The sequence below is a fragment of the Lepeophtheirus salmonis genome, chromosome 6 (assembly GCF_016086655.4).
Source record: "Lepeophtheirus salmonis chromosome 6, UVic_Lsal_1.4, whole genome shotgun sequence".
Taxonomy (NCBI): domain Eukaryota; kingdom Metazoa; phylum Arthropoda; class Copepoda; order Siphonostomatoida; family Caligidae; genus Lepeophtheirus; species Lepeophtheirus salmonis.
The window spans coordinates 45267483-45339571 of record NC_052136.2 but is presented as its reverse complement, the minus strand read 5'-3'; the positions used below and the strand labels follow the sequence as shown (position 1 = coordinate 45339571).

The 72089-nt window shown below is 30.8% G+C and overlaps 1 protein-coding gene and 1 long non-coding RNA gene across 7 annotated transcripts; one reads left to right on the top strand and one right to left on the bottom strand.

The window, feature by feature from the left end:
- Positions 1-16311: 16311 nt before the first annotated feature.
- LOC121120969 (uncharacterized) lies at positions 16312-19273 on the top strand. The gene is made up of 2 exons (XR_011780940.1): positions 16312-17910; positions 18484-19273. It is a non-coding gene; the product is annotated as an uncharacterized lncRNA (long non-coding RNA).
- A 9612-nt stretch (positions 19274-28885) lies between these two features.
- On the bottom strand, positions 28886-47851 carry brat (brain tumor). 6 transcript variants are annotated; one of them, XM_040715774.2, is made up of 5 exons: positions 47062-47851; positions 32005-32685; positions 31584-31937; positions 30037-31465; positions 28886-29945 (listed from the first exon to the last, which is right to left on the bottom strand). In XM_040715774.2, exons 2-5 carry the CDS (start codon positions 32629-32631, stop codon positions 29695-29697), a joined length of 2661 nt encoding a protein of 886 aa, XP_040571708.1. In that variant the 5' UTR covers positions 32632-32685; positions 47062-47851; the 3' UTR covers positions 28886-29694. The 6 variants fall into 6 exon arrangements, with proteins under 6 accessions (XP_040571708.1, XP_040571710.1, XP_040571707.1 ...); XM_040715776.2 differs by lacking the exon at positions 47062-47851 and adding an exon at positions 33010-33323; XM_040715773.2 differs by lacking the exon at positions 47062-47851 and adding an exon at positions 32884-33101.
- Positions 47852-72089: the final 24238 nt, after the last annotated feature.

The following is a 72089-nucleotide window of genomic DNA, read 5'->3' as shown; positions in this document are numbered from 1 at the left end:
TTTCATCACCTACTGGTACTTCTTGGCCCCGTTCCAAGCCCTTTAAGTCTTCAGGTACAGTATTGTTGTGTTCTCCATTTCCTGTCTTCCTGGAAAGGCTCTCGTCGCTGTTAATGAGCCTCCTGACCTTACGGAAAAGGTCAACCGAGCAATATATAATGTCCACTACCTCTTTTACAGAGTACAGGCGTGGATCATTATTATACAATAAAAAAAAACTTAATCCAAAAAGTACTTTTATATCTAAAAACTCATAAAATCCAATTTTGAGTATACGTCCTTTGTTATTACTAGAGCTGTTACGAAGAAAATTTTATTGGTTGCTCGAATATTGAAATTAAAAGTTGGTTAAAAAACTTTCATTAAAACTGGATAATTGTTATTTTAATGGTCCGGGAAGTATGTACATACTTTTACAACTGCCCACAAAAACTAGAGTTGATACGGACAACTCATTTTTTAGGAGTTTAAGTTGTAAAACAGGACACCCTAATGTATTGTATTGTATATACTCGTATATACATATGTGTGTATGAATTGATAAAACAAATTAATGAATACTTAGACAGTCAAGACTTATAATCGGGGACAAAGTTAAAAAAATATAAACCTAAAAAATATGACAAAACACCACAGTAATTGATGAAATTTTTTTGACTACAAGAAAACTTTTTTCGCTCAAAATGTCACTTTTGTGATATCGCAGAATAAGTTATTTGATATTTTTTTTCTCGTGAACTATGTCATTTTTTCTTCTCTTTGAAGAATTTACCTTTTTTTATTAATTTGATTAAAATTATCCCTTGTATTTGCGTTTCAGCTCCTCAAATGCTGGTATTTGGAATCCAAGATAACAATCAATGCAGCTTACATATCTTTGGATTGTGCGCTGGCTCGATAAAGCCAGAAGTTGAGAAACGAAATCAAATGCCTTTGGGCTGTCGTAAAAAAGAGTTGTAGCAAAATCTCTCACTTCTGGTGAAAAAGCAGTTGTTTTAGTTTTCCTTTCCAGCAATCCCTTAACAGTTTCAAATTGAACATTACTGAAATGTCCTTCAAGAATTTAAACGTTCTGTGGTTGTATAAGCTCTTTTTCTTTAATACTTTTCATACCTTGATTCAATTGTAATTTTGTATTCTGATTCTTAAGACATGCATTATGGGGCTTCCGTCCTTATTCCTTCTCTTTAAGATGTACTTTTTCTATCAAAGATTGAAGACGATCATACTTGGCTTTTGCCACTACAATATCAGATGGAAAACATTTGAATGCTCCATGTTGATGGATTCAATAGGATCAATCTTATTTTCAACAGCAATAATTTGAATATCTTCCAAGTTGTCATCTGTTGCTTCTTGATGGGATTCAGAAAGTCGACGTTTTCTCCCTTTAGATGGAAAATTCAAAGGTGTAACTTCAAATTTTAAGAAGTCCTCGTGTAAAAAGTATTCTGAGCGTAGGACAGAAATATGAGAAGGTGATGAATCCTTTTATTGAACAGCACGTATCCATTTCTGGCGTATATCTATTTTTGAAGGAAATCATAGACATTAAATTAAATTTAAGTTTAAATCTTAAATTTGATGGACCTGGATCTCTAGGAAATTTATGGAAGCTAACACCAGGTTTAGTAGTATTATTTGAGCAGCCGTAGGCATAACAATATAGAACCATGATTATTATGTCAAATGATAATTCAAATGAATACTAAAACAACAAGCAGTTAAGATATTATTCTTGAAACTAATAGCAAAAAACTAAAGCAAATTTGTTAATCATAATTTATAAGTGATCAACCAATCGCTGTAAATAGTTGGATTCTTACTTCGTTTTTAATCTGTCGATTATTTGTTGATGAATTAATAACGCCGAAACAGCCATAAATTGTATCAATGAATTTCTAGATTTGCCTAAATAGATCTTCCTGTAAAAAGAATTAAGACGATATTTCAAATAGTTAAAGATGTGCTCAAGTCAAATCAAGTTCAATTTTTTCCTTCAAATGATAACATATCTACAATTAGCCATATTTCAACATCTGTACACTATTTTTTTAGATCAGAATGTTTGTTCTCTGTCTGCCTAACTAAGCCAAGTAAAAATCCTTGTCATTTCTATGTATTTCTTTCTCTATGGAAAAAGACACCCTCCAAACGATCTCTGCAACATTTTAAAATGCAAAATAAAGGATAGAATGATCGAGAAACAATATATGAGCTCTTTATTCGATACATATCTCACTCCTAAGCAGTCTTACCTGAGATTCTGGGTCGCCTTTGGAGTGTATTATATATAGAGAGAAAAAATTATAACCATCTTTGGAAAAAATAAAACAAAATGAACGGCGTTCATTTTTTTTTTTTTTTTTTTGCCGTTCATCATCCTAATTTTTTTGTTCATCCTTTAAAAATGAACGGAAAGGGTAAACGCCGTTAATTTTTTTCATTCAATCCCCAAGCCTGAAATTTAGAGACTATTTATGTTAAAAGCCGTGTATTTACACCTTTATTTTTGATCAATTAGATTATATAAAATTTCTACGGTATAGATATATTTTACGATTATTATTTTATTAATCACAATACAGTTGAGTTCAGGGGAAAAAATACGTCGAGAACTCAATTTGTAAACTTAAAGTATTTGATGCAATAGTAACAATTTGATGATATATGTAGAATATTACAACTCTGTTGAAGTCAGATAGAACGGGTTGAAGTTTTCAAACCCACCCTAAAAACTACATTTTCAAAATACAACAAATCTGTAACATTAAAAAAGATTTCATTACTAGGTAGAAAGCGAAAAATTTCGCTCAAGTTGAAGAGAACCATATTTAGGGTTACTATCAACCCAAGGGCGACAAAAATGACCATCATTGACAATTTGGAGAACGTTTCATTGTAATTCTAAATAGTATATTATAATGATCTGGGATCCATGGTTGACATCCTAAAACAATACCTTTTTACAAGATAAAATATCTTCAAAATCGGTTTAGAGTTTGCCGGATAACGTTTCAATAAAGATCACTGCTTTTCAGACTCCATTTTGTGGTATGATGAGACAAAAATCAAAATATTCTTCAATTTGTCTCCATTGAACATGTTCATTTTCCTTTTTTTACACAGCCAAAATGGTTAGAATTTATAAACTCTATCTTTCCCTTACTGAAAAATACATTCGAGAAAAACAACCTCCTTTGTATATTTCTTCCTGTTTTTTAATTATATAAACTTTGAATTTCTTATGATGAAAAAAATATTGATTTTGTAAAATATAAAATTAAATTTATTTATTTTGTTTACAATCAAAAACTTTTATATACTTTTTGTACTTTCTTAATTTAAACAGATGATGTCTCTTTTTTATCGACTTTTGATCAAACATTCATTCTAAAAATAAGTTTTTTATACCATATTTAAGATATTGCTCAACTAAATAATAAAATTATATATTATTAATAATAATTTTGCTTGATTTGTCAGCTTTAATAAAAGTTAAGGAAATATCATACTTTTCATAAATATTATTGAAACCAATGTTCAAAACAAGAGCAAAATAAATTGCTAAATACAATTGAATCTAATCCCATGAAATGTTGTACTCAAATAATGTAAAAAGCAATAAATATATTTTATTAAATTAAAATAACTTTCATTGAATTTTCATTTCATTGAAAAAGTTGCATAAAAGAAATATAATTTTTACTTTTTAGATTTACGATGATCAATAGTGATCAGCTATAAAAAAGATTGCCCAAATCCTATGGATATATGACTTGCCTAAGTAAATGTCTATTAATACTTGGTTTTAAGAAACCTGACTATTTTTGTCTAAAAAAACAATGAAAACATTTAAAGCAATTGTTCTCAAATTGTGTTACTCTGTCTTTGTCGTACATGCAGATGTAACATGGGGAGGGGGGAGGCTGTCACGAGTTTATATAACCACGTGATAATTTTTGTTATTAAAATTAGAAATCCTTTACTAAAATATTGATTACATAAATTAATAAAATAAATGTTTGTCAAATATGATTCTAGGGCAATTTGCCGAATGAACATTTCGTCGAAGGACTATTTGGTCGAAAAGGGATTCTTAATATATGGGATTGCATATTTTAATCCAATTTAAAATGATAGTATTTTAAATAAGTATTGTTCATATGTTATTTAAGTTATTAAATACTTTTTGTTAATTATATTCATTAATGATAATCATGCATGTAATCTCAAGATGTTTATATATATGGTTCGAATGTAGTTCGAATCTTTAGCATTGTAGTATTTTAAATAGATTTAATAATAAACAAACCCAACAGCGATTAGAGTGGAAGGCACTCAAAGAAAGGGAGAGCACGAGCAAATGAGAGACGAAATCGAGAAAAACTGTGAAGCTACAGTAGTCACTTAGAGAATTGTAATCCTTTGATTGTATATTTAGGACTGTGAATTCATACCTCCAGTGGTTATGAGAACCATAAGAATGGACTTATAGGCTCCTTCAACGAATTTTCAAGTGTAATTTTGTAAATGAGTAACTATATTTTAATCATTGTCTTAAATAGTATTTGTGGTTTACTACAATTAACTTAATTAGAATAATAATTCTATTAATGCGTATTAACGCATATGTAACGCGGGTGTGCGTTCTCGTAAAGGTGCGCTCTCAACTCTTTTTAAATAGCCTTGTACTCTTTCTTAAGATATTCCACTCTTTCCATGTCTTCTTGTAGGGCAAAGCATTCATTAGGGTAGTTGGGTAAAGTAGCAACCCCAAAACTCAGGCAGTCATGAAACCCCAGTATTGTTTGACCCGCCTCTATAATCACGAAGCGTTTGCACCATCAGGTAACATGCTAAGGTAGATAGAGCCAATAGTATTGATCACTCCACCCCAAACACCTGAACAGGCCCTGTATTTTCCTCCATTTTTCTTCCAGTAACGTATTCAATCGGAAGAATGTTTACTTTATCCTTTGACCATCAACATAGAAATGTGCATACGCTCTCTCATCCTCTACCGCCGATACTTGGAATGGGATCGATGACGCCAACGACCTGGGGGACTTACAACAAAATGTTAAAGTGACCTGTTTTGCCACACTGGTTACAGTCACGTCCTGTTGCAGGACACTCAGACTTAATAAATACATGTCTACCGTTGCAAAAGCTACACATTCGTCCTTTAGATATGGAGCTTGACTTATATACCTGTATGATTTCGGACAGCCTAAACCGCTAATATCATGACAGAGTGACAACAACATCACCCTAATTACAGCTTCCCCCTCATCTTCTTCCATCTCCGGAGACACGCTGAGGTTCTTTAACCATTGTTGCACTCCCGCTCCACCACAGTCCAACAACATGGCTTTCTTTTTCATGGCATTCATTTCCCCAAAAAGTGAGACATATATGTGAAATTTGTTCATCCCGGAGTCCCATCAGTGGCTTCTGTGAGCACAACTCATATGGAAGTGTTGAGTTTGGCTTACCCCTACATGTCCCGTGTACGTCAAGGACAACTCTTTATCATTAGTACAGAGTACTGTAGCACCAGCAATCGCAAAATCGAAGTTCTTTGGGTAACACCCACATTGAGACAGGTAGTATCGAATAATTGTTACCAATTCGGCCTTTCTCTTTCCTTCCAGTTCCTTTACATCGTCCACCAATTCCATGTCCATGCACGCATCACGGAGATCAGCAAGTTTTAAGCTGGGTAGGAGTTATCCCATCCTCGTCACCCTTCTAGTGTATTACAATTAATTTAATTAGAATAATAATTCTATTAAGATTCTTTGTCTAGATGAGGTGGAAGTGAGGAGTAAAGGAGACACTAGACAAGGAATAAAGATAAAAGGTGACTATATTCTCTTGAGCTCTAAAATACACTGTTTTAACACACACGTGTAAATACACGAAAAGGTAAATCAATAAAAGATAGATTAGTAAAAGTATCGCATTTATACATCAGGTAAAAACAGGTTTAGATTTATCGGTCATTTAATTAAAATATACGACATCATCCCCAAATCAACAAGACCGTCGAGGGCCAAGCTGATTCCTGGGCCAGTTAGTTCGTCATCGCCTACTTTGACAAACCAGACAGTTTTTCCTAGCCGCCGAACCAATCGACCAGGGGTCCATTTAGGGAGGTGATTTTAAAAACATTATACATTAAGTAAAAAACGGGTTTAGATTTATCAGTCATTTAATTAAAATACTATGACAATATTCATCATAGAATATGAATATTACAAGTAAAACTGATATTAATGTAAATTCCTATGTCAGTGTATTAATTTCATCCATTAATTTATTTATTGGATAAATGTATATTCATATTTAATTACTAAAGAAATGGCTTTAAAAATATGAATCCGACACTACATGTAATTAATCTTTAAATAAGAATTCAAATTGACTCGCAGGAAAGAACGATATTATGATATATTACTTATTGAAAGTAAAAATGTATTTAAATCGTCGTTGACCTCAAATGACCTCTTATAAAAAAAATCCATTAAATTGTATTGCAATTTAATATAAATAACATAAATTGTTATTTCTTTAAAATATTTGGGAATATTGGTACTTTTTCTGAAGAAAAGGTAATCAAAGTGATTACTTTTCTGTTTACCAAAAAGAAAACGTACATGCAAATGTTGAAATATATCAGTCAAATAGTTTGGTAAAAGATACGGAAACGGACAAACAAGTAGGCAAAAGGCTACATTCCGTTAAGTTACATTTATCGGTTCTTTAAGACCGATAAAAATTTGAAACGACTCTTCATAGAAATTTGTAAATTAAACTAAAAAGCTGTAATATGTAGTATACAGTTTTTATTAAACCCCAATCACAGATTTGCATTTTTGTATATATTTTTTTATAGATATTTGTTAAATTCTTCTTATCAAGGATATTTTAACATATTACTTTTGAATTCAATTTGTTACCACAGTAACTTCTTATTTATGTATTTTTTCATTGCCAAAAATAAGTCTTCGTTTTTTTGTCCAAAATTTTACTTATTTTGAAATTATGAAGCTTGAAACTAATTTGGATGAATATCCTTTGTCTTTGTTTGATCAAAGTTGTTTTTGGTTACGTATATAGTGTAAGCAAAAATATTCTATTAGTTTCTATTTTTTTCTAGAATTTTTTATTATATAAAATATCATTTATAATAATCGGTTTAAAAAGACCTTAAAGACAATTTTTTGTTGGAAGGTCATTTTTAGCAAAAATTATATTATGCAAAATGGTATTTTTTTTACTTCCCCGTACATTGAGTTCTATTTAAGGAAAAAAAACATTTTAAGTCCGGAAAATATTAATAAGGAGTATTTCTCGTTGTTTAAAGTTGAAAACGGGTCAGTTTAATTCGCATGACAACAAGAGGATTAATAGATTTTGAGTGTAAACTATCAAAATACATTTCTTGTATCATTTTTTTTCATAAGAAATTAATTTTCCTACATAGAGAAAATATTATTTTGGAAAGGAGTGAATAACGTGTATTGTAGATCAAAATATAAAAGTCCATCAATTATGACGAGAGCGATAAACAAACAATAAATAAGGGCGCATGTAAAGGGATAATAGAAATTTAATTTGACAATCAGCATAATAAAGATATTTTCGTTTTTCTATTGGCTGTAAATTGAGCAATGATCACGTCCTTACCTTTACTGTATCACACAAGCAACCTTACTTCTGAAAAAAATAAAAAAAAGGCCCAAAATTAGATGCCTAAGAAAATAGGCACAAAATCCAAAGCTGACAGCAAAATGCATTGTACATTTTGGTGCTGCCGAGTCCTTGTGAAGAGGAACAGTATATAAGAAAAAAAAATAATTAGATTTTCTCTAGAATTCAGCAATTCTAGAATATTTTTTAATTTTTGACGTGTACCACTACTCCTTATTTTATTTATAATTATCTTCGTATTATAGTAACAAATTATCAATACGCGACGTTAAAATGGGGCATTATTACCCCAAGACAGAAAAATTGACACCTAACAGCAATTTTTTTTCATTTTATTTAATAAGTGTTCTGAAAATTAATTGGTTGAATTCAAAATAATTTTGATTTAGCTGTGAATATGTTTCACAATTATTGAATAATAACTCCATAGTTGGGAAGATTTGGCTATCTACCAACTAATTTTGGGCATTTTTTTTTTTTTTTTTTTTTTTGGAGGGGAGGTTTCGATATACAATAAAGGTGACAACGCGTTAAATAGGCATGGTTATACCGTAAATAAGAATAAAAATTAAAATACTAGAGTTGATAATAAATTTTTAATGGGAAGTCACTTGAATTATCCACTTTTAGGAAAAGGTTGCAGATACCAAATGCATGGAAATCACTCCTCTAAATCTTTACTTTAGAAAGAAATAACACTCATAAATCATATTACAGTTAGCCAATGATATTATTTTATCAAACTGTTAAACAATTATTGTTGTAATAAAATAATACTTGGGTTCGATATAAATCACAGAGAGCTTCAGGGATCTCTAAAAAGCTATAGGAATGTTCGTCTATCTTCCTTCTCAGCTTTAACCACAACTAGAAATGACACGGGTTAAGGGCAGGGCTGTTGGAAGGTTACTCATCAGCTTTGATAACGACGTCCTCCTACTTATAGACCTCCTTCGAGGATAAGCATCCTTTGAGATGCAAGGATTTGCTTTCATAGACCTCTTGAACCCAGCCAGGCCAGTCCACTTTTTGGTTTTGTGTGAGCCATATGAGGAATGGGAAAGAAACTTATCCACCTGCAATCGCTTGCATACGTCATGGATAGTGCTTTTGGGATATTTAGTGACTTTTATGATTGCCTTAGTATCGTTGTTGGCCTAAAATAATTCTGCAATGACTTTACATTTGTTCTCTTAATGCTTCATAGTGAAATTGAACAGATTAATTATAAAAACAACAGCTGTTGTCTATGGACAGTACTTTCAGATGAAGTTAGACCTTAGCAAGATAAACACACTCGATTAAAAAAAAAAAATAGAAATATGGTCAGATACTTCTGCCCACCCCTGTATTTCATATTTTTTGTTTTAATTTATTCTATGATACCAAATATTATATCTTTTTTTAACATTAATTATAATTAATCTATGTTAAAATGCTGTGTTGCACTTTTATAATATATAATTTTTCAAAAATAAGGAATGAAATATTGATTTTGGCTTTATCTTATAACTAATAACTATATATTCTTATATATCAAGAATGGATGGAAGAAAGCAAATAGTAAGCAAGAAAAAATGTGAATCAATCTTTTTCTAATCAACACGACACAGATTTTTTTGTGTTACATGTATGTATATTTACAGTGACGCTATAATACTTTATAAAAGTATTATCTACATGATACAAACAAACCAGAGGGTCATTCAACTTCCTATAAGTATTATTGATTCCTTTTGACAACAAACGTTATGAATCAATAGTCATCCTCTCAAACTATCTTATCATATTTCAAATCTTATGTATACATTGAATATCCTTTATTTCCATTTTATCTGTTGAAATAGCCTTAAAATAAACTTTAGCTACTTTTAATGAAAGCAAAACCTTAACATCCTTTCTGGTAGAGCAAATAGTAGCAAGGCTCTCAAGTCTCACACAAATGACGCAGATTCATGCATTTTCTCTCAATATCACGCTCACACGTCACATATTGCATTTTGCAACATTTTCTCAATAAAATATTCCAAAATAATTGATTTAAAAAACTAACGTTTCAAATAGAAGCCGTCAGAAAAACTTCAAAATAAGCCCCATATCTCTAATATTCATTTTGACGTATATTAAAACTTATTGGAAAACTTGAGACCACAGTTGAATTATTTCTTAGCACGGATAATGTCAGGTAGTAAGATTATAAATCTTACATGAAACTAAATTCAAAATTAGAGAACCTTGTATCGGGTAGGAGGAATTGAGCATATTTGCAATACTTTTTTCTATTGGCTCAATTACCTAGAACTTGATTGCCACAGACTCACCAAAATTTAACACAACATCTGAGTGTTATTAGTATAATTTATTTAGAGATTATACAAGGGATGGTATTTAAAATAGAGCACTTTTGAATTTCGCGTATTTTGCCTTAAAAATGTCTCCGCTTTTTAAGCACTGTTACATTTGCTGTAAATCCTTATAATTACGTATCTCAAATAAACAAATACAAAAAAATAATTTCTTATGATCCTGGCACACTAAAGGTCAAAAGGCTCGCGATTAAAAAACTTTACGCTTGTAGAAAGACTATCACTGATATCATATATATAAAAAACTGTGTTCAAGTCATTATTAAAAGAATGAATGTATTGTTACTTAGTATCATTATACATGTAATATTTAAAAGATACTAAAAGGGCCCTGATGAGAATAAAAACTTCAAATAAATATTTAAGGTTAAAATTAAGATCATGGTTAATTTATTTTTTTTAAACATTTGTTTTTTAAATTATAACATAAATATTATAGATATTTCATTGTTTTTCAATGATGAATTGTTATGAGCAAATTCAATTTTAGCTCAAGTTTTTTAGTAACTACATATCTAGGTCGATTTTTGGTGGAAAAAAATTACAATCGGACGTTTCCTCGTTAAAATTTATCGTGAAGTGACCCATATATATGTACTAATTTCATTTAATTAAACCATTTCAGCCAAGACTGTTATGACAGAAATCTACGGAATGAGTTACTTGGATTAGCATCACGAAATTTATTCAAAAAAGGATATGTTCTATCTGCAAATTTATATAGCTCCAGCGTTTCAAGCTTAACTATACCTTCTGAGCGAACAGAAAGGTGTTGGAAAAGGAAGATTCACCAAACAATACAACCTTTATTTGCAGTAGAGCATCTAGATTCCAGTGAAATGATCCCTCAAGTTTTTGAAATTACTTAATTTCAAGTATCAAATGTCAGTGTTGGTGTTGAATGTGATATTTTCTCCGAGAAATAAGAAACACAAAAGTGGAGATTTCAAATCTGGAAAAAGAGGTTAAGCCTTTGCAGTCTAAAAAATAAAAAAAAAGATTTCTTCCGAGATATTCTTAAACTGACTCAAACCCCAGCTCAAGTCAAAAGAATCCTCATCTCACAACAGAAACGTTTTCATCATGATAAAGATGATATTACAAAAACTTTAGTTTTGACGGCGATGAAAAAAACCCTCGAGTGTTGGAAGAACTAATCTAAGCTCTAACTCTCTAGTTCGGAGTATAAATTATGAGATGCAATGCAAAAACACGTACAGGGATTCAAATCAAAGCTTTGAACATAAATTTGAAGATCAAGAAGGAAATTCGGAGTTTAAAATAGCCTGGACAGTTATCAAATGATTCAAAAACTCCAATAACAAACATTAACAAAAACATAATGCACTTACTTGTAAAATGTGTCTACATGTCTTTACAATATGCAAAAATATAACTCACACAAACCGGTTGTACTATTATTTATTTGAATTAGCTCATAGATATGGTTTAAATTTGATTTTAAACTCCTAATCCTACCCAACTTGACTTCAGTATAAAATAACGTCCTTGATATCTTATTATAGGTCTGAACATTTTAAATTAGTGAGTTGTCTTCATACAACTTGCTTATGTCCATTAATTTGTAACAAATTAATGAACTGTTTTTTTTGTTTTTTTTGTATTTGTCTATTGGAACCGCCACTAATCACACTTAACATATTGTAATGAATAATTATACTTCTGAAAATTTGCATAATTATAGACGTAGTATAGGCACAAAAATGCAAGTCCTTTGTTTAAGTCATACATAATAAATCATTTAGTCAAAATCAAGATGACATTTCGAACCACTAGGTTTTTATTACTCCAATACCTACTAGTCCAGGTTAATGAAGAAATAAAATCATATACTGAACTTATCTAATCTCCAAATATACTATATTTGTAATAAATAAACTCCTCTCTAAATAAAATATATACAGATTTTTGATCCAATAAACAGAAATCCATATCTTCGTGAATGAGTAAAATGAAAAATAAATTAAAAAGATTAAAGATTTACTGGTGTGATCCTGGATTTGGGCACTTATTATGCATTGCAGGTTTTACTTTAATTGTATTTTCCGACCTTTCCTACAAAAAAACAGAAAAATGGCCCAAAATCAGTTGGTAGTTAGTAGGGCTGGTATGGGGTTGTACTGCGCTTTGGTTCGATACGTTTTTACCATCGGTGAAGTAAGAAAATATATAAAATCACATGTTAAATGATTTTATATTTTAAGATTTTGGTTATTTTTTTTTTTTATCATTCTTTATTTGGTTTATATATTATAAATAACATAAAAATATAAATAAACCAGAAAAATTGCGTTGGTTATTATTTTCTTACAAAATCGAAAACGTATATTTTGGGTCATAAATATATATACATTGCGCCTTAAATATTTAGGAAACCACTATTAAAGAATTATTCCTGTCTTTCTTCATAGTTACTTCGAAGTAATCTGAATCATATTGAAATATTTCATTTAAGCGTCATCAACCAACAAAGAATTATAAATGGCAAATTTGATATGGAGTTGAATATACCTACGGATTGTTTATGCCCAGTCGACTAAAATCCAGGGGTATGGTAAAAAAGTGGTAAAATAATAATAATAGTGTTATATAAGCCGTGTGAATTTTATATCCACCTTTGTTTTTTAGAGAAGTTAAGTATATTTAGGAACAATTTATTTTTACTGAAAAAAATTATTAGAGAATAAAATATCGAAAAAACTTGAAAAACGACATTAATTCTAATAAAAAACATTTTCCAATTAAACGCGGTACCGAACCGCGTATCGTGGGTTTAGTGTACCGTCCCAGCCTATTAGTTAGGCAAATCCTCTTAACTGTGGAATTATTATTCAATAGTTTTTGGGAACTTTTCATAGCTCAACAATACTAATTCGATGCAACCAATCAACGTTCAGAATACTTAACAAGAGTAGATGAAATAGAAAAATCAATAATGAAAACAAAATATAAATTGATGTTTTATATTATGAGGTCACACCGTGATTAAAGTGGTAAAGTCATGGAAATAGCAGTAAAGGGAGGGATTTATAAAAATCATAACTTCGAATGTATAGTAAAAAAATTATAGAATTTCATCAAACATAACCTTTTATAGTAAAATAAAATGAAGTACACAAAATACTATATGATTAAATTTTTATAAATCACAATATGACTTCTAATTTTATGATTTTGCCACTCTACACTTTTTTGAAAAGATTTAGATCAGTTGTCCCCAACCTTTTTCCAGCAGCAGATCGGAGGGGGGAATAATAATAAACGTGATTCCACTGTGTACTCGCATGAAATTTAATAACTTCATTAGCACATTGCTCCAACAATATAACGCTACAATAACATAAAAAGCTGTCTGTAACAATAAATTGATAGGAGCTCTGAACTTGTTTCTTTCCAAATAGATGGTACCATCTTGGGCCTATTTCTTAATCTTTGGACTAGCTGGGCTAAATTTTGACTTGCAAGTGAGGATAATACTTTCATTTCAAAATAAAAGACCGCTCTACCTAAACTGGGACTAAAATAATATTAATGAGTATTGATGCAAATAACAATGAGAGCGCAGAACATGTAGTAGGGATTGTGGCCTGTTGCCCGTGAAATCTGAGGACTCAATTAAAAATCAACCCAAAAATAATTAACAACTACCTCACACAATTAGTTATCATTTTTACTTAATATTTCCATCTTCTCCTATCAACTGTAGATGAAGTAGTAAGTCCCTCATTATTATCGTTCAAGACTTAGATAATAAATAAAACTGAAAAATGACTAAGTAATTCTTATGCGGTTCGGTACTCATTGATCCACAGACCAGGGATCGAGGACCACTACTCTATAGATCCAAAGTTTGATAAAAAGATAACTAAATACTCATCTTTAGCCTTCATAGGTCCTAAATTATACGAATATTAAAAAATTTCAAAAAACATTAGTTAACAAAATTTGATTTTTTTACCTTTAAATAAAATGACATGTTCTTAATTGCATTTATCCTGGAAGAGGACCTTTAATTACACAGAGTTCATGGTTTTATAGCCTATAATGTGTTTTTTTTTTCTGTATATTTTTCTAATTTGTACAAAATGCCTTGTAAGTACAAAAAAAAATAACGAAAAATAGAGCCTTTCATAGAAATTTGAATAAATTACTCACTTTTTATCATAATGATATTAATTAGAGTTTGTCCTAAGGTGACGAATTACAATTCGGTGCTGTTTTGTAGACTTGTGACTAATCCTTTTCCTACTTCTCAGTAGAGAGAAAATAATAATTTGGACTTTTTAATTTACTAATAACTTCCAGACTATAATTACCAATTTTTGGACGCTTATGTGAAATATCAATTCGCTTTTATGTATGTTTGCTAAATATTAATTAATAATACTGGTTTATTGTTATTACAAATTTATTTAGATATTACAAGTCACATGTCGACAATTGGTTATAAATTTTTTATAATATCGAATTTCATCGTAATTTTTTCACATATTATAGATATCATATATTACATCCTAATTCAATCATAAAAAATCGTCAAAATAGAGTTATCACAACTCTACAAAACAGCGACGAATTTCATAAAGAAAATAAATAAATATTTTAAAAGTTATTTAAGAATTGTTGATTGAACAAATATTTATATATTGATATCAAGGCTTATTGATAGTATATCAAATGTTACTCTCTGTAGACTACTTACTATTTTCATGTTTTTTTCTGTTAAAAGTAATCCGAAACACACCACTTTAATCTAAGGCAGTGGTGTTACTAGCCCCTTTGGAAGGGGATCATCTCCGTCTAAAAGTTTCTAAAGACCTGCCAAAAAAAAATTATTTATATATATATTTTTTAAATAAACCTATTAATATATCAGTAATTATATTACAGTTTTGATCGTTTTTAAAGCTAAGCTTCTGATCTAAGGGCAAGAACGGACTTGAATCAACCAACCCTTTAAAACATGGATATTTAGAGAATCAGTAACATTTAATCGATTTCGTTTCCTTGGATACCTCTTCGTAAATAATAATATAACAATATTCTTAAATTTTCAAACTTTCACAAAAAAATAAAAACCTTAAAATTTATAACTATAAATATTTAAAATAATATATATGAGTACATTAACAATGATAAAATATCAACAAAAATTTATTGACTATTGTCATCAGTCTAAATCATATAATTATTTTTTGCACATTTGCGACATAAGAACAAAGGGTCAAACTATTTTATATATACCTATAACAAAACATAACAATATTCAAATGCATCTAAATATATCTACTAGATAATCTTGAAACAATTTTTAAATACTATTATAACGACTATGATATGAAAGTTTAGTATCTTAAAATAGGCTGACGAGACACCCATGACATCAAACATATTAGTTTCCTATTTAGTGCCTGTGTCGATGTAATATAACGACACACAATTGCCCAAAGGTTCGTTGTAGATGTTAAAAAAGTTCCAGTTTGACCCATTTTCCTTGAATATTATATTATATAGGTTTTTTCTTAGTATAGGTACTATTTAAGGTTTTATACATTTAGCCTTCTTCTTGTCCTTGTGCCAAAGAAAATAGTACTAAACCTAAGATCTCATGTTTCTTCTAATAACTAAATCAATATTTATAGTGAAATACTAATAAACTAGTGGCTGCTGAACAGGGCTAGGAGTGGCATGCCCCCCCCCCACTCTTTTTATGAATTAACAACTATCATATAGTATTCAAAAAAAAAAAATTTTTTTGTGTTCTAGTTATTGTCTAATAACTTAAATAGTGCCTGAACTTGCATTGAAGCAGAACTTAAAATAATTAAGATGTATCGTAATGGTGGTCTGTTCATACACAAATTATCTCCTAAAAAGTCGAGGAAGGATGAAAAAAATGGATGAATAAGTCATATAATTTTAAGGGGCGTATTAGTATGAAATCCCAATAAGATAGTACCTTTTTCTTTCACGCTATCTTTTATTTTCGAACTATTCGAAATATTAAATTCCATATTCGCAAATCTAATAGAATAAATATAGAAATATCAGTTCTTAAGATATTCCTTAAACATCTATAGTCTTTTTTTTTTTTAACCAAACCAAATGGACACTTAAAAATCGGAAAATTATAAATAGGAAACGCGCAACCTTTAAAAGCTATTTCAATTATAAAATTTACTCCATTGCAGGGATTCTCAACAGTTTTTGGGTGTTAGCCAAAATGAGATAAAAAAATATCTGGCGGGCCACACTTATGAAATATTGACTTTAAATTTAATTGAACAGTGAATAATATAAGCATGATAAAAGTAATAGACGTTTGAAAATTTGATATATATTTCCCAGCAAATCGTGAAAGAAATTTTTGGAAAGTTTCATTGACTTAATGAAACATTAACCCATCAAGATATCAGGTGTATCGAGTTATCGGGGTGCCATCGAGGCTTGTTCTAACTCCTTTTCGGATGTCCAAAAGGATGTGTGGAGAAGTAGTCTTCCGGCATGTCGGAGTAATACGTGAAGAAGGCCTACAAGGTATTCATGCGAGGTAATAAGGGAGGCCAAGGGTAGACAAATCGAGATTGAGTTCATTATATAGAGTAAAATAAATATATTAAGTTTTACTAGTTCTACTTTATGAGACTCTTGATAAAGTTTGAGCTTGGGAAAATTCGTTTACTATACACAGGACACACTGTATTATAACTTTAATGACTGTAAGTTGTTGGTGAATTCTGATTTATCTTTTTAAAGGTCCCATCCAGACTGGTTCTGGCAACCCTCATAATCTGATCATAAGTGAGTTTAGTACGATATTTATTTTTCAATGGATTCATCTAAGAGAAAACAGAGTCACAATGATGATCCAAACATTACACAAGGACGAAGGCCCAATTATTTAATAGGTTCAAATCTTTTTGGCAATCTAATCCAGAATTATTCAGTAAAAAATGATGACTTCAATTCATTATTTGATTGCAGGTCAATCAACTTGATTTACAGTCCAGCAACATTTGCATTTTTTTCTTATACAAATTGATGAACCGCCATTTTCCCATGGGATAGAGATGAAACAGGTACTTAACTAATTATCACAATTACCAAAGTTTTGGAATGTTTGATAAAATTATCAGTAAAGCCTTGGATACATTATAAAAAAAAAATTATTATTAAACAATTTTGTATGGGCCATATGAAATGCACTCAAAGGCTGGATTTGGCCTCCTAGCCACCTGATGAGAATCCCTGCTTATTGATTTGATTTAAACGTACTATTCTGTGGTTTGACAAATGCATTATTTTTCCTTAATTTCCTTTGTATCCAAACAGTTAGAAATAACTTTAAATAACCATATAAAAAGCTGCAATAATCTAAAAAGAGACATATTGCTTATTGATCCTTTGTATGTACTCTATGGATGTTCCAATTCTTTTTATCAGTCTTTTTTTTTGTCAATAAACGAATCCAACAAGTTTTAAAGAAGAACTAAGGAACTTTATTTTTACTAGGTAGCTATATAAGAAGAAGAAAAGTAACTTATTTATTTTTTTAGTCAATGTCATGATTCATTTTACTTTTATTTTTGTTGGAATGAAGTAGTGAAAGATGTTCCCTCATAGTGGATAAGTTTTTATCTTGATTTTTTATGTTCTCATTTCTTTATTTTACCTTTATTTTTTTAGATGTATCACTGAGTTCTTTTATGCCAACATAGATAAATATGTTGTTGATTTTTTCTCCAGAAGCCATCATCTGCTCAGAAATTATCTTTTTACCAGATAAATGTGCAAGATTCTAAAGGTAGGTTACCACATCTATCGTGGGCTTATTTACATGCAATTTATTTATAAGAACTTTGTTCATTATAATATTGAAACCTCAATAATTATACTTTTCAAAATAAAGAGGTTCTTTGATTTTAAAAAATCTTATTTGGGTGAGAGAAAATGCCACGTTAGTCATTTTTGTGCTTCTAAAATTTAATTATCATGGCATTTTCAATCATACAAGCAAGACACATTTTAAATCACAGAACTTTGTTATTTAGAAAAGGATAATTGTTGAGGTTTAAAGATTATAATATGCAATTGAATCTATTGTTTGTTGGTCCGTTTCAAAAATATACAATTATAGGTGTCCTTGAAAAGTTGAATCGTTTCTTGAAATCACTGTTCCACTTAGGCATTTCACGAAATAACAAAAAATTCAGGGATTTCATTAAATAATTGAAATAATTGTCCAGTCTTTTCATGAAATTCCTAATGATGATTATATCTTGTTAAATAAAAAGCATTAAAAACAAGTCTTTACTAAAAAACTATCATGTATATTTACAAATCATAATAAATATTATAATATCCATATCATTTCCAGCACAAAACTATAACTCCAGTGGCTTAACTAATGAAATTGTATTGGTCTTAACTCGTTTTTATATGAACAAATAAGACTGCTGTGAAGCACAATCAAAAGAAACGGACCAAAACAGGATGGAAAGTGGCGAGGGATATAAAATTGGAGGAGTTATAAAATGATGGGCTCATTTTGATAAGTGTATACGCATTTTAAAAAAATATGTTGTTGGTTTGTCCCGAAACACCTATGAATATTTTGTTCGTTCTATTCACTATAAAGTAATTCGAAGTAAAGAATTAAGCACCACATAACTTCACTTACGTCATTTGATTCGAGACTTATGCAATAATTCTGGCAGTTGGAGATTAACAAAAGTGCCATGGTGATTTTAAAAAGCATTCAATGCCCTGTGAATTTACATAAAACATGGTGGGTACATGCTTATTACAAATTCACTGCCTACAAATAAATGGGTGAAAAAGAACAGTACAAGTATTTGCAGGCTGTGTGAGGAGAAAGATTCATTCATTTTTAAAGTATCCTTATTTATAAAATTGAAGAATGATACTTGGATAATATTTGGACATTGTTGCTGAGGGGAATATCTACTTGTCGTCGAACTAAACGAGAACTAATATTATCACACTGAACTTTGTATCCTCAATCTATAGACTATTATCGATTGACAAGAAACCAAAAGCTCTGGATGGAAATTTTATTGACTCTGAATGGTCTATTTAAAATGATTAACTAGTTTTAGATATGTAAATACTTTATTTTGGCATTTAAAAACTTATGTTGTTTTGTATATCTGTATTTTAATTATTTTAAATGTTAGTTATTTTAGGAGGTAATTCTATCGCTGTTACTTTTATGTGTTTACTTTGAGGATAATAAACCACACGAACTCTGGCCCAAGAGAAAAAAAGTAAGACTATTCAGGTACTTTCTCTATCAAAGTATAATTTAAAAGCACTTACAACTATTTGTCTGACTCTGCTACTCGCTTCTACTGCAGTCAAAGTCGGAAAAGAAGTTGACAACCAGAAGGTATAGATCCAAGAGCTTGACAAAAATGTGGTAATGTTGCCCGTTTTGACAAAAGAAATATTTAGTCATTGCTGAGAACAAGGGTTATATTCATTGATGGAATATATTGTTCTGCAGAGGGCATGGTTGAAGATTTGACCCCGGTTTCAATACCAAAAGTGTGAAAAAAATATTTAGGGTAGAAAATAAACATTGAGAATTGTTTAATAATTCTTTTCCAGGATAAAAAGTTCTGTAGATTATGATTTTTTAAGTTTCAATCCTGTATTTTGGGCCGTTCAGTCAAGAAATTTGAATTTGTACCAATTTTCCCCAAAAATGACAGTTTTTTTCGTGACAAAAATTTTGAAATTCCAATTTTGTAGACCTATAGAATCTACAACGTAGACTAAAAAAACCATTATTTATGTTCAAATGATAGATAGTGGAAAGAACTTTAAAATAAAACTGTTTGTTTCTTCCATAACTTTTGTGCAATGACCGTTTAAAAAATATGTATCGAGTGCAAACGGAATCGAAAATTCACACTTTTAGATATATTCCTGGCTTTAGGTAGCCATATCTACTGATATGAAAAAACTTCAAGCTTGATTTACATATCATTTTATTGGAAATTTAATTGGAAGATTTAAATTGATTCCTAATTTATACTATTTCTTGTACATAAACATTTAAAAAAAGGCGTAAACGCCTACTCCCTTATTTTATTGACGTGTGAAAAAAATACCGTCGGCCATTAGAATGGATGCTATATAAAACGTTTGGAGCTAAATACTTGAAAATTTGATCGTTTGTACCTGAAATAGTATATTTTAGGCTGATGGGTTTTTCTCCTATCAGCTGTAATACTTTCGATTTTTATGTAAAATTTCGATTACAAGAGGCCTCAACCAAATACCGAATGATCTATATTCTTCAAAACTTAACCGATAATGCCCAGGATATACTTCTGTATGAAAATGATACCCAATTTGAGTCAAACTACTTAATACTTCTGGAATTATTTTTTACGAAGCAACAGAAACTCGATTTTTGAGAAATCCATATTTCGGAACGCATGATATTGTGCAATCATATGACCAATGGCTAATTGATATTGACTAAATCAAGGTTCAATTTGTCACAGAACAACTAAAGGTTATCAAAGCCACAGGTATTTCACAAATTGATTCATTTATAGAACTTGAAAATACTGAGGAAATATTTTTATTTCCGTCAGATTAGACATACCTTTACAAAAATGAGTATATCCAAAAAACCATTACATATTTTTATTTCTGACTTCAGATTTGAAGTTTACTTAAAATTTTGTTGTAGAAAACATGTATTATTTATAAAATATTCGAAACTTGAGATTTTCCTAATTTTGGCAATGAAACCTGGGTCAAATCTCAAACTATGTCAGAGACTTATAACAGTTGTCAATTAATCTTTTTTTATATTTTATGGAATAGAAAGGTCAGCTGCCTCCAAGTTTGTACTACGAGTACGAGTATAAAAGATGACTTATCATTAAAATACCTTTAATTGCAAATATTACTTTTACTTTTGAGTTGTTTTGAAAAAATTATTGATATCTAACTTGTACATCGTTTGAAAAACCAAAATCTTTATGAGTACAAGTTAAAATAATTGTTTGAGATGTATCGAGGTAACAAAGGATATTGTTTTACGATTATCTTTATTTAACCTGGTCTCTAAAGACTCGGTAAACATAGGATTACAAATTGTTCTAGAACATCCCCCTCTTTAATAAGTCCAGTCCTTTCCTTTCTGAACCTTGTAAATGATTCTTCAGACTTTGAGTATGGATAATCTCCGATCTTCATATGAGTCATTCATGATGGTTTTGATCTCAGAAAATTGTCTTGGTGCTAGAGCCAAGGTAGAACAAATGGAGGGATTGTCTACATATATGGACATGATTTAATCTGGGAATTGCATCATGGTTATCGAGAGTATGCATTGACGTGACATTTTTATAGAATATTCCCCAGCCCCCTTTTCTAACACTGAGTGGCAAAACATTGAGCAAATTGACTTCTACTATTATGGAAAACTTAGATAACCAAATCAGACAAATTAAGGTTAATTCGTCTTATTACAAACCCGTACATTTTAGCAAAGGACTGGTGGACCCAGATATCAAAAAGTGACCGCCCATTGAGTCCCCAAATATTTATATAACCTTGTTTTGAACAACGGTTTTCTATAACGCTATTAAGTATCCAACATTCAAAGAATATTCAATATTCCCCTTTCTTTCTCTTCATCCTTTTTTCTTTTTTCTTCCTATAGTCCATTAAAAGATGGAATAATCTAACTAAATTCCTTGAAAAATAAGAATAATTTTTCTACCATTTTGAATTCAAACTCCAAATTGATAGATTTTAAGCACTTGTAACTCTTTTCCAATTAAAAGTGAACTCACCTACTTTTTGCACACAACCGATGGAAATAATCAACTTGCCATTCATCATATTATACAAGGAATACTCTATACATGGATATGCACTCTTCTTCTTTTTTTTTTTTTTTTTTTTTTAACTGACTAAAGGCTATCTTTTCTCTCTTACTATTGCTACTAGACTAGTTGTGAAATGAAAGAGAAAATTGAATTAAAATCATCTTGTAATGAATGTTTCAAGATTTAAAAAAACTTTTTTTATAAACTATTATTCTAATAATATAAAATTAATAGATCAATAAATAAAAAATTATAATTCTTAAAGACATTCAATTCACTTTTTTCATAATTATCTATTCTATAGAAAAATTGTCCTTAGTCCGTCAAAAAATAAAAAAAATAAAAAATAAAATACGTTTTCCTTCAAATAATAGTATTCTTTGTATGATATCATATTGGCACAATTTTAAAAAAAGGCTATAAGAAGACTTGACTTTTCCTAAAAAAAAAGGTCATTTTATTAAAAATTACTTCCTAATATCACTTAATACCTTAGATATTTCTAAAAAAAATTATCAGAATAGCCGCTGATTTCGTATTTGAGTCGGGAAAAAATGGGATGTCTGTCAAAATATTTGAAAAAAAATCCAGAACCTTTCTTGTACTTATAATAGGCAAAAGACAAATTTACAAAAGTCTAACTTATATTCATTTCGTGAGGTAATTTGGAGTTTCGTTTTTAAGTTTGTTCATACTTTATTGCCGGTAAACTCAAGTAATTTCCTTTAGTATGAGTGAAAATGAGTAGTGTTGTGTGGGTTCTTATTTATGACTAAGGGTGATAATTTTGGTAAGAATAGAAAAGCGTGCGAGGAGAAAAGAATAAATACGCATGGCATCATTGATTAAATAATATACATTTTCTTCTTTCAAGAACGTTACCATTCCCGACTATATTATTCAATATTAATGTAATAATAGATGCTGATAGTCGATAGAGAACTGAATAAAATGCCTAAAATAACGTCGCCTTCTGTCTAGATTTATGAAAATGGAGGCCCACCAATTTGGAAAATACTTCACGGATGAGAAACAGATGGCTTGTCGGATTTGTCGAATAAATGTGCCTTTAGTCCTTTGTCTACACTTCCACCCCACTCATTATCCTCATCTCATATCAAGAGCATGGATATTCATCTAAAAAATCAAGTTAATGAGGAATACATCAAGTGAGACTTTAACGCTGATCTCACCAAGATGCTTATTACATGACCCTTATCCATTGCTAATCATCCTACGTTCAACAAATTTATAGAGAAATACACGTCCATTCCTGAGGAACCATCATTAAATTAATGGAGGATGTTGGCAATGATGTCATTTATGTATAGAAATACCCCCATGGTAAACTGTGAAGTTGAGATAATTTTCAGCATGTCTTGAGTCATCTACACCAAATTACGATCAAGTTATCCGTACAAAGTATAAAATATTTACTAATTTTGAAATGGAACTCTGAATTTTGTACTATCTAACAGTAAGTATTCAATTTTTTTAAATCTAACCCAAAAATATGATTCTATTTTAGCTAAACATATCAAGAATTATGATACACAACTCATTAAATGGCAAAAACAACTGCTTAAATGGTCACAACAACGGGGGTCGTAGCTTTGGATGGTTCGCAACTAGTTTGTCTGACATTTGTTTCTTCACTTAAGGCTTAGCTATGGTTCATAAGCTCCAAGAAATGGTGTTCAGAAAACTCATAAAAGGCAAAAACAACTCCTTAAATGGTCACAACAACGGGGGTAGTAGCTTTGGATGTTTTGCAACTAGTTTGTCTGACGCTAGTTTCTTCACTTAAAGACTTGGGTATGATCATTAGGTTTTCCAATATTACATAGTCTTTAAATATTACTTTTTTGTCACTTAAGGATTAGCTATGGTTCATAAGCTCCAAGAAATGGTGTTCAGAAAGAAGGAGGAATATCGCCGGACATTACTACATAATTAGCTTTTGCTCTAAATCTTTACAATGTCATGTTAGAAAACTACATTAAGTCAAGAATGGTTGCCTGAATTGTCTTATCAGTTATAAAGGAGTCTTATTTTTATATCTAAGATAAGTAATTAAAGTTTAAAATTTGACTGCATGGATTAACTTTTCTTTTATAGATAAACATGAAATAAATGAAAGTGGGATTCTAAAGCTGTTCGTACTAACATTGAAAGAGGACATGAATTTAAATCTAACATTAATGTATTATTTTATGATTTTGACATTGACTTTATTATTAATAATTAGTTAGATCTCATCGGTAGAGATATATCTATCCTGTGCACAATTGTATATAGCAACTTCCACATGAAGAAGAGGTGTGATTATCTTTTTGATTAAACTCCACGTCACGCTTGTGTATTGCAACCTAAAGTTATGACTGAATTCCGATGTTAGAACAAGAAAATATTATTTGGATCAATCTATTATTTCAATATTCTGTATTTATAAATTATTTTTATTATTAGTTATATGATTCTAATTGTTTAATTGTGTATATTTAACTTAAATGTTTATTTTTTAGTATGTAGATTATATTTAATTTAAGCCTTTTATTTGAAACTTGGAACTTCAAATATATACCGAAATACTCTTACTTTGTCGTTTCATTAGTTATTATTCTGAGAATATGGTTCATAATGAATTACAATTTCATGGAGTGTGACGTTTTCAAATCTACTGTAACAGATAAAAACCGTCTAATTCAACTATACGTAGTATATCTTTATTAAACATTTTGCTAATAAATACTTTTGTTATACCCTCAAAAATCATAATATAGCAGGCAACTGATAAATACTGATGTGATTATGAGTGAAAATCACATTAGTATTTTAAACAATGATACCATATGTCTTTCCTCCCCCCTTCTCCTCGCACCGAGTTTTTCTCTACAATATTATTAACTATAATTATGACTAAAGACTGCAGTACTAAACTTATCACAGTTTGGACCTTCAACTTTAATTCTTCTTCTTATGTCAGCATAAGCACTCACAGTTCAAAGGACTGGTTCTGAGACTTGAATGAATAAATAATATACGGTGTTACCTCGCTAACACAAAAATACCCCCTCCCCTGTATTTTGTTCCCCGCTGTTGAATTCCTCCTTGTTCTACTTATGCTCCATTTCTAAAAGGACAGAAAAATAATTTCTTGTTGATCCCTTGTCGTTTAAATTGTATATATTGGTTATTATGGCCATAATTTATTTTTTTTGGCTTTCATACACTATTACAAATTAATAGCTACGCTATTAGTATAATATTACAAAGCAATATTATATTAGAGTATATTATTTAGGATTTTAATATTAGGAAATATATTGATATAATTCATTTTTAACAAATTTGAAAGAAATAATATGACAGTTTACCAATCTGGAAGTATAAAAGAGATCAAAGGCAATTGGTATAATTCACTTTTTTGGCTAACTACTAGATAATTTCTGATCTTTTTGGATGAAATGGTGCATGATACAATTAAGGTAAGGGTTGTGAAGGTACCCCCCACAACCAAAGTACTACTTCAAATAATAACTGCCAATTATTAAAGTAATTAATTGCTTTAAAATTTGAGACGTTTTTCAAGGATAGATGACAAGGACGAGACTGAAGGGATTTTAAGTCCAGTAAAAAAACAATACAACCCTAAAAGATAATTTCCTCCCTTTAATTACTCCAGATAGTTGAATAATACAGCCTTGTCTCTTCAGGACAAGTCGGGTTTATGTGGAAATCACACATCACGAATAAAAATAATTAAAAAATAAGAATTTTCAAGCGAACAAAGATTTATTTTAATACTTTTGAAAGAGGTTACATAGTAATGATTAATAATAATATTGAAGAATAACAAATAAAAACACAAGGAAATGGTTTGAATATTAATTATGATTTCGGACGAATATTAATATTCGCATTTTGTGTCTTTTGAGAGAGAAAAAATAATAGAAAGGTCTGTAGGAAACACTATCCTTGAAGTAAATAGCATTAGTTGAATGAATGGATATGACTTTTACCATGGCATATGCACGCATAGGTGTATAACGATTCGTCTTTATCTCTTTAAGAAGAGATAAATATCTAATATATGTATATTTTGTAATAAAATTGAACAAATGTTCAAAAATCATGCACGATTTTTAAGAAGTAGAAGGAAATATATTGAATTAAAATGACCACATACGGACATACACCAAGGAAAACCCACAACATAATTTAAGTTAATCTATCCAACTACTCCCCTTCAGGGACTCGATTTCAATCCCACTATTTCTCTTTTAAAAAAAGGTTGTTTTCTTAGGCAACAAAATGAAATATAATATAATATTATGTAAAATGAAACATGAGAAAAAGTTATTTATTTATTAAAGGATATAAATAGTTAATAAGCTTTTTCTGCTTTCCTTTTTTTGGGTAAGAATCCAAAAAACCATAGTGTTTATTTTCTTTTAGTAAATATATATAGATATATATTATCTTTTCAAACATGCAAAAATAATTATTTATTTATTATATGGATTAAATTAACAAATTTTTTTGATGAGCTTTCACAAAAAAATAAAAAAAATAATAAGACGGAAAAAGGATAAAAACATAACAACTAATCAACAAAACCTTTCCCTTTCCTTCATTCTTTCTTTTCCTTTTTTGCTTTTTTGTAAAAAAAGGGAGAATTCAAAATAAGAAAAGAAAAATCCCCTTCTTCCACCCCCCTATTGCCTTGCACTTATTAGTTACATAGACAGTTATTTAGTGGTAGTAAGACAGGGAAAACCCATATTAAGAAATAAAGGGGGAAAGAAGAAGTAAATATTCTTATAAGGAAAACAAAATAATCTTCTTTTAATTAAATGTATTAAAAAAAGATGAAAAGAGAGAATAAGAGAGAGAAAGAAGGGGGAAAACATTATCAAAAATAATATCAGTGAGTATAAACAAACTTTTTCCTGATTTTTTAATGTATATTTTTTTTAAATAATAATTTAAACGTTATGGAATGTACAATCTTTTAGAGAAAAAAAAATATTCTAGTTTTTTGTGGGAACAAAAGCTAAGCATTGAAAAATAAAATAACTAATAATAATATAGTATAAAGCATAAAAGATAATAATAGGCCCCATTTGGCACAGCATAAGTAGCCATTTAGTAATAATAAGAATATAATTATTATAACAGTTTTTCGTGAAATATAATTCACACAAAAAAATTATCTTACAATAAGAAAAAAATTAACAAATATATATGTATGTATGTATATATAGAATTATATATATATATATGTAATTAATTTATTCAGCAAACGTGTTCAACTATATGAGGTATAATAATAATAATATTTCAAAAATAATTAAAAAGTATTAACAAATTAATAATTTATTTAATTTTTTTGAAAGTGCTCAGATCATTGTATAAAGTAAGGGAGAAGTGTAGAAACCTCTCATTCTTTTTGTTTTCCTCCTCTTTTCAAATATTATATGAAAAGAAAGAAAAAGGAATAATAGTAGTAATGGAGTCTCCCGCTCCTAACTCCCCTAACGGGTGTCCACAAAAAAATAGAAGAGAAAAAAAAAGAACTTTTTAGGACGTAAGGATTGAGTATTCAATCATCAGAAGCACCTTGTACAATAATTTTTTCATATTAATTATAATAGTAATAATGTAGAGAATATTATGAGAGAGAGAAATAGAGATTTTAATCATTAGGAATAATAAAATAATTATTAAAACAGTGTTGTTGTTGTTTTATAATTAATTATAATAATATATAATATAAACAGTAAGAAAAATAATGTTTTTTATAGTTTTTTTTTTGTGTTTGAAATTGGAGAAAATTGAAGTTACTTTTCCTTTTTTGGTAAGACACAACACATTGTTTAGCAATTTAGAATCGTATGAAAATATATATAATTATTTGATTGAAATAATATATATGAATACTTATATAATATATATTATTTTAAATGTATTTAAGTTTGCGACATTTTCTTCACCCTCGAGTTTGAATGCAAAACAGAAAGAAAGAAAGAATTGTGCATTTGTTAATATCATTATTGTAATTTCTGATTCGTAATTATGTATAAATTAAACAAATACAAAGAGAAATCGAAGAAGTTACTCACTGGCCTCTCCGTTTTCTCCTCTCCGCAACGAAGGAGGAGTTGTTACAACATCCTTGTTAATAAAGAGTAATAATAATAATATATTTTAATAATAATAGTAATAATTGGACTGTCAAAATTAACAAACAAAAACTAAACAATATAGAGTAATAATAACATCAAAACAAGGAATGTTTTTTTTTTATTTCTTTCAACATAATCAAAGGAATGAAGGAAAGAGTAGATATTCAAAGAGATCATTGCGGAGCACATCCCAAGGAACTCTAATAGGATGTCTTGTGCAACTGGTTGCTTCCTATGGGTATTTCTTTTACTTTTCAGTTATAAATATAATTGTGTAAAAAAAATCAAAAAAAAAAAAAAAAAAAAAATCTTTTGAAAGACGAGTATTTTTCAACAAATTTCCTCAAATTTTTCGGGGGTTTTCTTTCCTTTGTTATTAAATTTGCATTTTTATATTGTTTTTAAAGCCCTCTTGCTACATCTGCTGCAAATAAAACACAAAGAAGGGCGAGGAGAAGACCACTCACACTTTAAAAAAAGGAGGTGGACATTATACGAAAAACACACAATCGAAGTTGGGTGGGGGAGTGGTGATTTAAGTGCACAACTATCAACTACTACACAGAGCACGTCAGAAACAACTTTAGAAAACATCATCCTAATACTATTTTGTATGTGGGTAAAAGAGAGACACACATGCACAGAATGAGCGAGTTTTTGACACTTTTTAACACTGCTACAACTGTTGTAGGTACTTACTACTACTCCTTAATTCTTTAGTTTTACAAGGTTGTCCTTCTTATTTATTGATTAAAAACATGGCTAAGTCAGATATTTGTGAAAGAGAGAGTAATAGAATAATAAAGTTATAAGGTATAAAGACAATAATAATAATATTTAAATAATAGTAGTAAAAAAAACTCAAACAGGGAGAAAAACTCAATAAGGACTTTTTAGCACTCAGTAATAAGAATAATAATAATAATAATATTGGTAATAGTAAGAAAATAATAATAATAGCGAGAGAGTAATACACAAGTTGGGTAAATGATGCATTATCAAATAGCGCGATAGAAAAAAAATGTATATATATATAAATAAAATAAGAAATGTCAACAGAATTTTTCATATAGTAATTATTAAATAACTTTAAAAAATGTGCACAAGTTGAAAATTAAAAGAACGGGGAATAAACAAAATAATACAACAAAAAGACAAAAAAAAAAGTTAAAAATATATGGCACATTTCTAATAATAAGAATAATAATAGTTACCTATACTTTTCTTTACTTTGAAGGTAAAATTTCTTTCTTTAAAATTTAAAAAAAACCAAGAGGATTTTATTTATTTATTAATTCTCAAAAACAAAAAAAAAGTGTGTCTTATAGAAGAGTGGGAGGAGTAGCAGGGGGTAGGTGCCTACTTGGCTCTCCAACTCTCTAAGTGGTCAAAGGACACTCAATAGTTAGTCTAAAGTTTTAAACGGATCTATAACGCGCGTGATGTGTAGGAGGAGGAAGGGCAAATGGTGGGATTGCGTGAGTGAGTGAGGAATGGGAGAAAGGGTTAATGATAAAAGTTGTTTCACAAAGTGATCGGTGGGATTTGAACATAACGATATATATAAAGTCTGTAATCCTTAGAAGCGAGAACAACGGATCCATCATCCATTAGAGATACGTCAAAACATTGTGCATGCTTCACCTTACTTTCAAGGGCAGTAATCAATTGACCGTCTTGAGAAAAGATGGACAAATTAAAGTTGTTGTGATTATCCGCAATAGTCACTTCCCCGGCAGCATTAATGCCAACTCCAATGGGATAATTCGTAATTCCTAAAAAATATGGAGAACAGGAATTAGTAATCAAGTAAAACAGCATAATATGTATGTTAGTGAGATGAAATTTAAAAAGCAAAATCCTTACCTTCACCACCGATTTGTCTGAGATATGCACCTTCATAATTGAAAACCTTAACACAATGAGCGCGATTGTCTGAGATAAAAATTTCCTGTCGATCATTTACAACAACCCCATTGGGAAACTCCAAATGCTTGGAACATCCAAATTTGTTGAGTACATTACCCATTTGGTCGAAAATAATGACTCTCATAACCTTACACTCAACCACAATTATCCTTCCAACGTTATCCACACACACACCACGAGGATGTTGCAAGATATTTGCTCCAAACTTACGAACAAACTGCCCATACTGATTATAAATCTGTACTTGATGGGTAGGGGATCTCTCAGTCACAATTATATCTCCAGAAGCTCTCACAACAGCTACACGATTTGGATAGAGCAACTGGCCGTCCCGTTTACCACACTCTCCGAATTGAAATTTAAATCTTCCTTCTTTGTCAAAAATTTGAATTCGATGATTGTTAGTGTCAGCGACAATGATGTCATTTTGTGCATTCACGGCCACTCCGGAAGGTTCAGTGAATTGGCCTTCAAGTACTCCAAATTCTCCAAACTTACAATGGTAAATCATTTTTTGACGTTTTAACTGGGACTTGGGGGGAAAAGCAGAGGATGCGGATAGAAGCTTATTAGAGAGATCAAGAATAGATTCATTCAGTTCTGATTGATTGTTAGATGTTCCATTAAAGAGAAGCTTGTTATTTGTGGAGTCAGGCCCTGTGGACCATTTATCGTAGGGATGATTCAAATCAACAAGAGCGTTGCCTACGATTGGGCCTAAAGGAGAACTGGACGATGTCGTTGAGGCTGCAGGAGAAACGAAGCGTTTATTTAATAGACAACCATTATTTTCAAAACAAGATCCTTGAGCAAATTGCTGTTGTCTCCTCTCCAGCATCATAGAGTTCCCATTGCTGGAGGTGGATGAAGTTGACGAAGCACTTAGTGATGATGTAGGCGTAATTCCATTGATACAAAGATTTCCATTAAGTCCCAAATTAGCAATACTCTGAACCAACGAGTTTGTCAAACTGTTTGAAGACGGAACCGTGCTGATGCTGATGTTGCTATTACTATTATTACTAACACCACCGCCTCCATTGTTAGAGACTAGTTGAGATAGCCCAAACGAAGATGGGTGTATGCTATTTCCACTACTCACAGGACGAGATATGGGAGGCTGTTTACTCCCCACAACCATTGAATTATTTGGATCATGTCGAGATCTTACGTAGCCGAATGTATTATTCACACCGGCCTGAATTGCTTGAAAGTTAGTCATGTACTCGATGTCACAAACTGAATCCATGGTCAGATCAGGTGCTGCATTCATCAAATTTGTAAATTTCTGCTCTAAAGGACGTTTAAAGCACATCACTTCAGCATTATTAGCATATTTCATTAGACGTTCGATGAAATCCGTAATCTAATTATAAATAAATAAAGGAGTTATTGTTTAATTAATCAAGTATATAAACATTCATGATACAATATATGTCAGAGACAAGGTATTGAATCAAGTATTTCATTTAAAAAAAGGTTACCTGATAAATTTTATCAACAGTTTCCTGTGCTTTGTGACAGTAGTTAGAAAGAGAGGTTTGACGTGATGAGTAAAGCACCTCTAGTTCTCTAATTAACTCTGTTTTTTTCTCTTCGATGACGGATGTATAGAATTGAAAAGTATCAATTATTTCGGAATGTGCCTTGTTGAATTGACCTTTGAGTCTAGAAGACGTAATTTCTAAATTTTTTAAGTTAGCTCTTATTTCAGTGGCTTTGTGTCTTCCTTCCTGAACAAGATTGTTGATGGGTTCTAATTGCTGAATACTATGGCGAGAACCTTCTTTGATCTCCCCCAATGTAGAAACTTGATGACCATCGAAACAATGCATGAACTATAAAAAATGGAGGAGTATTATTATGCATGATTTAAGGGTAAACGGAGAAATAGGGGGGTCTTACCTGGTGAGTGACGACACAGTTTGCACAAAGGTTATTAGGGCAATTGAGACAACTTGCGAGAGCCACTGTTTCTCTGTTGTTGCACATAGTGCAGTAAGCAGTTTGAAACTCCAGTCCTGTTGATCCACTATCTATGAGACCCAGAACTCCATAGTCCTCTATCAAACTACTAATACCCATTCCACCTAAGCTCGTTTCTGTCTTGCAATGTGGACACATTAACTTATCAGGATGATCCTGAGTTTTCTCCAAACACGACTGGCAAAACGTATGAAAACATGAAAGGACACGGGGTCTGCTGAAAACTCCTTTACAAAGTGAGCATTTCGTAGCAGCACTTTGAGGAAACAAAGTCGTGGAATTTGATTTGTTGTTGCTAATGCTATTATTTCCATTTAAGAGTCCTAAAGGTGAAGATCCTAAGCCTGATGAAGAGGAACTTGATGACGAAGAGCTTGCTCTTTCCATGGACGATGATCCTGACTGCAATTGGTGAGAGTGATGCAAAAGTTCAGGTCCTGAAGACGCTCCCGACGATGTGGTCGAATCCCCACATAGACTTACTCCGTTAAGGCTGTCTATGGATGGGGTCGGAGAGGTCATATTGCCGGATTTTTGCCTCACCATTGGGAATAATTCGCGATAGAAATCCACGATTACTTCCTTATTTTAACTGGATTCCTGCAAGTAAAGGAAATAGTATCATTTTTTAAGTGAAATAGAAAAATTAGAATGACACACACACGCGTACAGAGTTTTACATATCACAAAAATCGACTAACTAAGTCATCATTCCTCTAAGGTACATTATTGACGGAGCAATTAAAGCAGTATATTAACCAGAAATAATTACTATTAACAATAAAATAAAACACTCACAGAGCACAAGTTAGAAGAGTACAAGGATGGTCGTCGATATATCACTCCATCTTAGCTGACAAGTGACAATATAGCTGTAGTTCTCTACAATCATATGTTACAGCATTAAATTGAAGACAAAATTACCTTATTTTTTATTATTCTTTTATTTCCTCCTCTCCTTGTAACGCCCTTATAATAATAACACACGACTTTCCAACAATATTTAAAACTTGTTTAGTACCCTGGCCACTCAAACCCGGTAAATAATAAAATGTACATACTACTATGACTATCATTATTAATAAATAAGTCAGACAACAACTTGTACTAAAGGGGTTCTTCAAATAATAATAACAAGAACAGTCCTTTTAACTTGAATACAACAACACGCATAATTCTCCAAACATATTAAACTCATTCATAAATACAATAACGTAACACAAGAACATCATAACAACAAAAATCAAAAATGAGCAACCAAAAGGACAAGGAAAAAAAATATAAAGAGCACTAAAAACAATTAATCAACTACACACATCTCTAATTTTAATGATGATAATTTTTAACAATATTTTGTATCATATAATAAAAAGTTATCATATTTATTCAAATACAAGGGCGAAAGAACAGAACTAGCTAACTTGGATCGAACCCGAGGAAGAAGAAGGAATAGTCATTAAATATAGTTCATATATTTTATTTAAAAACTTAGTTCAGACAGGGAAGCAGCAGGGATATGATACACACACACATACCAATTTCAAATGAACAACAACAAAAACCGCATTGTCCCTTTTAATCATAAGACAACAAAAAAATGTTAGCTGCAAAGCATATTTCCCGCATTAGTTTATTATAGGAAGGAGTAAATAGGGGGTGTTGGGTAAAGGTATTTCTTATTCTCTTAATAATACTATTTGTATGCCTATGGTAAAACAACACCAGGAATTGTAAAAGCATAGTAAGAAATGAAGAAAAATAAAATATATATGTACAAATATACCCCAATTTATAAACGGATTTATTACATCCCATGAATTTAACCTCTATATGTACATATATAAGTATAAACAGAACATTTATAATATATATATATATATAGAAAGAGAATAAAAATGTTACAAAGAACAATTATAGCTTACAACAAAATAAAAAATAAATATTTTTTTCCTTTAAAAAGTTGCTTGAAAAATCAAACTTATACGAAGAAAAAGAAGAAACTTTACTTTTTTTCTCAAACTTTATTTTCTTTTTCTATTTTTTGGAATCCCTAAAGAATAAGCTACTGTTAACCTATGAGTATAAACACATATTTATATAGAGGTAGATCTTTGAAGAAAACATGAATTTTTGTTATTTCCTTTTTAGAAGTGTATGGGATTTAGCAGGCTGCTACTCAATACCCGTGTCAAAATGAATATATATATATACTACCTAAAATATACTAATGTATAGAATACAACAAATTGCCTTTTTGTATAGGGAAAGAGAGAGAGAGAGAGGAATCAATTATAGTTATATATATATATATATAAAGAGAAAGCCTTGGTTTATAAATAAATAATACCTGCTACTACTAGCAAATAACACTAACTACTTATCACAGAACATTTATGCTAATAGGCCTGATGGGTAATAGTAGTAGAGGAGGAGAGTTGAGCTGTGTGTGGACCAACATAAGAGAGGTTTTTTTAATTGGAGTTATTGTTAAGGCAAAATGGATAGTGTATGTATGCATATGGTATGGTATGAATATCATTCAGGAGGGAGAGAGAGAAATGGAGACTAGTAAAAAGTAGTAGAAAATAAAGATAATGACTACCCCCCTCCTTATTTTCTTCATACTTTTCTATGTAGACACTACACACTTATAGATATATGTATATAGTATTTGAATTAGTACTATATATGTATAACATAATTCCTTGTAAGAATTCCATCTTAAAATACACATGTATCAAGTTTCACACAACTACTCATCTTCTTCTTAGAGACGATTTCTCAAGAAGCTTTAGTCAGCAAATGAGAGTCTGTGTCTATATAGATAAATGTAACTTTATAACAAGTAACTAAGTATACCCCCACCACTTTCCATAGATAATCTACTACTAAAATAACAATTGTGGTTCCCGCTTTCATCACAATTAAAATATTTCGACCCATCATACTGAGTGTTTTATGAAATATTATAAAACCTTTCATTGAATTGGTTTAAATTTTTGGAAGCCATTTTGAAATGTAGTTTTCACGTAATTGCGCAACGAGCATTTTTGTCAAAATAAAAATAATAATCTGACAAAAACTTTTGGTTTGGCACGCTAGAGTACCTTCGAGTAAGCGAAGGCGTATTATATTAATTATTATCCTTTTCAATCAATAAATACTGAGTATTTACCTGTTTTGTTAGTACCTCTCTTTTATCAGTTGAATCACTACCTAGTTTCTTGCCATTATCGCTTAGCAGGCTCAATTTTCCACTTAGCATAATGGATAACGACGGTTACTACCTAAATTTTGAGGGAGTCCGAACTATTGATTACTTTATCTCTGGAGGTAGAAAGGTACTTACATATACTATGTACTAAGAGAATCATTAGATTTTGCTCATTATTAAAGAAATTGCAAGTTAATTTTGCATGAGTTATTATTATTTTTTATTGTTAACAAGATAAAGGAATATAATATGTAAAGTTGGAGAGGGGAAATGACTTATTATTATGAAGGAAATCCTTTAAAAAAGAAAAAGTAGGGGTTATTAGAGTGGAATAAGCTTTTAAGAAATTTAAACTTAGGCAGAATAATGGGAGAATGTAGTTGATTATCAACAGGGTCTGAATTTTACGTAAGTGTGTACATCCAATGGATTGGCATATACACAAACGAAGGGAGGAACCGGTGTTTTTAAGATAATACAGTCGGTATAGTTAATATATATATATTAAAAAAATATAAATTAAAAATAGTTCTAGTTGAGACATTTGAGGACTGTACTTTTAAATAAGACAATTGTTTCATTATTCTTTTTTTTTTTTTTAAATAAAAGACGTTTGGGAAGGAGTGAGGCTGCAAGCACCGGTTGTTCCACTATCAATTTAATATAATTCCGTTTTAAATACGTCAATACCCTGGTCCACTATAGTACCGTCATACTAATCTACATTATATATATATATGAACAATGTACATACAGCACATATCGTTACCACATATGCATGAACTATAAAAAGAAGCTTTTATGTAACATATAATGTTTCTTTTAATACTTTTACGTCTTAATTAAAAAGTTGTCCTCGTCTTTTTCTCTGTCTGTATGTTCTCTCCTCCTCCCTGGAATGTGATGTGTACAAAGTACGCAAATGGAATTATGCATAAGTCCCTCTATGGAGATGAAGAAAACAAGGCCGCGGCTTGAAACTGGAATCAAGTATGTACGTAAGTAAGAGATGTGACAACAACATAGCACTTGAATGATTTTATATAAAAACATATAAGGAAAGGCGGAATATCATTATATTATATTATGATTACAACTTATTCTCTGAATAATTCATCAATCTCTTTCCTCCATCTTTCTATGTTTCTAGCTAGAGCTCTCCTCTCCTCTATGCATGTTAAAGAAGAGGAAGAATAAGAAGAAGGAACAGGTGAAGGTAGGTAGAAGAGGTAAGAAAAAAAAGGAAGAAGACTCACAGATATTCAACACTAAGTAAAGTAGTAAGTAGTAACACAGGAGCAACAGTCAGATACGAAAGAAAAGGGAAGAAAGAAAATCTGTAAGATGTGATCGATAAACATACGTTGCAAGAAAAAGCTTTCTTAACTTCTTCCTTAAAATCCCCCTCTCCCTATCACTACGATATAAGTTATTCATATTTTTTTATTCGTCTATGAGATAACGATTGTTAGCCTAAACTGAGAAGATGATCGTTTTATGATATCCCTTACTAACAAACAAAAGACATCAGACGATTATTGTTGTTGGATATCGATTTTTTTTTTTTTTTTTTTGGTTCTGATCAGTATTTTGAACAACATTCATGATTCCGAATATTTCCTTGGCTACACAAAAAAAATCCATTTTAAATACTCTCGACGTTATTTTATCCTTTTCTTCGTGACGTATGAAAAGTCTTCTTCCCTTTATAGAATTCACCTTGGTAAACAAAATTAAGAGTGAATTCATAGAAGCTGCATAATTCATCAGAGCAATATTCATGGCCTTTTCAAAAAAGAAATAGTTAACTTAATTTGATGAATACTTCTGCATGTTTTGATTCAACTCGTTGGCACATATAAGCTGTGAAAAATTGAATTGAATTATTTAACAATTAGCTAACTTCCAAACGATGAAGGTTGCGAGATATAGTTAATATAACGTCATCAGTAGGATACTTGACTCTACACCTATCCCCTAACATTTAGAGTGTACTTCCCATTATATATTCCCATACATAGAAATGTGTTGACACCAAACGAAAAAAGCTCAAACACCACTCATTTACTTCCAAAATAAGAGTATAACAAAGTCATGTAGTGTTTCTAATTTTATATGTATGTAATCACTATATTTTGCTGCTTGAAAATGATTCTAGTATAATCAGGAGAGAGGAACTACTTCTCTCTATCATACTTCCTTTGAACATATTCGACTTATCAAAAGAAAGACTGACTGTCACTACATAACATCCATTCAAAAGTATTTTTTGCAAATTCTTGACTTTTTTCTCTATAAACAAAAACAAAGTTAGTCGTTTGTATTATTTACCAACATATAATACACAAAGAAGGGGACAACGACGCCCCTTAGTTTATTTGTAAATAATTGCATTACATGTCACAGATGTGCAATATTTTTATTTTCGTTCATTCAATGCATTTCCTTTATTTAAATATAGCATAGCTTGCGAAGGGAGAGAGACAAGGAAATAGAAGACGGGGAAAGACTGGCCTTTGAGCTTTGAGCACATCTCGCATACATACAGAAAGAGACTCACTTACTTAGTCCCATCCCGCCATTATAATTTATCCCACTAAAGACTAGATTATATAAATATATAAAATAAGAATTTTGTATAACCCGACATTATGAAAGGATATATCTTACACACAAAAAAACAATCAATGTACGCAGTATGTTCTGTCTTACTATTATTCATACATATCAGGTTTCATATTTCAAGAGTGTTTTGTTCATTATAATGATTTAATTCCATGTTACAAATATGTACATATGTACTCCTCTGGCTCGGTGTAGGTAGTACGTACGACGAGTATATACAAATACGGATGATATATTTTTATATACCTACATACATAGGCAAACATATTTAGTAAGTGCTTTTTATTGAGTAACGCACATTTATTAATGTATATACGTGTGTGTAACTTTTATATTTCATTTATTTATTCTGCTTTCCTAATAAACTAATAAGTAATGAAGAAAAACTTTGTGTCACACCAACGACGACCAAAATAAACTTTTTTTTTTTAACATTCTTTACAAGATTTTTTTTCTTTTTCTTTTTGGTTCACTCCACTTCTTAACCATCAAGGGTATTTAGCGTGAATAATAAAAAATATAAAAGTGGTTTCTGACTTAATATTCATGATAGTATTTGTCTTTGGTTACGTTTTCTTCCTCTTCTAGAGTAAAAAGTCATGGTTTCTTCTTCTTTGGGGTTTTTGAATAATATATAATAACGATTGATTTAAATGGTATTTTAATTGTAATTACTATTATTCTAAATTCCCTTTAGAAACTACAAACTAAACCAATAGCAATTCATGTCAAATAACTGATACATAGATAGAGTAAACAATAGTAGAACCCCAGAACTCAGAGGAACGTCAAAAAGCAATGCATTAGTCGAGTTCGGAATCAAGTTATAACTAATAGCTAAAAAAGATGGATCCCTTCTCATCAACCATCAAACTACTACACTAAGAACGCTGCCTTTTTATATACATATTTCAGAGAAATATGCTTAGAGTTAATCATATCTCCAATGTTTCTTGGAACTCATATTCTTAGCCCAGAACTGTATTTAAAAAAAAATAATACATAATTGCAATGAATATAACCCTGTCAAACAACGGTTACAAAAACTATATGTTCTGAACGAAATTAGTAAATTGTATTTTGTTTACTTTAGTCCCGTAAGTTGAGTTGGATTCCGTTAGATGTTTAGTTGGAGCACATAGGCAAAGGTAATTTTGAATCAAACTCAAACTCGACCAAGTTTCGGGGACCTCTGTATTCCATATTTTACCCCATAAAACTATTCCTTCTCCTTCCTCAAATTCTTCCTCTCCCTCCTCTTCCTTCTTCTACTTGGAACACTTTCTTCTTCTTCTCTGGGGAGCTCAGTTAAATAATAATAATATCATTTTTATGTTTTTATAATATTAACTATTATTGTTACAAAATTAAACTGAAGCGTTTGAGTAATGGGTGGAAAAATTATACACCATGAATGTGAATAATTGTAAGATACACATGAGGGAAAGAAGAGGTAGTAGGTAAACTGTCATAGAAATTAAGAAGTAATTAATTAATAGTCTTTGAAAAATTGTAAACCATCACATCAAGGACAATGTTGTTTTAATAAATAAACATGTATGGGTCAACTAACTCCCTTCTTTTTGTTGTTTTTGATAACTATTGTGATCAGGCCTCCTTTCCTCCTCCCCCAAGGAACTATAAATCTTTTAACGCAATAAAAAAAGTTCTTACACCCTTTTTTTTAATTCGTTGACTCTATGACACAAGATAATAATAAGTAGTGATGGGTTCGAGTATTACAAATATACATTCGAATAATGATTCGTCAAATTTCCTAGTGACACTCAAGGAGACACAAAAACTACTATATTATTTTTTCTTATTGAAAGAATAGTTCACATTATATTATAAATAATAAATTACATTATATATTATTACGTGGAAATTCTCAAAAATCGAACATGAGCAAACTATAAAAAAAAGCATATTGTCCTAACACAAAATCGACTCCAACACTAATCATAAGTAAATAACTACATATTTGTCTTATTTCCATATTGCGCGCAGTTCCCTTAGAATTATATGTGTATCGTGAGATAGACATAATATGTACGAGTCTTTTATTTAAACATGCAATAATGGTCGGTCTATGACATTTCAATTGAATTTATATTCATGATTTTTATCGATGCAGTAAATTGATAATGCAATTTGAATTCATGATAATTATTACACCATTGTTTTACATAATAATATGTCACATCGTTACTACTATTGTATCTCGCAACCTTTTCTCTAACGAGAGTAGAGAAAAGGCATTAAGTCAGTTTTTTGTTAGTCAATTCTTCCCAACTATGGAATTATTAATTTATAATTGTTGGGAAGTGATCATAGCTGAACAAAAAACTAATTCAACCAATCAACGTTGTTAAGAACACACAGATGAGGGAGGGGGGGACAGACAAATTGACAACTAACACAAACATTCTGTGTAAAAGAGGTAACGTCGTGATGTAAATAGGACGAAGAGGTCATCTTCCTCCGTGTGTCCGTAGGGAGAGGAGTGGAGAAAAATACCGAATTATAATTGATCCATGGTATGACTCAGAGAAGGAGAGAAGAGAAATGGGAAAAAACACACAAAGAAGAAGCGGGGGGAGGGATCGAAGAAGAACAGAAATATGTTCAAACTTTCTTTTTTATTCAACTTAAAACGAGGGAAAGCTGAATATAGTAGTAATATTCGTATAATAATATATTATATGATTGTACATAATTTTTCTTCTTTCCCGTTCTTCAATTTATTTCTTTATGAGGTAGCAATGGTGGTGGTGGTGTTGGGGTTGTTGTCTCAAGACTGTCTGGTTTTTCTACCCTCCTCAAAGAACAAAAGAGAAAGATAGAAAGAGTACATAATCAATATTATTTGTCTGAGTGAAAATACATATATATGATAATAATAATTTATATAACATACGTGGTGCGTCAATATAACAAACGATCTTGAATGAATATCACATGAAATTAATAAATCCCTTATTTATTGATTTACTTAATAAATGGCGTTGCTTATTTCATTAACATATTTGGATCTATTATGGACTTTAAAATGAGATGAAATACCCACTAAAGTATGTTTTAGGTTATAAGCTAATTTAATAATCGACATTTCATTTCGCCCGATAGTATGGGCTTTCCACCATAGAATATATTCTATTACTTTTAATATACTATTTTAAGGTGACGTTTAAGTGTTATTTACGTTTACTCCAATGGATGAATAAGAATATTTTATAAACATAAAAATATCCTGCCGAAATGTTGTTGTTTTTTTAAACGAAAATAAACATGATAAATTTGACATTTGAGGAATGTTTGAGAGGAGAGCAGCTTAGCTGTCATGACGTTTTATAAGATCAGCTGCAAGCAGCTGTGAGAGGGAGGAAATAAACACAATTTCCAGACTGTATAAAGAAAGGACATTTAGTTTGGAATGACTACGTTGTCGATCCTCAATTCTACCCAGAGTCCATTAAGGACTTCAAAGCAAACCCTTATTATTACACTACGTCTTTCATGAGCACACACACTAGTTATTACCTTATACTTAGATATTATGTCTTCAAGAATTAAATAATTGGGATAGAAGCTTTGGAACATACAAAAGCCTGTTCAGATTGCTAACAAGAAAAAGTCACTCCGTATTTGATATTCCTCTGCGTAATTAGGTACTCAATTTAATTTAATATGAGTGAAAATGAATGTTTTCTGTAGGACGTCCTAAACTTGGGTGTTTTTAGATAATTGCATGGACCGTACTGAATGGGACAGCACCGATTTTAAGTCACTAATTAAGGACCAATACAACTCTAGAAAAATTATTCCAGCTTACTTTTGTGTTGACGGGTCACTGAAATTAATAGTATAAATGAGTCAACCTATGGCTAAAAAATACTGGTAGATAGCTGTGCAACATGATGGCTCATAGTCGACGTTGCGCTGCTATCTAATTTGTCAACAAGATGCTTGAAGCGAAAAAAATACAAATGATGTAATTCAGATACAATAGGGGGGGAATAATCATTTTAGCTTGCTTCAATCTTGATGAGCCACGTTTTTATTATCTTCCTTTAGTTCGATGCTGGTCAACTTATTTTATGTTATTTTATTCAGTATAATTATATTATTGTACTAAATACAGTAGTCCACATACACTTGTTGTCGTCAAGTAGTTGCAGACTTGTGAAAACGAGGAAATGCACATTCCTCTCCTTGTAACTCTCTTTCTCTCTCTTCGTATACTTCCCCCTCCTCTTTAAACAACAACTTTCAATGCAATTATGCTCTGTTATGTGATTCTAAAAAGGTAAAGTAGATTGGTACGTAGTATATAAGCCTTGACGATAAGGGAATAATTATCTCCATTTACTTATATTCAAAAGTACAATATCATGATATCATATCCTTCCTAGCTCTCTTGCTCCTCAACTTATGAAAGCTCTTTTCCAAACATGTATGTTATATATATATTATAACACTTTAAGCTATATATGTATTAGTTGATACGACACATATTGTTGCTCTTTCTAATTCATGGAAATTAGATGCACGTAGACTACATATTATGTAAAAAAAAAAGGGAGAGAGAACTATTAAAAATTGTTTACTTAAGATGAATATAATTCCAGGAGTGTACAACGTCGTCAATGTAACAAGAAAAACAACTTAGGTATTTATGTACATAGGTGCAATCCTCCACACTCAAGATGGGCATCCTCTCTTAATGATGAAGATATGAGGGAGGGATGATCACTTCATAACACAGACCTTGCTTTCTTCTACCTATAAATCGTCTACGTACTAATATAATACATATATTATTAAATGTGCATCTTTGAAGTCTGTTATTCTTTTTTACTTTTTCACGTTGTTTTTTCCCCTTAACGAATACTGCCAAATATATATTCAAATTTTGTTCGGCCAATAACATAAAATATTATAAAGCAAGGAATGGCTTGTGTTAGTGTGCCGCCTCATTACAAAATTGCTGCAGTGAAAAGATATACAACAATACAATATGTAGAGTAATCTTTAATTATTGGGACCATTCCTTTTCTGATATAGGCTCAATTTGTATCAAGGGATAATTGTTCAGGATCGAACGACTTTTTATCATATTTTATTTGATTCACATCCCTGCTATCAAAGACTAAAATGTATTTTTGGATACCAGACTGTCAAATAATGTTTCTAAACCATCATGAGCTGTTTTTCTATGGCATTGAACATAACCAACAAATACTTCAATGATCGACACTAGTATATATATAACTAATCAATGAATGTTGAGCTTTTGAAAGGTAATTAATTTTTATCTACATACATATTTACAATTGTGAAAACTGACAATCAATTTTTATATTTTTCCAAGATGAATAGAATAATGTTCAAGCTTTCTTACTTTAAAAAACATCTCTATTAATTAGAAGGGCTCATTTTTAGCCCAAAACGTCGAAACTAATTCGGAGATTATGTTAAGTTATTAAATGAAGCTGTACTTTGCTACTTTTTCTTAAATTTTTGTAATGCCAATATAGTTGAACCCCTCTAGAACATTATTAGTGTAAATTTTTTGTAATGTTTTTAAGAAAAACTCATCAAATTTATAATTTAAAAGATGTACATATTTATGGCCTTTTAAGCGTCACAAAACTACCTATCGATCAGCTATTTGAGCAACTTAATACGTGAGGGAGAAAAGATTCGAGCACTCCCTCATTTGTAATATATCTAGAGGATGTATAAAGAAAAAGTACAAAATGGAGTCAACTAAAGGCTAAATAATGCTGATATAGAGCTGTGCAAACATGCAGCCACATAGCCTACATAGCTCTGCACTTGACTAGCATATGGAAATGTTTCCTGGATATTTATGAAGAATATATCCACCAAATGAGAGAAATACAAAAGGATAACCCCCGTTACTTCTTTTATTTATTTGGTTTTTTAAATCTATTTCTAACCGACCCTGATATGAAGAAATAATCGTCTTATTTTCCTTCAATCATGAAAACACAATTTATAAGTTGGATAAAAAGAGTATTTTTCAACTAACGGTTCTAAGGACCAAGAATATAACAAATAACAACATTAATAAGAGATTTTCACCCTCTATTGCTGCTCATACTAACATTGCGTATCTCACTACCATCTGCAGCGGCTGTTGTTTGCCTGCTACGCTTCTGGCGTCATACTCACCCCCGTTGTTGTAATCGATTTTTTACTTATTAGTAACACAAATTAAAACCACCAAATCAAGAGGGGGGATAATCTCATAGGATATTAAGAGCCTTAGGCCACTTTTACATCAAAAACGGAGATATGCGTAATATTTAGGCGGATCAGCTTACTCATCGCCGTTTCACAGCCAAAAAGAACAACTTTCTTTCTCCTTTGATGCTGTTATATATAGAGCTAAATACACTCTTGGCAGTAATTTATTATGGGATACAGTATGAAGAGAAACAACTCGACAAACTGTCTAGACTTTGCCAAATATATATATATATAGACGTATCAAAAATAGGATAGACGAAAAGAGCTGATTCAAATCGATTAAACATGCTCAAAGAGAAAGAGAATGGCAGATGGATTTTTGTCGTTTTAAACAAAACTACGTATATACATCCTCTAAGAGGATATAGGTTATGGAAGAATGAAAAAGGAACGAGAATATATGATGATTATACAGGACGACTAAAGCATTTATTTGATGATATCAATCCTTCATACATATTAGATTATTTGAAGTAGATTATTTTGTAATATTAATGGGTTTTGACACCTTTTAAAATAAAAATATTTATATATTCATAAGTAGAAGTTGCATTTCATCGATCTACATAAAATAAAAAGGGCATGCACACAGTGAAAGAAAGATACAGATAGGAAAGAGAGACGTCTCTTTCTTTCTTAATTCTACTATGCACATAATATCAATCCTTACTCTTCTTGGCATTAAGAAACCTGGCCCTCAATGCATTAAAATAGGTCAAGAGGGGTGGTGTACATAGTTGGTACACACTATTATAATCATCCTTAAGGAGAAGGTTATTCCTTGTTGAAAATGCAGGTGGGTCACTCAAACTATTCAGTCCTGTACAAACTTATGTACTATGTGCAGATAGAAAATAGATCCCTTTAGTTAGTAACAAGGAACAACAAGAGGAAGAAAATGTGGAGAAAGGGGACACGCAAAACAAAATAATTATTCCACCCTCGCGTATATTATATACACGGTGTATAAAATGTTGTTTTTGTCATCTTTAAAAAAAAAAAAAAAAAAACACTAGCTAGCTAGCTCCACAACAGCTTATAGAAAGGGACCTTTTATATTTAGATATTCACAAAAAAAAAAAAAAAACCAACAACATAATAATAATTCCTATCATGAATTGAATTTCATGAGCGATTACCTCATTAGGAAACACAAACTCAAAACTCGTTGTATGGAAGAAGATGTTAAATAATAAGTATCCTTAAATCCATTACTCAAAACTCGTTGTATGGAAGAAGATGTTAAATAATAAGTATCCTTAAATCCATTATCTATTTGACATCTACTGTTTCAAAATTTTGACAACATGTCCTATATTTAAGGACGTGTCCGAAAGCCATCCAATAGTCTATGATGCCCTAAGTCTAGGTATACACCAGTGACGTCATAATCAATCTGACCATTTTTTAAAGAATAATGGACAACTTTCCTCGTCTATGAAACCAAATTAAATCAATTAGTAATATTAAACCTTGTATAAGTTGTTCTACAATGTGGGGCTTTTTCCAAGAACCGACAACAAGGAAGATGACAAATTTAAGTCACATATAAAGGACCGTTACAACCCTACAACAATCAGAAGTGACGTTAGCTAATAAGAGAGCTAGAGACCTCCTTGGACATCTATTTCCATACTAATATGAGGTGTAATTATACGATAATCACCATCAGCCTCCGAGTAACAATACTATCGTTTTGTTACTCGTGAAAAAAAATAGATGGCAAATGAATATAATGGGGTGTTAGATTGGTACGGGACGACGCTACAATATACAACATAAATCCTCTATATAAATAACACACATACACCCTAATAGGGGCAAAAATCAAATGAAGGGTAAATTTTCTTTAAACAGCAACAAACTAAACAATGCTTTCACAACTAGAGGGAGGGGAAGATAATCAGAATGATGCAGATTTATAAACGAATGTTACGCATTTAGAATTTCATTCCGTATAGAACAATGGGGGAATTAATAAAAAGGCGTCTTTATCCCTCAATAAGAACACTTCTCGTTTGAGGAAATTTATTAAATATGGAATAACTGTTAGCAAATAGCATCATTATCTGGTATTTCAATGACCATCCATAAGAAAATCGTACACTGAGATCTCACAAATATAATTTTTAAATAAAACATATACTGTAAATGAGTCATGAACAAAAAGACAGTTTACTTAACAGGAGTAACAAATTATTTGTTGTTGAAAATATTTTATATTCATTAGCATTTAAGGAGGAAAATTTATATTAGAAAAACACTTAGTACACAAACGGATAACCCACCCTATCTAGTATGTACTATACATATAAGTCCAAAGAGGAAACCATTTATTATCCTTCATTTCTACGGTCAACTGATTTTACTCTAAGAACACTGGGAAGAGGGGGATATACATATACAGATAGATAGATTGAAAATGACCATTAATTCGAATTTCATTATAAATAATAATGATAACTTGTCAGTTTCTTTAAGTTAAAAAAACAACATCAGAATCACGAAACTTCTCATTTAAGGAAAAATAAGTACGTACACACATATAAGAGTGGGAATCGAGTTGAAAAGCCAGATAGGTTTTTGGAAAATAAATAAATATAGCTCATCTGGCTACTTAGAAGCTATCACGTATCAATTTCTTAAGGACTCGGGGATACATATAGGAATCTTATGTTCTTTTCTGGAGAGGAATTTACGCGGTATAAACAACAGGTAACGTAACAAAAGTATATTTAGCCACAAGGAGTTGAGATCTAACTCCTTCTATATCATTTGGTAAGGTTACATAATATCGCAGGCCTACGCACTTAGTACACCATTTACAAAAAAAAAATATATATATATTTGGGTCTTACCTTAATAACAAATTGTTGAGTAAAGACTCAAACAAATCCTTAGTTAATGATGAATTGCGCTCAAGCTGTAGAATATAACTATATGTCCTGAATGCAATGGCCTAATGTTGCTTCTATAACGGTTTCAGATCTCTACTGGAGATGATGAATATCACTACTACTACGAGCAAGAACACTTGCACATGTAATCGAAATAATATTCTTTAGATAAAAAAATCACTCTCGGAATCGGGATTTTTCCAAAAATAATTTTCCGTTATAACAACAAATAATAATAACAAAAAAATAAAAGCTCGGATTGAGTCTCGATCTCAAGTGGCATTCGATGGAGGAGATTTGAAGCACATCATACTGAATGTGAGAACGATAATCTATAGGGTAGAGGGGATTTGTTTTTTATTTTGTTAAGGATTTCGGAAATCCCGATTATGCGTGGAACTATTCCTATGGTCCTTGACTGATGAGTGTGATTGCGTTTCTTCCTCTCTGTATGAGGAGTGTCCTGGATTGGGGAAATGATCTACTCTTTTGTTTCTTTACTAAAAAATAAATAAACATATAACACTCGGAAAGAACCCCGAGGAGACTAGACGGAGACTGTTAACACGCAGAGATTTACACAAAGACTGAAACACTGACAAACAACGACGGACCCAGAGGGAACAACGAGAGTCCGCTCTTTTTATTATTTTTATTATTCTATGTGTGTAGTTTTAGTTCTGTATACAGTACACACTGTACATACACATATTCCCTTTTTAACAACGAGCGTCGACGTAAAAAAAAAGAAGCTGAAAATTGAACAACATCAACACTACTGCGCCCCCACCAAGAGAAACACACGCCGGGTGATTCATATTATACTACATACAATTTCAACAGCTGTTCTTTCTTCCTCTTATTCTTCTTCCCGCCGTTAATATAATACAACAACAACTAGCTGCTGTTCCCCCCCCCCTCCCTTCCACATCAAGGAGACAAATACATAGAAAATAATATATGTTGTATTTGTATCTATGTAGTACTTGTAATATATATGTACATATAATATTATAGACAAAGGTAGAGTGAAGCTGCTTCCCTTCTTTTACTTTAGCTGTTGTGTTGTTTCTAGGGTGCGCTGTTCTTCGCGGGCTTTTTTCTCCTCTTAAAACGAAAATACAACATTGATACATTTTCTCCACTTCTCGCGCCTTTTTTTTTATTGTTCTTGGGTGCAAGTTTGAATTACTTTGTATATACTATTATTACAAGGTGTATGAATACATTAAATATATATTTTATGAAATTATGCAGGATTCTCCCATAATCTATATCTATTTTTTTAGAGAGAACTTTAGTACTAGGGCAAAAACTTGATTATTGCAATGGATCTCTGGTATTCTTTCTCCACTTGGTAATATTCAAGAGCCCTCTCTTTTCCCCTTTGTTATTATTTGACCACGTTCCCTCTTCACTCCTTATATTTTTTTTGCAATGTTTTTGTGTCAATCTCCCACGTGTATCATCATTTATTAAGAGCCATAAAAATGGTTCGTTCTTCTTTCTTTGTGAAAAGACGTGAATTACCCCTCCTCCTCGATAAAATAAGTTTTTATGTACAAAAACAACCCAAAGAAAAAAGAGAACAACTACAATATGCCATTATTTTATGTCTTTACATTAGGGATCGTTACAACCACGTGGCCACATAGTTTGGCGGGAAATTCAAAAATAAAAATGGCTTCCCAATTTTTATTTCCTTAATTTTTCTCTTTCTCTCTCTCTTTTGTATGGAAGATCACCTGTGACTTGTGAGGTACCACCAATCACCATTCCATCATGGACTCAAATAAATATCCTCATTAATATGTGTGAATGAGGAGGGGGTCCTCCTCAGTCCTGGGCTCTCTTCTTCCCTCTCCTTTCCCTCATATGCGTTTCCCCGGCAGATGTTCTTGATACATCTCACAATATGTAGTATATACAGAAAGAAACGAACTATGATTCATCTGGATATTGATCCCTCCCTGTATGTACATATGTATAGAAGGAGAATAATAGAGAAAATCAAATAATATTTGCTTCTTTAATATTTTGTTTTTGTAGCAGGAAGGATCCGACACAAGACTAGGACTACAAAGAGTCTCTTATCTTATGAATTATCTCTACTCTTAGATGATTAAGGAAAGGATTTTCTATTGTGGGGAAAAAGTCTCGTCGTAGAAGTCTCCTCCTATTATTTCACATTACTAAATTTCAATTAGGAATGTAGGATATTTCAAAACGTTGAATATTCGGATAGTCCAGGAGTAATGGCTCTAAAAAATATAAAAGAGTTGGATCCCATTAAGTTAAGAAAATGTCTAATTCTTAACATATTATTAGGTATTGATCGCTGTGATGAGTCAGAATCCTCTACATACATATTTTATCCTCTATCCGAGCTCATAATTTATGTCTCCCTTGTGAGTTTTCTTTCAAAAGTGGAAATGTTTTAAGTGAGTCAGATATTTAGAGAAATCAATACTACAAATGTGTAGTATTGATTTAATGAATATAACCTTGTTAGCAATCACTAATAAGTATTTTAGCTCGAGTCCAACGCGAGCCCTTTCACTTCAGTTTGAAGACACAGTTAAATGATACTCATTTCTGACTCGAATATGAGTCACTCGAATCCGAATTTTGTAAAATTTTGCATGATTTATTTATTGGATGTATTCACGCTTTGCATAAACGCGGTTTTATTATTTTGGATGGATAAAGTCTTCTTTGTTGTTGATGGATTAGCCATCTTTCAGATATTGGATGATAACTCAGTCTCCATACCGTAGGGCGTCAGTATCACGAGCGCATACTAACATCAAACAAAAAAAATGTATTACTCAATCAGGAATCAAAATGAATGTATTTACGATATTTTGGGACTTGGCTCTACAGATAAGAGAGCTTATCCCGATGACACAAAAATTAGATTCCATTGGGAATGAGTAAATATTTATTATTGTTATTTAGAAAAACTCACAAAATATAGGGAGTGATGACTTGAATCGAACAATATATAATTCTGATGACTAGTTTCAATGCTTCATAGCCTTGAAATGACCTACTTTATATTATAGCTGGAAGGGAAGGATAACGAATTAACTAGGAATTTGTTATTTATCAGGCTCGAGGCCTCATTTTTTAAAGTGGAGGACTGAATAATTGTCAATTCTTAAAAAAAGCTATAGTGACAATTTAGTGAAGCTCTAGACTTGAGCAAAGGCATCATCCCTCCTTCATATCATATTCAGATGACCATATTTATCATTGGACATGAAGATCAAATCAACATGGCAACCCAATATCCTTGAAATAGGGCACTCTTATTATAACACTTCCGGTCACCATCTTTAGTCTTTTCAACAATATACTTAAATACAAATAAATTCCTCATAATTGTGTTCGGCAACGACAATATTTTCTTCGTTGTGATTCTTTTATGTAGGCTATAACGTTACTTTTACCATGTCGATGATAATTCCTTCGCCATTAAGATACAAAATATGTTGTCCCATGATTCAACGAGTTTGACCAAACATTCATATTTTACCTGTATAATATGTACCTACGCTATATTATGTCTGATATTTTTTTCGCCATGTTCTTTGAACTTATTATTCCTCTAGCAGAAACGTTATTTTTTTTATTGTATGAAAGTCGTAAATATTTTTTTCTCTGTGTGTCTATGTCTATCTTTTAATTCAACAAATTAAATTCGGATTCACATGAGAATTTTTTGTTGGAAAAGAATTAAGATACATCAAAAATAAAATATGTTACATATCAAATTACTCTGCTTTCATGCACGAACATATTACATATATTTATTTATTAATACTTGGTATGAATGTGTGCATACTTGGCTATGAAGACATTTCTTAGCTCCCCCCCATCCATCTCTCTGTCTGAAATTTGAATAATAAAGCAAGTTTGTGTCTTAGTTGTTATTAGTGTTCTTGGATCTGGATTCGAAATATAAGCGTCGAATTCGAGTTCAAATCTTTGAGCAATATCAGGGGCACCCGCACGGGGTAGGCTGGAGGGGCTTGGAGCCCTCCTCAAATTAAGGGATATTTACTTTTTATTAAAAAAATGTATATTTAAAAAGAAATAATTTTTTTGTGAATAGGTGTGGATTTTTGAATTTTTTTTCTACATAAACTAATTATTTTGTATACCTGTCGATTTTTGAAATTTTGTTCCAAGAAATTTAATATTTTGTGTAGCTCTGGATTTCTGAAATTTTTATCCCAAAATTTTTTATTGTTCCAATTTTTTGAAAAAAAAATTTAAAACCAAGCCCTTCCTCCGAAAAAAAAAATCAATGTATAATCCTGCGGACGCCCATGAGCATTTAAGACCTGTTATCACTCCAGAATGTATTTGCAAGGGAGGAGGGGAGATTATATAGTAGTAACGTTATCATGGAAAGGATTTTTTTTTTTTTACAATTTTGACAGAATGTCTTTTTTTTTTTTTTTTTTTTTTTTGAAGAGACACTTTTTTTATTTCACGAAAGTGATGCAAATTTGGCAAAGTTAGGTGTTATAGCTCATATGGTTCCAGCACCACTGAGCCCCGTCGAATGGCAACGTTTTTAAAACGATGTTGTATTTCTTTTATTTGAATTCAAAAAGGTTAGCGTCCACAAGATGAATAAAACTGTTTAATCCGATAGAAGGGAAAATGATTGCATTCTGTAAAATATTCATGTACAACTGATTGTTTGTGCTATTTTACGTGTAAACGATGTTGTCGGATTCTTCCATTCTAGAAGCCATTTTTGTCAGAAAAGTTTTTGTTTTGGACGAGGCTTGAATCAACGTTGGACTCAGAGACAGGCAGTAAGAATTCATTAAATTATTTTAGAAAGTATTTATTTCCAAAATAGGAAATTATTTCAAAAAGTTGTATCCATATAATCCTAACAAAGCATAAATTTATTTAATTTAGGTTGCTATGCACAATTATTAACATCTCAGCGCCATAAGTTTCATTTTAGAATCCATTTTTCGTCATGTGCCAAATTGAACACATTCATGTCATATTTGGAGCAAGAATCATAGTTTGGCGACTCCTGGCAAAATAGGTATATTGTGAAAGTAAAACTGAGAGTTATATTTTTTTTTCTGTTAAATTGACAAAATAGAAAAACTAACTGCCAATCAGACTAAAGTAAAAATCTCCATCCAAAAAATATGACAATGACATCTATAAGGAATGCCTCAATAGGAATAAATAAATATAAAATTAATTTACATAACTTACTCGAATATTTGGAGTTTTGTTCATTAGAATTTGAGTTTAGTCGAGTTTTAGTTCGAATACTACTTAAAGCTAACACGAGTAACACTAGTTATGATTATATCAAATATAAACATGAGAAAGTAAAAGAAAAAAACAATTAATTAATTTTTTTGATCTTACAGAAAAATATAATTTCTTATTTTTCCAGTTATAATAATAGCTGATGAGAGTATCTACCTATCAGGGGAGAGGGCGAAGGAGTATTATTAATACACCCATGGGATATTGTACATACAATCATGGATGCTGCTATAGGTTTTTGTATGTATGTATATTTTGTAGGGTTCAATCAACTGTGAATTATTCTACGTTTGTGTTTACCCAAAAATGCCTGGATTTATGGAATTCCTTAAGGTGAATAAACAAAAGGGAGGGGGAAAAAGAGACTCTTTTACTCATTAATTGTTGGGTTCTTGAATATCTATCTACAATATAGGTCATTGCTACGGAAAAACAGTTGTAGCCTATGAGTGTTGTGGTTGGGCCCCATGATTTTATGACATAAAAATTCTAGACCTGTCTCAAAAATTGAAACTTGTCTATCTGGAAAACTATTTCGAAACCCTTTTTGTAGGAATTTAGCCCTCCGATCGATTCATCAGCTGGATCCCTCTCCTATACGGGATGATAATTAAACATACGTAAGTAAAAAACTATCAACAAAATTTAACTTCAATAATTTACATTTCTTTTGTACTTATCAGTAATAGTAAAAAGGAGAAAATACAAATATATTTATCTTATTATGCACTTTAAATCCATTTAGAAGAAAGATAGTTGAGAATTCTTCTATTCAAGGAAAATGTTTATACACCCACCACCTCTTAAATAATGAACAAAAAAGAAGAAAGAGCACACGCAATAACCGTTTTTACTATATTAATTATAAAATTATTTCTTTCCTTTCAAAAATGTCAACTCTACTGATAACTCTGAGCAATTCTTGGCTAATAAAGAAAAAAAGGACAGGTCATTCATAAATAGTTATATTTTTTTATAAAACGGCCCTGATGACGTAAGGGAACGTCAACAAGGAGAACAATGCACATTTTAAGTTTGATTGGGAAGAGTTTTTGGTTAATCTTGAATAAAGTCAAGAGTTAATTTCCCGTCACTCCACGTTTAAAAAAATATTGTTGAATAATAAGTACTTGAGCTTCTGTTTGCAATTTTGAAAAAAAATAATAATCACAATTTTATATTAAATATCTTTTTAATTTTCTTAAAAGGCATTTAAACTTTTAAATAAATGTTTAAATTTAATCATAGGTATTAAATAGTGAAATTTTTCAAATTGACTATATAATGAATGTACAAAAGCGTTGAAAAACTTTGTGTAAGTGGTAATAAATAACTCCGAGCAATGCCGAGTACACGTCATATCCATTAATATAAATAAGATTAAATATTTGTGTATATATTTTAATTAAATATTGCACTTTTTTTCTCTCTCTCTCTTTCTGTTGTGCAAGGCTTGTTTTTGCAGTTTTCATTTTACTAGTTACATTTATAATTATCATCTTCGTCATCATTATATTAACATAATAATATGCATTTAAATTATATAGAAGTTTTTTATAAACACGGAAAAAGATCTTGAATTTAACTTATAGTACTCTTAAGTAGTACATTGATTGTACATATTAGAATATTCCATTTAACATAGTCGTTGTTATGACATCAAATCAATAATTTTTCACGTAATAGATAAATCCCTCATTGTAATCATTTGGTGATGTAAGGCACGGAATGACTCAAGAGGATTCGTGGTTCGTTACGGATAAACAATCGGTAATGGACATCAACAAATCTACTTTTTCATCTTGTGATCAACGCACAAACATAATTATTGGAACTCATCATATGTAGATGTGACTACTGCTCTATAGATTTTTGGGATCTGATAATCTATGATCCTACCAAAGGGATGAAATAAATACCTACATAATTATTGGAACTAATCAAAGTTTTGAATGTCTAGGTATAACCACTGTTCCATTGAATGTTGGATGTGGAAATTCTCGATCCTTCCTACTAAGAGATGTCTCTCTGCCGTACCGAGATAACAAAATGAAAACGGTTTCATCTAGTGTATTCAGTGTTTTGTTATTGAGAGGAACCTAGTATTTTATATTGGGGGGCTGGTTGGTGTGAATATGAATGACTCACTATTAATAAATCAATAAATGCTAGCTACTATTTAAAAATTAGGCTCCCTTAACCCTGTGATTAAAACCCTGTATGTTGTGAAAACTAATTTCGTTCGTCGTGGTAAACAGATCAGCACAAAAATTTGGAAATTAAATACTTATTTTGGACATTTTTTTGCGGTAACCCGTTAAAATAGCTATACAGTCAAATCTGAGTCTAATAAGAATATACATATAGTATGGTTCTACCAAATTTTTTCTACATAAAATACTTTGCATCTGAAGAAACATGAAGTAAAAATTCGTCCTAGGTTAACTTTTTTTTTGTATTAACTTCATAAGAGAACGTTGGATGTGGAAATTCTCGATCCTCATAACTTCAGGAGAATGAAGAATTTGCATGAGGATTTTTCCTTTTTTAAACATACAAATCATAGAGTGGCACAACAATTTTTGTTCTGTATGTTAATTTCTAAATTCATTTCACATTGATTTTCAATTAATACGGATACAATTCATGAGTGTTCCACGAAAGACACTTTCGCTTAAAGATAAGCTAAAAATCCTCGATTGTCAAAAACAGGGTTTTTTTCTAATACGACAGTTGCTAAGACCTAAGATTATTCTTCAATCATTAAGAAGGGGAGACTTGGACTTCTTTATTTTTCCAAGACTTAGGACCAAACGAAGATAAAGAGAATCGAAAGAAGATCAATCATCCATCTCAAAAGATGTCCGGATTCTGAATTCCACGAGGGACGATAGTATGAAAAGTCATCCAAGGAAAACTACCAGGCTTTATAAAGGAGTAGATTGGACTCCTTCCTTGGAAGTAAATTCCCGGATAAAAACAATGAAGAGATCGTTTTCTAAATTTAACTTTGAATATTTCTTATAATATCAGGTTTTTTCCTACGAAATGAGACATTAAAGAAAAAAATTATTACAAATTTAATTGTTAAAGTATGGGCATTCGCTAGCTACATATTTTCCCCGTCTTTTAGGGAATTTATGGACACCTTTGCAAAAAAAAAAAAAAAAAATCGTCTTTGGCTGCTAACCAGCCATCGATCCATTTTTTTTCTTCAGCATGAGAATCGAAGCGTAAATCATTGAGTGCATGGTCCATCGATGCAAACAAGCAACAATCGGAAGACACAAGGTCTGGTGAGTAAGCTGCATCAGGAAAAGGTTCCAAGTTGTACGATTCAACAAGCTAGCGGGTGGCTATAGAGCGATGTGGTTGTGCGTTGTCATCAAGGAAAATTACCTTGTGTTGCCTGGGTTTATATTTTGTGTGTTTTTGGTGTATAGCATGATTCAAATCGGCCAATTGTTGTTGTTAGTGTTAATGGTTTCATCCGGTTGTAGAAGGTCATATCATATGAAACCACACTGGTCCCAGAACATACACAGCATTGTCTTCTTTCCGAAGCTCCTCATTTCTCACGTCAAAATCACCACATTGGAATTCTTCAAACCACCTGAAGCACTGTGCTCTGCTTAGTACATGTACACCGTAAGCTTCCAGAAATATTTGATGGGCTTGAGAAGCGTTTTTCTTCAATTGGTAACAGAAAATCAATGATGTCCGCACATCGTAGTTTGTAGCCACAAAATTAGATATTTTTACGAGCGAAGAAAGTACGTTGAAGAATGAAACTGTACAAACAATGAATTAAATATTGTTGACACATGTCCAAATAAGCATTTAGATTTTTGAACCAGTTAAAAATGTCTAACTGGTGACACCGAAGGACCAATAGCCGAACGTCTCATTTCACAAGCGCATACCTAGTATAAGTTATGATATTCTGCATCATTATGTATTATGAATAAGTTATAAGGATTTGAAGAAAATTGTCGATAATTATTTTTTTGGCTTGAATTCGAAGGTACAAAATTCTTGTTTTACAATGAAATTATAAGAGTTTGAGAATTATTTTTTTATATGTTGGGATGACTGATGAGTACTTTAATCTTTACAGGGCTTACTCAAAAAAACAAACAAAATTCATTTGAACATACCAGCCATTATAATTAATTCAAATCTTAAGATATTCTGAAATGATCTTAAGTTATGACATACATAAGAGTCCAATAAAAAAACAGAAACGCCAGCAATAGTTTCTTAATACGACTACATTATTATTTCTTATTTCAAAAATATTTATATGAATTACATAAGGGATCACAATATAGATTGCCCCCTGTATACACGTTCGATGCTATATGCAAACGCCTGCAGTATTTCATTAATGCGACTACATACATTGTTATTTCTTCGATCAAAATATGTTTATTATATATATCTCATGGAGAACTAGATACACTTTGCTTTAATAATATAGATTTCAATATTTTGGGTGACTTCCTTTCTCAAAATGTAACTTTTCTTATATACTATTACAATACATTTGCTATTCTATATTTACCTTGACAACAACAAAGACATAATGCAAAAAAGAAAATTAATTAGTTATTTTTGCGATAGATTCAAAACTCTAGGCGTAAAATATCCATTTATACTTCTATAATGTATATGTACATTGTATGTATATAATATTGTACAACTGTTCAGAATGAAAAGTTTAACAAGCAAGGAGGCTATTAAATTCTAGAATATATAATAATCCTTCGTTGTGCATTTCGTTCTTATTAAATAGAGACATATCCACATTACATATGTACAAACTATTCAAAATCTTCTTACAACGTTGTAGTTTCAATTTTATTTTTTATAGAATCAAACACTATAATAAGGGGCCTTTGTCTATGTACCTATGTACAATTGTACCAACCTACAACTTATCCGCTTTAAGCTCCTCCACGACTCTCTTACAAGGTGTCGTTTTTACTAAATGATTGTATACTGACTATGTTGTATAATTATTAATATTACAGGCTCAAGCAGTGAAGACAGGGAATGACGTTAAGCGTGATATGACGTAATATTTCGTGAATTACGATAATAAATAATTATACATATGTAGAGTAAAAATATACAACATATACTTCCATTGTTTTGGTTCTGCCATAAGGAAATTACGTATACATATGCAAAGCAGCTAATCCCCAGTCGACAACGTTTCTCATACTATAGCTGAAAGTCATAATAGATTTTATTTTGAAAAGAGTTGGATCGGTCCTAGGACTGATTTCCTAATCAATCTTCTTTTTTTATCGGTTTGGTCTTTTTTACTATTAACGGTCTTAAGGACCGATAAATCGATTTTTCAGTCAAGAGGCTCTAGCTATCTTTTAATTTTTCCCTACTCCTAACTAGAATTGAATAATATAAGAGCTACGAAAATAAAGAATGGTCGCTAGAACGTATAATAATACTTCCTACTTTTAACTCCAGGTTCCTTGGAAGAAGATAAGAATTATGACGAAACTTCAGCGACTCAAATAGCATAGTTAGTACTATCTAAGTAATTTCCGTTGTTGTAGTTTGCATAAAAGACCGATAAGGTCCGGTCATAGGACTGACAAATTTCAATAGGACCGCACTGACGAGACTTTTGACTTTTTTTTTTAGTCCGATCCAAGACTAATATTAGCTAGTTTCAAAATTGTATCATTCTATGTAGTTTCACGAAATTTAATAGTTTTTTTGAATTCATTTGAGTATTACGTCATTGGATAGCTACCAATGAAAGAATAGTTATTCTATATTTTTACTCATATGTACATACATATGTATAATTATTTTGAATAATAATAGATTATATACTTTATTATTCATGACAACTGACAACTTTCCTTTAAGTTTGTTTCTTTTTCCAATCATTATTAATGGGATATAGGAAGGCTTGTAAGAGGTCAGATTTTTTTGGCATTGCGTTCATTTTTTTTTAAAATTCGTTCAGCGTTCAGCCATTATTTCTGTTCCGCTCTGCGTGCTGTTCCACGTTCCAATAATAAGTTAGTACCATATGCAGTGTACGACACCAAATCGTGACTTCCACTTTCATAGTCTCATGGAGGCCTCATTTGATAACTAGGTTTCGAGATTTTTAACATAATAATCCAGTGAATATTAGCGTTCAAATGAGCTACAACTGAAAAATCGGGTTATTCATGGCCGAGATGAAGGCCAAAAGGAAAAGTATAGCTGATTTGATTTGCGGATAGTGCAGCAACAAATTTTTTGTAAGTAATATTGCTGCAGGACGCTAAAATCTCAATTTTAGCCTTCAACTTTCAAAAAAAAAAAAAAAAAAAAAAAAAAATCCGTTCCGTTCAGTGTACCGTTCACACGTCTGGATATAGGTACATAATATGTAATCATATGTAAACCCCCTTGTCTGCATATGTCATTTTAATTCACATCAATATTTTCTTTGAACAACTGGATATTTATGCAAATGAATGGTCCTTTACATAGGCGTAGGAGATGAACAATTTTAATAGACAACATATTTTTTTGGGGTTTATTTCTAGAATATACATTCTTTATTACATTTTCTTTTAACGAAAAACATTTCTTATTATATTTTCTTTTGACGAAAGACATTTCTTTGATGACCTTTTTAGAACAAATATTTCCTAAATTAAGTAGCCAAATTTTGCTAATTTTCTTGCTCTCCCGTTTCCTATATAAGTATAGAGTACAATTGGAGTTGTATAATTCAAAATGGTTCTTATATCTTTATTCTACATTGTAACCTTTCTTATCAAGATAGAATATATTAAAGGGGTCCACTATCCACTTGGCAGCTGATGGCTAATTAATCCCAACTGTGGAAATATTGCTTCCTTAATAGCAAAAAATTGTTTACCGCGAACTTGAGTTTAACCAATCAACAGTCATAACACTTAATAAGAAGTAAAACATTCGACAGCTGACAAACAAAATACATGTAAATTCTTACATAGTCGGACATCACCTTGTGATATAGTGAACTAATTTATGTTTAGTAGAATATGTACAAGTTACTTGTACTACATTAATCCATAGAAAAGTAAATAAATAAATATAAATAGTTTCATTACTTATTGGTAGCTAAAGTAATCATGTTACTTTTTCTTATAATGTATTGAATATTTAGAGTATTTAGAAAACATGACGTTTATCAGATGTAATTTGTATTTAAAATATATAAAAAGTCGTCCTTATTGTCCATTAGTTGTATAGTCAGCTTTACTGCTCAGTCAAGGCCATCAAAAGCTCTTAAACATGGAGGAGTATTTTAAGAAAAAATGTCAAGTATAATTTAAAAAAAAAAATTAAATTTCAATTATTTAATTAATTGGAAAATAAATTTGACGCCCCTGGTCAACACAAAATCAAGCAAGAATGATTTTTCTCAAAATGGAGTCATTCTAGATTACATTCATATTCTGATAAATTCTTGGGATTTGGGAGCGCAAAAGGAGCTAAAAGTAACAAAAACACTGAAATAATTATACATTTTTGGGGATGAGTTGCGATATCTAAACCGGTCTTTGATTCCGATATGACCTGTCAAATAAAGTGTATTGATTTCTAATTTTTTTCGTTATGACGATGAATTTTTGTTACTCTAAAGAATTAATCAGAATGATTTGTTGGAAGGAATAAAGAATAATTTGTTAAAAAAAAGTACAAATGTAATCCAGACTCCACGGACTAAAAAAATATATTATAGGTTGCTTTTGTGTTGAGGGGACACATAATATGTATTATTTCATTTATTTAGTTCCGCCAGCGATGTTGAACGGAGGTTATATTTTTGTGTCGATTTAATTGGCCATAACACTGGAACATATGGTGGAAAAATGCTCAAGTGTATGCCCTTATGCAGGTATAGAAACTTCATATAGCAAAAAAATCCAATTTGGGAAAAATGACCATAGGTTTGCATACTACCGAATATTATTCATTCAAGTTTTATATTTGTTTATTTGATTTAACGTCATTGGTTGCTGCTATGAAATTTTTTGTATTTCTTTTAGAAAAATTATTTTTGTATATAATTTAGAGAGAATCATTTTCTGATGAACAAAAACAGCTTGTGTTTTTATTTTTTTCTCTTGACTTTCACCTTGAAAAGAAAGAATCATTTATTATTAAGAAGGCATATTACATTTGGCTTTTTTTTTTTTTTTTGAGTAGAAACTAGAAAGTAATACTTGAAAGAAAAAAAAACTTAATCTTTTTTTTGTTAAATGTGGAATTTTGATATTTAAAATGACAATTCCTTTGCAGGAAGGATAAAATGAAAGAATGAGAGCTTAATGTTTCTACAATTTTTCTAATAGGATTTTGAATGCTCCACAGTTTCCACATATCTTTATAAATATGTATAATATCTAAATGAGAAGAAGATATTGAAATATGACTCTGTCCTGGAGAGAAAGAAGTGTGTGTGTGTGAGAGAGAGAGAGATTGACAAATTGCATCCTCTGCTTCTTTTTTAAAGAACGGAAGTGGACGCATCACAAAAGATCTCTTCATCTTCGGAGCATATGAGGAAATGAGGGTTCTTGTTGATGAATACTACTCAAATGAACCAAAGAAACCTACATCGACATTGTATGTACAATGTCCATACTAAGAGGATAAAAGTTTGTAAGCCTAGAATATGTATACGTCTTAAACTTGTATTTAGAAGCAGGGAGGGTGAAACGTGTGCTGCGATTTTGATTTTTTTTTTGGTGAGATTTTTGAAAAAACTTTGACAGTTTTTTTATGACTTTTTTTTAAATAAAAGTATAAGAAATAACCATTTAAAATGTGATTATTCTTAATTTCAAATTGTGACAAAACAAAACACAAAATTCGGAAAAAAAAACCCATTAATTTTTTGACGAAAAATTTGTATTGTCACGAAGATTTTACTAAGGGAAATTTGAAAAAAAAAAGAACCTTGCAAAGAAAAAACCAAATGCCTAAATCGGGATAACCTTAATACCTCACGGACGTATACAGAAAATTAGAGGATGAAAGGCAAAAGGGGGAAAAGTTTTTTAACCACAATACAAGTTCTTGAATATTTTATCGAGTCTTGTTCGTGTTATTAGGTTTGTTTTATGCTTAATTTAGGTTCATTAAGGCTTTTTTTCGTTCAGCATAAACTAGTTTTCGAGTCCAAGTCGATTAGAGTCGTACGTCTTCAAAACAGGGTTAAAGTCACTGTTGAAGCGTTTTTAGACCCCTACACATAAGGAAAATAAGTTAAGCTGACAAACTGTCCTCTTTCCCCCGGACAGATTCCCTTCTAATATCCTTTCAGGTGAATTTAAAAAAAAAAAAAATTCTAAATTTTGTGGAACAAAAAGTTGAATATTGAGATTTATAAAAGGTAAAATAAGGAAAAACCAAATTAAAAATATCAAAAAACAAGATTTAAAATATGTTTTTTAATAAAAAGCAAGAATAATTTAAAAAAAAAAAAGCCTCCAACATCCTTCATTCACGATTATAATATGTAGTTATTCTTAATTTGGGCACCATTTGAGCAGGTCTTTATTATTTATATAACAAGTTATTGAAGATAGATTCATGATGACGCCATTGTATACTCTCATATGATGACGTTTATACAATCTTTGCTTCCGATTAAAATGTGTTCTTAATAATTAGAATTGTACGTCAACATTTTGAGACCGATACATCCAAATCTAAAACCGGCACTCATCCTGCCACATGTCTTTTTTTTTCGGAAATAAGTTTTTCAGAAATAACATATTCTGAAATTTCATCATTTATATACATACATTCTACTTATCTATGTATATATTTGTATAGAGCTATAAAGTTATTGTACTGCCACTAGTTGGATCATAAAGATCCGTATCTGAATTTTCTATTATTTAGACCTAGTTGCTCTCATAAAAAAGCTACAGATCTGCTTATTTTATATACGCATGTATATAAAGTAGACTCTTAATCGAATTTTTTGTAATTATTTTATGTTCATATTTAAATAGATAAAGAGCCTTGTTTTAATTCTGAGAATCTCATCAAACGAAAAACCTAAGGAATGAGAAAATTAATGAGTCTTAATTTTACAAAATTCATTGCTCAGTAAGTCGAAATTGAATAATACAAAATACCATGAGTATTTCTTATTTGTAGACACTAACGAATATATGAGTTAAACATAGGTCTGGACAATGAGCGTGTTCTTGTGGATGTTTTAATTGAAATTGCAAAAAAAAAAGTATTAAAGTAGCCGAAATAGCCAAAATTTTTGTTATGGGGAGTGTTAGTTATACCTATCTTATGTCTACATATGTCATGGAATTCTAGAGATTTGGAATAATCACGCAGAGTTTTTATTCCGACATGAGGGGGATATAAAAGGAGTGATTGACTGAAAAAAGGAGTCAAAGAGTCAACCTCATTTTTTACCCAATTTCTTCAAGAAGGAAGATAAAAAAACAGTAGCTAAGCTGCATAGAATTCCAAGAAGGAAAGTGGGGCAAGTTGACACACAAAAATGTTCCAGCAAGTTTCTACGAGTTATTCCCCAATATTTTCTAGGAATAACTACACATTAGTGCTGTATTAGCTAGGGGCTTTTGAGGTTGATGGGGGAGTAAACCCAATCTTGAGCTATCACAAATTATCAGAACTTACAACCACTCATAATTTTTTTCATGTTTATGTTTCTTCTGAAATTAAAGATTTAGCTTATGTTAAAAAATTGATTTTTTTAACTTTTGTTCGAAAAAAAATAATAATAGTGAAATTATTGTTTATAAATAATTACTACTATCTCAATATCCCTTAGAGCTGAACCAACTTACCTTATCGAGAAGGATATTGGCACAAAGAAAATTCTGTGATAAAATAGATATTATATCTCAAGTACCCTTTCCTATAGTATGGAATTGTTGTCAAAAGTTCAATACTGATTTAAATACTGCTTTAAAAAAATTGTGTTTCAACAAATATTGTATTGGTCCTAAATTATTTGGTCTAATCAAATCTAATCTTAGGACCGGTCCTTAAGATCGTCAGTCCTTTCGACTGTCAGTACAAGAGCTGATGAAAAAAATTAACAACATAGTGACATCATCAATGACCAAACTTTATAAGTTTTACGACTGATATACAGGACTGAACTGGAAGGGACTACAGTCTCCTATCCTAAATAAGGATTGACCGAACACTAGTTCCAACATTTCTTCTGCAACCTGAGAAATAGGCCAAAAACTACATTTTGTGTCAACTCGTAGATCCATTGCACTCAGGGCATCTGCAGGATTATATATATATATTTTGGGAGGGTGGTTTGGTTTTTGAATATTTTTAGGAGAAAAAATTTGAAAAATTAAATATTTATGAAAAGGATCTCAAATATTAATTTTTTCGGAAAATGTATATAAAATATTATATTTTCTATTAAAAAATCAAAAGATACTTATTTTTTTTGGGCGGTGGGGGAGGAATTCAGCCCCTCCAGCCCACCGCCTGCGGACGCCCCTGTTATTAGTTATATTTTCTAAATAATAGACTATTACTTTGTTATGTTAACATGATATGTTAGATGAGAATGTGAGTTTGTTTGGAAACATTGTACACAACTTGATATCTTAAGGATGGTTATTGTGGAAGATAGGGCAGGTGGGGGTGATACTTTGTTTCTACACTTCAAAGAATATAATTTGTAGTTACTGCTTATTAATTAACCAATTAGTTAATATAATGTAAAATGTGTTACAAATATTATGAGGAACGAATGAGCAATATATGTATATACATACAAATTTATAATTAATTATCTGTCTAATATTACTTGACTCAATGAAGAGAAGGTATACACTATAGATATAGATTATATAATAAAGATAAGCCTGACTTTGTTTATACAATATGTATCTACATATAAAATGTCTGTTTGAGTACAAGTCATACTTACGACGTTTTAACAACTTATTACGTGTAAGATGTTAGAAAATGATGTTCTTAACCTTCTTAATAGTTGAGTATTGGGGTTCGGTCTGGATATTCTTGAGCCCTTTAAGACCCTTATCATCTTGTAAGATCGAACTAATTTGGTCAAAGTTGGATCTGAATCAGTCTCATAGTAAATTGCAGTCAAGTTTTGACTGGGAATAAATATAAATCCAGATCGATATATAGAAAATTCACTTAAGACCGTACTGAAAGAAAAAATCTGTCTCGGACCGAGTCTTAAGATCACGTAGTTGCGGCAATATTTTTTAAGATTGGTAATCTGAAGAATGAATTTTATTTTCATCAGCTGTTCTTATTATTATTTAATTCCTGAGAAGTGAACTTCCTTTTCTACTGCATTCAATTATATTCAAAACATGATTGAACATTCGCGTGTGCACATAAAAGATAGAGAGTAACATTGAGGAGGATTTGTTGCGGGATATAATTGTAAGTCCTTGTTGGACTAAGAGTATAATTGGGGATCGACATTGGAGTAATTCTTGCCAATGTTCTTATTTATTTCCTTCTCCATTTCTTCAATTATCACAGCTGATTGTAACTGATTAGTTCCAAATTATTTTTCAAATTGTCAGGGTTACCACATTGATTCAAAAACGGTGTACAATTTATTATGAATGACGTATTACATTTATCATAATATAATTAGTAATCACGTAGCTCCTCATTGTTATTTTCTTTTAAAAAGTAAGGGGGGAAATAACTCCCTACGTTGGCACCTATGTAGAAAAAGGCACAGCTAGTCATTTAATATCTGAAAGAGGAGGTTCGGTCTCCTACACCTTGAAAATCCCGCGGTTGGATAAAAATCACTTCAGATCGACCCGAAAGAAAAACACAGTTTCGGATTTCAATATTCCTTTTTTTTATTCTTTAAGTATCTATCAATATTTTACAGATTCAAACATAGGAGCATTAAAAATTAAAATAACTGTTTATCTTAATCTTTAATGCATGTATCTGCCACGGACAGTATTTTCATGAACTGACTTGACACTTAGCTGAAATAATACAGTAAAATAAAAAGATAGAATAGTAACAATCTTATTTGCAATTTAAAGTATTTATTGTGGGGAAATCTTTGTTAAAATTTAAGTATTTATTTATGCCAATTAACCCCCTTCCTCCTCGTCATGAACTGATTATGTTCTAGGGACCACTCATGTCGTGAATTGTGTATATATTTAATAGTTATAACATATTGATTTCTTTGCTTAGTTATCGATATCATGAAAGACTTAATGAAAACTTATTTTTAAGTTAAACCCTTTAATTGTGAATAATTACAAATTAGTTTAAATCTTTTTTTCTTCCTTTTAGAACATTTTGCAGACATTAGTTAGAAAAATTAATTATGAATTAAACCCATTGAAAAGATTCGAAGATAATATGCTAGGTAATACATTTTTTTAATATGATTGAAATTTCCATTATAAAAACTTTTTATACGAATAAAATTCACATTTTTTTTCTTCTGTGCATTGAACTCTAGTTTCTTACTGCCTCCTATCTAAGGAAAGTGTTTTTAAGCTATTTTATATCATGGGGGATGAATGAAATGACCAAACTAATGGGATGCACTATTAAACAGTTTCTTGGGGTTTTGTTTAGTTATAGATGGCATAACTAGAGATCTTGCACTGCATATAGCTTTTCTATGGGGTGTGCTGTTGCATCAAAAATTACAGTTCATACTTGAGCACCGTTTATGAATGTGAGTTGGTTTGGGGGTTGGGGGGAATAGATAACTTTAATTAAAAAAGAACATTTTTTGGCTGCTGTATGAAAACTGTAAATTTTAATTAAAGAAACGACGGCCCCACAGGGACCCCTATTCCCCAGCTCCTGGAGTTTGGAAAATACTGTGATCAGTGTTTTTTATGACGTTCTTTTCAACTCAAATTATCTGTTGATCTCTACTATTATATAAATAAATATTTTAACAATTAGAAGAATTATATTATTGACTAACAACCAACTGATTTTGTGCCTTTTGTAGGAAGATTTGAACAAGTCTTTAGGTGTATTGTATTTATCAACCTTTCCACCGAAAAGAAACAGAAGGAAAGGACGAAAATCAAAAAAAAGTTAGCAAATTCTTCTCTACCTATATAATCATTATTTGTCAACAGTTCTTCACAATTGAAAAACTTGAGCTATTTCGAGCTCAATTAATCAATGTTCAGGCCTATGAATTCACACCTGACAATAACAAATAGGTAAGGCCGTGTGAACGATACAATGAAGGTATTGTTGTGATTTGAATATTATATTTACCTACACAAAAAGGAATAAACGTTTGTACTATAGTTTATTTTTTGAAATTAGTGCACAATCCACTTAGTTACAAACCTTTTCTTATATTTTCCAAGACTCACGCATATAAAATGCACATTACATGAAACAAAACAATATCCTTTTCTCAAGGTCACTATTCATATCTACATAATGCATATTTTAACACACAAAAAAGTTATAGAGATGTTTTTAGTACCTATGTATCAACCTCGTCATTTTAAAAGAATAAACATGTTTGCGATGAAGAAATGGTTTTCTGCGGAAGAGAACAATTAGTAGTTTTAGCACTTAATATGTAAAAAAAATATAACAGTATTTTTTAAATCTTGATCCTGATTTGAAAACATTGAATAAGGTTATTTTTATAGCCCTACATAAGTTTCCTAAATAAAAAGTAAAAAAAAACTTAAGTAGAGATATAATGGTACGATCCAAATAAATCCAACTTCAAATAGTTCAAAATTTGTAGTCAATGATGTACCTTACTAAATACTTCTTTTCAGTCTGAGTGACACTTTTGTTGATCCACAAAAATATGTTAACATTTTTTAGTCTCCAATCTATTGAAATTATTTTTAATAGATGCTAGTGTTGGATTCACGTTTGAGTTCTTTGTCGATTCGACGTGTTCGTATAAGGACAATTGATCAATTTTTAATTTTGATTGAGTTCCAGCTTTTGAGAACATCAACATATTATGTAAACTGGTGTCAACTCTTCTTTCAATAAGAAAGAAGACTGTCTATTATTTATTTGAACTGTTCTTTTAAATGATAATAAAAATTTGAATAGTCATTACTCAAACGTTTCGAAACTCGAATTTTCCAAAAAAAATCTTCAAGACGAGTTCAAGTAATTTACAAAAAATGATCGGTTTGAGTAAAGTCAAGTTTTTTTTCGAATAATACTATTTATTTATACGAACAGATTGTGTTTTGCATTTGGGAAGTAATTTTTTTTACAGTTTTTAACAAAGGAACACTAAAAAGAAGTGGTACTGGAACGAGGGGCCGTTGTTCTTCCCTTTTGAAGAATTTTCTTGATGAAACCAATATAAAAAATTGAATAATTTTCCATGTCAAAATTTTTGAAAGTTTATTCATTTTTTTAATTTTTTGTCTTTCATGAGAAAAAGTTATTCATTCAAATTACTCTAAAGGATTTGTCTCAAAAATGATTTTTATATTTTTTTTTTGACAATATTGTCAAATCCCTAAATCACAAGAAAAATTCTATTAACATCGGATGACATCAGATTTGTAATTTCCCCCCTACTTGCAAATATATTCTGTCGTCGGTAATAAAAAGTCAAATGACGTTACCCCAGACTTTTCAGAGTTATACGAGATAATTTGAATTAGGGATCATTTTTATACGGCGATATACGAATATGTATTTTAATACATCGAGTAATTTGTATCTATATATGTGTTATACTTATATCCTTATTTGTTAATGTATGAATACATTAAACTTCATTAATTTATTAAGTATCAACAACCAGACCTATATCCAAAAAGTGTCTTGATTATAAAATTTCTTAGTTGGTAGATTACGTGGGATTAGAGGAAATACTATTATTGATTTTATCTTTAAAAAAAGTTAATGGCCTTTTTAAAAACAAAAACAAAATTATTATTATTTCACAGGTTTGGATCGTGTACACTTAAAGATAAACTTTTGTTCAGCACAATAGTTTAGAGTGTGGTGTTATTAGGATAACATTTTAATATGTTTATTTTTATGTTTCAGTTGAGGATCCCCAATCATTGTGTTGGGGAGGAGCACAACATACTAGAGCCCCTTTCCCATAGTTACGGAGCTGACTAAAACTCTCTTATAGTTTGAATGTAAAAGTATGTATTAACTGTTCAATTTTCTCTGTATATACTAGGTAATAATAATACCTAGTACAGTCGATCGTTACAAGTTCATGAAATGGTTTCATTAGATAATCAATTTACTAATTGTGTCACGATTATGATTATTATTTATGTATGTATGTATATACGCATTGCTGAGTGACAAAGAAGAGAGCCATTGTTCATAGTGGATGGAACAAAGGTTTTTTTATTTATTTTTTAACAATAGATATTTCAAATATATGTACATAAATTTAAAAAAAATAAATAATAAGAACTAATTCACCTGTGTAAGTTTCTATATTAACAACAACATTAATAACCATTGGTAATATGTAACTGGTCTAGATGTTTAACTCTATGTAGGTCAGTACATACTCCAAATAGTAACTATGAGAGTCTGTACATTAATGTACAATGATATCTAGGACGTTTCTACGTACACAAAATAAGGAGAAATGATCAATTATTTATCAGCTGTTGCATTTCTCCTTTTATTGATCATTCTTAAGCAAGGCTCGCTTTTTGAAATAAACAAAAATGCAGTATATTTTTCTTCCATCTGTTTCCATTTATTTTCATAGTTTGATTATTGTATGATTTAAAGCAACCTACTCTACGTATATTATGAACTCCAAAAAGGAGTATATAGGATTTTGATTTTTATATTAATTTATATCAATCAAGGATCTTCGTTAAGAATTTGATCGTTTCGTACTCTGTAATGTGTGAAATTATGACTTCAATCTAACTAATAATTGATAACTATACTCTGAATAATAATTAACAGTTGGCAACAATAAAAATCCAAAAGGCTAGCTTTTATATATTTTTTCAAATTTTGCCTTTCCTTTTTGATAGTCGAGGTTGAGAGTAGATAAAAAAGATAGTCATGAAGCAGTCCCGGTACGACAAGAACACTAAGGGACCGCAACTCTTCAACTGAATTATAAATATAAACACTATTTAAGTTTTATTCTCCTAAAAATAGATAAATGTATCTACCAGTTTGTAAATTCTTGTGCTTAACAATTCTTTGTTTTATAATGATATCTTACGACGTTTAACTTCTGAGGGCTGTAAATATAAAATAAATTTCTTTTTTATATCTAAAATAAATTTTTTAGCTTTATTTAAAAAATGTCTAATGTATAAAAATTAAAAAGGTCAACTCCCGAAGAAAAATCCTAGTCACAGCCCTGGCACCCTTTTAGAATGTTAAGTGTCTCCCCTTGTTTTTAAGCGTCTGGTTACATAACAGTTCACAAGTCTAGTTTGTCTGCAATTGAGCAATAGAACTCGACTTTTTTTTCTCTTGGCCAACAAGGCTTATCTATAATTCAAGGAATAGTACTATTAAAAAAATGAAAATTATTGAGATCAATAATATATATACATACACATACGTCTACCAAAACAAAAATTCACTAAAATTTAATCAAAGACATAGAATAAAAAACAAAAATTATTAAATCACGTGAAGATAAAAACAACTACTTGAAAATAGAATACTGAATTGTAGGGTTTGTTATATAAAAAATACTATCCATTTTAAAACATAAAGGGGGAAGTTTCACAGTGGAAAAAGCGCAGAAGATATCTTAGTCCTCGCATACAAGATATGCTGAGCCTGTGTAATACCTAGCTCCATTAATAATATTCTCATTTTTCCAGAGTAAAAGGCTAAAAAATTATCTTTCTGCGGATGGAGTTATATATTGGACAGAGTTTTTCTCATTCAAAGAGAAAATGATTTCTCGTCTCGTTCTTGGTGCAACAAAAGCCACATATTCGTATATCGCCGTCAAAAAACTTTACCCCTATTTTTAGATTACATATAGTATTCTATACTTTAGCTATTTTTCTGATGATCATGGCAAGTAATTTTTTATAACCCTTAAGCTTTTCCTTACAGGGTAATCTATTACACTTCTCTCCAGGTATTTAACAAAAGGGTCCCATGTCAGAGTTTGACTGGATATCTATGATCCGACGTACTAAAAAAACAAAAAACAAAACAATCGAAGGCAATGCAGGTCTTAAAACTGGTAAACAACTCCCAAAAGCTAACTTTTATTGGTCGAAGGCAACTTTGTTTATTAGCTCACCTGAATTTGCTATTTCCCTTGCAAAATCGACTCCACTTGTTCGGACCTTCATATTCCTGAAAAAACTTCTGGTAGGAACCTAAGGGATTTCTCAAAAGAGCAGAAAATGTCACCACCCCCTTCCCCTTGATAGTCTTTTCATCCTTTCCAAGTAGGTTGTGAAATTTCCAGAACCCTTCTAACACATATATAGGCTACTCTATATATTAGGAGTTAGGCGATTTCCATACAAAATTAAAAGACATGACGGAAAGCCCTCTATATTTTAGGGGATTATGAATTCTCTTCACCAATATATATATATTTTTTATTTAATTTTAAAAACGTCATCTCCATTATGAGAATCTGTGTGGTAATATATTCTCATAAAAATCATACTTGTAAAAAAACTTTTGAAATTATATACGTGTTCCAAGCCTGAATTTTGTCCCAGATTTGTTAAGATTGAAGGCTGAAAAAAAAGCGACAAGCCCACCCAATCTGTATGGAAAAAATATCTAGCAGACGTAAAGTTCTCTTAAAGTACTTTATTACTTGTAGTGGATCACCCGAAAAATATAGTTTGGGTGGGACACAAGAGGAGAAAAACAAATTATGTTACCATGAATTTTCTGGATAAAAAGGTAGACACACGTAGTAAAAAGCAGAGTAGAGGAAGGGTTCCCGTGTCGTACACCTCTTCTGTTTTCAAATTTAGCTGATTTTTTTCCATACTGAGATGCAGTACATATTGCTAAGTCCCAGAACATCGTAACCCTCAGTAAGTGAATCTCCTTTATAGCGTGGTTAGTGTACTGGGTAAAAAATTGAAACGTCATTAATCACATTATAAACAGTTGAATTATTATACAATTATGTACATCTTTTAAATTTTGTATCAAATTCTTAACTATTCCATCAATTTTGCACTCGTAAATATCAATTAAAATGCTAAAAAATATTGTATGAAAACATCGATACAAAAATCAATCATTATTTGAGATTAATCTTAACAACATGAGTTTGGGGCTTAAACAAAATATATAGTTTGTTATTGTCATAGTATAAGCATTAAATTGAAGAAGATTGAAAAAAAGAATTCAAGAAATCCAAGTGGAAAACAGAGGAATTATTTTTATGCGAAAAAGTTTATTTACATAACTAAACCTTGATTAAATATAGGAATAAATGTTAAACAAGGTATTATCAAGATAAATTAGCATATATTCAGATTAATGTTTCAGAAGCAAAGTTAAAAGTATTGGCGATGAAGTGTAGATTCAAATTTTTTATAAATATTGGGGTGTATAGTATACCAGTTCACTAAGGGAAGGCTACGTTCTTTTCAGTGTCCTTTTGAATGAAGAAAAGGGTAGGACTTCCA

Bases quoted from the DNA above. Each gene is read 5' to 3' on its own strand.
- brat (XM_040715774.2), bottom strand. From the start codon at position 32,631: ATGGTGAGGCAAAAATCCGGCAATATGACCTCTCCGACCCCATCCATA. The intron at 31,938-32,004 runs GTAAGACCCCCC...CATTTTTTATAG, and splicing joins ACTGTGTCGTCACTCACCAG to TTCATGCATTGTTTCGATGG. The intron at 29,946-30,036 runs GTAAGGATTTTG...CATATTTTTTAG, and splicing joins CAGACAAATCGGTGGTGAAG to GAATTACGAATTATCCCATT.